Raw genomic sequence first — 54,879 nt, 5'->3', positions numbered from 1 at the left:
TAAACATATTCCTCCTAAGTTCTTCGCATTCACCAAGGAGCTTGAGAAGAATAAATATATTGATGTTCGTCACATTCAATCAAGTAAAAACTCATCAGATCTCTTCACAAAGGCACTTCCTACAACAATATTCAGAAAGCACATATATAATATTGGGATGCGCAATCTACGAAATCTGTGAAGAATTGTTCGTGTCAACATGAGGGAGAGTTTACGTGACTGCACTCTTTTTACCTTACTATGGTTTTTATCCCAATGGGTTTTTCCTAGTAAGGTTTTTAACGAGGCAGTATAAAAACACGTAATGAAGACAATCATTATGATCATCATCACAAGGGGGAGTGTTGAAAATTAATATTTAAATATTGAATATTTGAATATTGAATGTTGAATATTTGAATGTTGAAAATTAGGTAAAATTAGGTGTTGAATATTGAAATTTGTGTGTGATGATGAAGGTAGATGTAATTTATTTTTGGATTATTTGTAAAGATTTTCTATAAATAGATCTCTCATTTGTGAAGAAAATCACAATTGAGTTGAGAGAAAAATATTATAAAGTGTGTAGTGTGATAATTTTGAGAGTTTGAGATTTTTATTTTTTACCGTAAATTTTACTTTTTCACAACAGTTAATTAGTTTTGAATAATAAAATAATTATTCAATTCGATCCTATTTATTGTGCTTTACACCACACATTCAATTGATCAATGGACGTTATAATCCTTAAACAGTAACCTAGCTCTTTAAAATCAACTAATTTTATAACNATATAGGTCCAAATATTAAACAACGTTTTTACATTAGGATGTAAGATTTAATTAATTAGTGAGTGAAAGTTAATTCAGGCACAAAGTAAACTTTTTAAAAAAGTTTATAATTAAATTAGTATTGGAGAAGTCCGGAAGTATTTATAAAATATAGACTATTCAATATTCAAACATAGAAGTGATAACAAAATTTATTTTAAAGCTCAAACCCAACAGTCGACGAACACGTAGTCGCTAACCATATGTGATCACTGGATAATCCATCGATCGAGCTGAACGTAGTAGACTATAGACCATGTCAACTACACTAAGCAAGCTTTGCGTGATAGACTAGCTAAAAAAATTATTGGTATGGAATATATATAACTTGTGACCAACTGGTTACAAGTACACATGCTTCATCAACTTGGACACTTCTCGAGAGGCTGATTATGCATTTTTGACTTAATTTAGTGAAATTAAAATCTAACATTTTATATTATATTTCTAATTTAAGAAACAAACATCTAGAATCAAAGTTCCATTACAAGAAGGCGCAAGAAGATAATTATAAAATGACCTAACTGATATGTAATATGTAAAGTGCAACTTTGCACCTCCTGAAGTGGAAATCATTAAGTTCGGTGATTGTCTGCCTCAATCATCCATATGACCATATCCAAGTTGGTTCTACGTGTGACAATTCATTTGCCATTTAATTAATTATTTTCATTTGCAATTATTTTTTTTTTGACGTGATAATTAATTTATAGTAAAGTTGAACCTTCATACTTTCTAGCACAATGGACATAATGGTGTCTGACTCACACACACACACACACACACACACACACACACACATATATATATAATTAATTAATTTTTGTTGATATTATATAATTCTCTTCGCGTTCGACTCTGTGCGCACATACATACATATATACATATATATATATATATATATACATATATATGTATAATATATATATTTTTTATTGAATGTGGCTTTTGATGAGCAGAAAATTCCGTTCGTATGATAATGTATTGAGAATGTTGATAAGCTGTAAAAAGTGGATACGACGTTGGATGCAATATCTTTGGTGAATTTAGATTAACAACTGGAAAGTTTAAGATTTAAAGGGAGAGATCAGTTTGTTAAATACAAAAGATTAGATTATGGATGGATCTGTATCATGATCTTGTCACACGCATGCACGGCTGTTTTATAATCTCACGACCAAGTAATTAATTTTGTATGAAATCTTGGATGAACAAATTTGATTTTAAATAATAAAAAGACGTTCAAAATGTTCCCCTTCAGCCCCCTAAGAAGAAAAGTTAGTGAAGTTACGTAGAAATCCAGTATAAAAACTTTCTTCGATAAAACAATGCCAATCTGTCATTTTTAAAGCCCAAAAAACCCTAAGGCTATGTTTGGTGTGTAGGATAGGATAATTAATTGGATTGATAACAAAACTCAAGGTAAGGATATATAATATGTAGTGATAAATAATGTTTTGTTTGGTAAGATTTTAATGAGTAGGATAAATTTTACATTTTTTTATTATTGAGACAAAAATACCCTAAATTAATTGATCCAATATTCACCACTTATGTAATATTATTTTTTTCAAATTATGTAATTTATTTTTCATTAAATTCACTTTAAATTATCCGAACTAGCTGTTTCATATATTTATTTCCTAGTTTTTAGCTTATATTTATCGAATTATTATTTTTTAAAATAATAATTAATAAAATTTTAAATACTAATTTAATTACAAATCTTAACTAAATATATTAGTTAAGATTATGTATAACGCATGAACTTATAAAATAAACATATATAAATGAAAAATATTTTATGGTGATTAGCAATCAAGAGAAGACGAAAGGGTAAAATTGGAATTTATGGTATGTTTTAGGATTGAGATTGACAATCCTCTCAAACCAATGGGTTGCCTTATCAATCACATAGGTTTTTTTAATCATGGGCTTCTTGATTAATTGGGCCCATAAAAAATTAGACAAACATGGGACTAAGAATCTATCATTTTCTTATCACCCACACCAAACATAGCCTAAAAGATTAACATAAAAATTCTTATCAAATCGTCCCACATGACAATTTAATGAGACATGTCTCTTATCCGATCCGAATCATTATAAAAATATTATTTTTTTATTATAAAAATATTAATTTTGGCTCGAGCATGGATTAGGGCCGGAGTTTTTATGAGGCCAAGGAGGCCACCGTCTCAGGGGCCGGTCCTAGAGAGAAAGGGCTCAACATATATATTTTGAGTTGGTGGCCTACCGAAATAAAAAAAAAAAAAAAATTAACCCAATATTAAATTCAAAAAGACTAATTTGGATATTTTTTATTTATAATTGATCAAATTCGATTTTTTTTAAAAGTTCGATTTGAACAATATAAACAATATCAAGAGACTTTGGGGTATTTGTTGAATTTGTAGAAATCAAAGAATTAGTCTTTAACTAGCTTGATGAAGTATTATGTAGATCTTCAACAATTTTTGAAGATACTACAATATTTGGTAAAACTAAATTATTTATTTACAAATACTTATATTGCTTATAAGATTTTGTTAACCATTTTAGTAATAGTTGCATAAGCAGAAAGAAGCTTATAGTCGAAGTTAATAAATACTTATGTTCGATCAACAATATCACAAGATAGACTAAATGAAATAGCTATGTTATTGACTGAAAAGGAAATTATCCAATAACTGGATTATACATATTTAATATATATTTTTTCTCTAAAACAGCTAGACGATTATTATTTATGTAATTATTTCAAATATTTATTGACTTGTTTTTATTCAATATATTGTTTATGATGTATTTATGTATTATTATTGTATTTATTATTTTTAACTGAACTTTAGTATTATTTATCGCAATAAGATGATCCATTTTTCAATTTTCGTTTCAGGCTCCATCAAACAAAAGTACGACTCTAGTATGGACCGAGTCGATCTGTCACACGTATATAGATCCATAAGACCGTCTCACATGAGAATTACTCCAAGAGTAATATGTGTTTTTATTATTGTGAAAACACCTCTGATTTTAATTAATTATTAATTATATTTTAACTTAGACCCATTAGAATATTTCAAATTTTTAATTAATAAAATTATTTTTTTTTAACGTTGTTCTTTGATATAATACTTAATAACATCAGTTTTAGTCGTACATTTACATACACTTGAGTTATTTAGCTTAACATATTTAACGAAATGCATGCAATAATCTATATACAATTAAATAAATTCTATTATTTGACATGAAATTTAATATGTACAATATCCATAAATTATTTTGTTTCATGAAATATAATATATAATTGTATTATGTTTAAATCATGATATAAATTATGTGGTGGGCAAAAATTGTGAGGCCTAGCTAAGCCTGTGCAGTATGCCCTATACATGAATCCCAAGCGTATGTCAATGAGAATAGAGGCCATAAAGACACTGGATGGGAGGTTCATAATATGTACTCGCAAATTGTTGGCACGCAATTGCATGCATACAATTAAATTTAAAAATTAAATAAAAAATAAATTTAAATATAAATATTGATTTATATAAATAATTTTTTATGTGAATATTATGAGGTTAAAGTAATTTTAAAGTTAATATTTGAGATTTTATTTTATTGTATTGGATTTCGTTTAATTAAATAATGATATTGTGGGAAAATAGTATTTTAGGAAAAAAAATGATGTGTCAATATGGTGCTCTTGTGTTGGGTGTAATAATTATCCTTTCTGATTAATGCAATCAAAACGTTGTGTTTGAGTTGATGTGCGGTTTAAAATATTTGGATTGCACGGTTACCATCAGTTATAACTTTGGTTAAAGCGGCAAACGCTCGGTCCTACAATTAATATCAGACCCAAGGTCACGGGTTCGATTATCATTGATTACAAGAAGTGTAATTATTGGGAGGAAGATTGTTGGATGTAATAATTATTCCTGACGGGTAGAGCAATCAAAACATTATACTTAAGCTGTTGTGCGGTTTAAAATATTTGGACTGAACTGTTACCACCAACTATAGTTTTTGGTAAAGCGACAAGCGCTCGATCCTACATCTTGCATTATCGTAGGATTGAAAATGAGTTTAAAGGAGATAAAATAAACTCTTTAATATAAACATATATATTTCGCAAACTTAAATAATGTGAGCAACTCAAGTGAATTCAAACTAAGTACATAGAACAACCAACAGATAAGTGCGGAAACAACTCAATATACAAAGTGATACACAAATATAATCAGATCAGGTGGTAAGTAAACGACTGAAGGTATATAGACATGGGAGTTTTTTTTTATGAAAGTTTGAATGCAAAGCTTCTAGGTCTCTCATTCTTCTGTTTTCAAAAAGATTTCACTAGAAGATTTGACTGATACAACTATTTGTCCAAACCTACTTCAGCTCGTTTTACCAACCTATTGAGCTGAAACTCCTAGAAACTATTCAATCAATACAACATATTCAAAAACATTTTGACGGTTACAAAAATACTCACGATATATTCTAGCTTGTGTAAACAAATGATAAGTGATAATAATAGTGTGCACAGATCCTTAAATGATCTGATATAACTTTTTAGCGTGTGTAGATCAGCTTGAAATAAGACTTTAAGCAGATGCTGAGAATTTAGAAATGCTTCAAAATGATTGAGATTCGGAGTAACAGTTGTCTTCAATATTTCTAACGCATTATCCTGTTATAAATGTTGATCCAACGTTTATAAATATAGTCGGTACTCACAATTATACTGGATTCCCGACAATCTTGCAAAGAATTTCACATGCCTTTGTCGTCTTCCCAAACATAATACTGGACTATTTAAATTTTCTTGGACACTAGCTGAATGAGGCGACCAACAGATGCTCCTAGATGATATTGTGAACAGGCCTTTGTTGGCCAGAGCTGGGGCCTTGACAAAGTAACAAAAAAAAAAATTCATGGTCATGGAGAACATTGCCTCCAAAGTAAATGTCAACTGGTCTAAAATTATGTTCAATACCTTCACTGCAATGGTGAAGAAGAAAGCCTAATCTCCAAGGTTTTCCATTCCTCTTTGTCATCTACTGGAACAACTTAAATTCAAGCTGGTGGATGTAAGCACCACAAAGTCAAGTTGATTAATTGGAATACTGTTGAAACATACAACAAGAATAATGCACCAACCGATGAAGAACTTCTAGCTGTTAAAATTGAGAAAGGGGAAAAAACAAGAGAAGAAAAAGAAGAAACAGATAGCCAAGGCCAAGAAAACTGCCCGATAAACCAAAAAGAAGTTGGTTCTCTCATCTGAATCTGAAGATGACAGAGAGAAAATACCTCTCGCTTAGGTTTTCAATGTAAGTAAGAAGGTTACTGAGCCTAAAGAAAAGATTATCAAGCCAAAGGACAAGACTAAAAGCAAAAGATGATGAAAATCAAACTAATCGAGCAAGTGAATTCACCACTTGTACCGGCTCCAATTCCAGCCGTTCTTATCTCCATCATGAAGGGAGTGAAGATAGTAGAACGTGAAGAAAAAAACATCAGTCTGGTCAGCCCTAATTGATCCGAAAGCCAAAGGGAAGGGTATCATTATTGAAGAACCTAAGATTTCGTCTATTCAAGCTGCCATCAATCTCGCTATGGAATAGAGCAAGCTAATCAAATAGCTAAGGAAAAATGGGTGAGTTATATGCCTAGTTCGATTATCATACCATTGTCTATTTTGAAGTCATAAGAAAAGAGAAGAAGGTTAAGGCAGTGTCAGCACTTGAGCAAAAGATGGACTGAGATGGATGTTATCACTGAAGCTCTCCAACATGTAAACTTCATCGATTTGGAACTGAAGTAAAGTGGTTTGAGATACTTGATTCAACCGAAGCAAGAAATCTTCGTCGTTCATGGTCCGATTGCTAAAGAAGATGCAACAGTAATAAGACAACTGGAAATGGACGTCTTGTATTTGTCTGTTATGGTTAAGGTGAAAAGACATGAGTATGAATTCTCTGATGTTGAAGAAAATGAAATTTCTACTATTTTCGACTTGGGAAAAAGTCAGGCTGTTCAGCAGCCCATGTTCAAAGAAATTCAAGTTGAAGCTTCTAGAAAGTAAGTTGATCAAGAAATTGTGATGCTCGATAAACAAACCAACCTCCAGAGCAAAAAGCTAACGATATGGAGATACCCACCAAAAAAAGTGTCAGAGGTAGAGAAACTTTCTCAATTCCTAGCCGCTGGTGATGAATCTGCATCTCAGACTGGTGGTCGGGTGGACTAGTCTGAACCATCAAATCCCAATGGTGCACAAGATCCTTCATCATCTTCGCCAAGACAAAGTCAATCTGAAGATCTTCCAAAGATTCCATTAATCTCCGTGGATGAAGTTAAGTCACTGTCCCAATTTGAGTTCGATCATTCAAAAATAAACCCCTCTTCTCCAATGATTCAGGATCCAACCGCTGGGAAAGAAGGTGTTTATGCTGAAGAAGATCTTAATTTGGAATTTGTGCCAACCACCCCCTACGGTGACAAAATAGTTGAAGATTAGATTGAACCTCCGAAAAATTTGACAGGCAAGGAGATGGTAGTCCACATTGCTTTTAATGCATAAACTGAATAGGTAAAACCAGAACGTGGAATTGGGCAAGAAGTTCCTAAACTGCAGCCAGAACATGTATCCAATCCAACCGTTGATGTTGACATTTAAACTCCGATCGGTGCTGCTCTTGTTCATCAAGCTGGTCTTTCCTCTACTTCTCTATACATTCAATCTGATTATCTCTAGTCAAGACTCATATTTATCATTTTTTTTCCAAGGTGTTCACTCTGTCTCAAACAATCAAGGATATGGACATTCAGAACTATGCTGACATAATCATTTTTAACAGTTTCAAAGCTCAAGTTCTTAACGATGTAAGTACAATGGAGACTCGGCTTTGTATATCTACTTCCGAGCAGTCTACTATCAAAATTCGAGCCGTCCAAATGAATATTGAATTATCAGCTCAAATCACTCAAGTCAAGAACCATATGGAGGTGTGGTTCGATCTCCTCCAGTATACAATTAACGGCTAGTTGCAAGAAATTCTTGAATACGTACAACATGGTGATGCCAAACAAAAAGGTTGAAGAATAGAAAAGATGAACTGAGAGAGCCAGATACGACAAGTCCAAAAGAGAAGAGGAAAAGAGAAGGTTAGATGAAGAAGCTCGAAGGAAAAGAGGAGGTTTAAGGAAGATTCAAGTTTTATAAGATAGGATTTGTTTACTTCAGTAGGTGTATTAGGATTTTTTTGTCTATCTCTGTACAGATGTTATTCGTTCTATTAATTAAGAAATTTTCGCATACTGAGTATTTCTATATCACTTAACCATTTTTATGTAACCTCTGTATAATATTGTAGTTTGGTTTTGTCATCATAAAAAATAGAAAAATTGTTAGAATATTTCTACTATCATAAGTTTTGAAGATTGACAAATAACAACATCAAGCTCTTTCGGGATCCAACTGCTTATTGTTTGTAATTTCAGGTTTTTCAACCGCTAGATCAAGTGACCGCTTAGAGAACTTAAGTTGTAGATCAACTGTTTTATGACTGTATCATGTATAAAATGAAATGCACGAACATAACCGTTAGAGTCCAACCACAGTGCAACGGGTCAGATATGAGAAAATCGAGGAGGATGTATTGAACTCAAGTCGTTTTTGTTAAAACATTATGACACAATGACAGAATGTTTCCCTAAGTGTCCAAAGTCAATCAACTTTTCAGATGTTACAAACTAAATATTGTAAAAACAATTAGTTAAATCCACAATTACAAGCTTACATATTTCAAGTCTACATTCTTTTAAGATTTCTTAGCACACTTAAGCGATCATACTTCAAGCTGCTCACTTAGCACATGTATATCATAATATATTGATCTTCAAGGATCAAAGTCTTTTAGTTGATTCCTTCTTTGAGAAAGAAGGGGTGTCATATGAGTTGTTTTTTTTCAATTTTATCTATTTTCCATTGGAATACTGACATGCATGGTGCCGAGAAATGTTGACATAGCATCATAAAATATTGACGTGACGCTTGATATTGTTGACGTTTTCGATATCACGTCAACACTCCGATTAAAATGACTACAATTGAAAAAAAAACGTGCAAGTTAGCGGAGTAAATCGTGAATTAATCACTTATAACAAGACCAAAAATAAAAAATGTGCAAGTTGTGAGACAAAAAAATGTTGTTCTCCCTTTTGTAATGGATGTTTTTCGACTTTAGGAATCAACCTCCTAATTATGAAAGAAAGACATGGTTAAATTTCCGTACATCTTTCATCTGGTTCAATTCTAACTCGATTATAATCAAAGAAGCACGAAGTTAAATTTGCACACACAAGCATACATTGATAAACACATATACATGGATGAATACAGAAAGATGTACACATACGTATAAACTCGATTTCCATAGTGGGTAAACCATTAATTTAAAAGCTCATAGGCTAATGTCTCAAATCTGACCAAACAAATCAAAGACAAAATCAATACAAATGTTAGGTCTAGTGTGACCATGGGCCAATAATAAGATTGACCGTCCTTATAAAAAACAAACAACATATGATAATACTATAATGTATGTAGCCAATATTCGGCCAACTGGGATCTCTATGTTTTCCAATACTTCATTGATCTCCAGTTTCAGCCGTCCATTTTTTGCTTTGAAACCTCTATATATACCCCTCCAAAGACTTCCACTTATTTTCAACAGCCTTTTATTCCCATAATTATTCAATAAAACCGAACATATACATTTGCTTCTTCTCTTCATCAAATGGCATCATCCTTAGAAATAGTATCGAAGGAGGTTATAGTCAATTCCCATAGCTACTTAGTTAACTGTATATGTCCATTTTCAAATGAGTAGTTTACTTTTTCGCAAAATTGAACAAATATATATAAACACGATTTTTTTTTTAAAATTTTTTTCTCCGATATATAGGTTCATTTGAAGGGGGAAGAAGAAAGGTTTACCGGCGACGGAAGTGTTGATATGCATGGGAAGCCAGCAATAAGAGACAAAAGTGGAAAATGGGTTGCGGGAGTTATAATTCTTTGTAAGTCCTTCATTTACGTGGATATATATATATATATATACCACGATATATATACATGCAATATTGCACACATTTCCAATCTTTTATTTAATTCTGCATATTTTGTAATTTTCTTGTCATAAGTAACTATAAAAGATTTAGCACAAATTAAAATTATCTAGCCATTTAATTTAGGGGAGATTGCCTAGTTCGGCTTTTCCCTCCATCTCTTTTAAGCAAGTTCACCATCTGATATCCTTGCGTGTTTCCACAATTCCATATAATATTAATAAAGAGAGGGGTCGAATTAGTATCCACTTAATCGTCTGTTTTATGCGCCTTTTATAGTGTTAATTATAAATCATAAAACCTTTAAAATCATTCGTACCAAATATTATTATTATTATAATAGAAAAAAAAAGGTTTTGATAAATAGTAATGATTATTGTATTGTGTACATGCAATACCATTAATTCCCATATAATAATTGTGGTGTTTAGTAAAACAGACTTGATCATGACATTTTTTCTGGAGTGTGTCAAACTCTTTAACTCAGATTTCTGTTCTAATACTCTCTACACATTGCTTGGCGATTAAATTAGGTATATGAAGGGTAGGCTTTACTGTCAGTTTCGATTTTAAAAGTTTTCTACAGTAAACAGTACCTTTTGTTTCTTTTTAAATGTATATTTTTCATAATATATATATATATCAGTGCTATTTTAGTATGGAAAATCTCCCAAATTCAATCTTATTTTATGTCGGTTTTGTGATTTTTTCTAATTGAAAACCCATTCATGTGGTACAGTCACACATAGTGGACTCAAAAAAATATATAAGACAACCCCGTTTGACCTCGATCTCTATAAAACATATTCACAAAAACTTTTGTGAGACGGCCATTTTTATGAGACATATCTTCTATTTGATTTACCCATGAAAAATATAAGTATTACTTTTATAGCAAAAACATTATTTTTTATTGTAAATATGAGCAAGGTTGACTCGTGATACCATATCTCAAAAGACCTACTCTTAATATTTTTTTTAGCTTCGCATTTGCAGAGGTTCATGATATGTACACGCATACACATACATGTACATATGTCTATATGTGTGTGTGTATTGATGAGACTCAAACCCTACTCTTTTTAAAAACTTAGATAGATTAGATATGTAAGATTTAAAGGGTTTCTATATAAGATAGCCTTTTTTAGACACGGAATTATGTGGTATTTGTGTGTATATTTCTTAAACATTACGTGTAACTAAAGTTATATTGGATCAAACCAATAAATTAAATTCGATTCCAAGAATTTTCGGTGAACTTAATAATTTTAATAAAAGCATGCATAAGGAAAAGACGATCTCAAATCACTTCTGTTTCATTAATGAAATTTGTTAAAATCCTGGGTTTTATGTATAAAGAAACACTATTTTTTTTCACATTTTGATGTGATGAAGTTAGGTGCTCCGATTCTAAACACCATTCATTAAAATGTCGTATCGTATATTTATGTTAATTAGTTTTAGAAACCTGTTCTTTCTTATTCAAGAAAATCAGTTGTTTGTCAATTTGGTCTTCATCAAAGGTACAATTTAGAGGTACAAATTAAAAATAAGAGCATTAATCATAGGGAAAATTTTATCTGATTATAAGGAAATTTTGGAGTGTTTGGGAATCTAAATTAGTTATCATGCAGTTCTTGTCTGATAAAATAAAATAATTGTGGGGGAAGATTAATATATTGAGATACCAAAATTTGTTCTTATATGTAGAAGTATTTTTCCTAATACATGGTATGGTATAGGATAATATAATTGTTAAATAATGATTATATATTCTTTGTTCTTTATATAATTAAATTACATATTTTATATTAAAGTTCAGAAAAAGATTATTAATCACCTACTATTAATTTTTTTGTGTTTATAAACATAACTACTAATGAAAGATATAAATCAAGGAAATTACCGGCTCGCGAACTTTTGATCGAGCAAGTTAAATATGTTTAAGATGCAATCGTTGTAATAAACCAGAACCAATTTTTTTATATGTTCTAATTACGTTTTTTCTTTAAATTTAAAAGTAATTTTTTTTTTAATTACAGATTCAATCATTTAAGTTTCAGTTCATTGTACTTAAATAGTGATTATCCTTGTTCAACTGTGTGTAGTGAATCAAGGTTTGGCTACTCTTGCATTCTTCGGAGTTGGGGTGAACTTAGTGTTATTCCTCACTAGGGTTTTGCAGCAAGACAATGCCGATGCAGCCAACAGCGTAAGCAAATGGACGGGAACGGTGTATATATTCTCCCTCGTAGGCGCCTTCCTTAGCGACTCTTATTGGGGACGATACAAGACTTGTGCAATTTTTCAGATTATCTTTGTCATCGTAAGTATATTAAACATATTAAGGAATACATTATATAATTTACAAAAATAAAATAAAATTGTTTATAATAAACTTAAATATCTTATATTTGTTATAAATTACGTACACTAAATAAGTTTATAATTAATTAATTGAAAACCAATGAAAGATTTTTTAGATCAAATTCATTTAAAAAAATTATATATTATAGTTTAGTCATGAACACCCTATGTGAAAAGTAAATTTGATTAATTAACATGCGGGAGAGGAAATTATATTTTTATTATAAATAATANTTTTTGCGATTTTGTGTTCCAAAGCTCAAAGTTCTACCAAAATGTTCATGCACTGACATGTTTGTATGGTTTCCAGGGGCTCGTGTTGTTCTCACTATCAACACAAATTTTCTTGCTCAAACCCCATGGCTGTGGAAAAGAGACGAGTCATTGTGGATCTCATTCGAGCTGGGAGATTAGTCTCTTCTATATCTCCATCTACATGGTTGCTCTGGGGAATGGAGGGTACCAACCTAACATCGCCACGTTTGGGGCTGACCAATTCGATGAAGAGCACCCGAAAGAAGGGCACTCGAAAGTCGCCTTTTTCAGCTATTTCTATTTGGCATTGAACATCGGGTCGCTGTTTTCGAATACCATTTTGAGTTTCTTTGAGGATGAAGGGATGTGGGCACTTGGATTATGGGCTTCTACAGCATCCGCTTTCGCAGCTCTTGTACTCTTTGTTGCAGGTACCAGTAGATATCGACATTTTAAGCCGAGTGGCAATCCCCTGTCCCGGTTTTGCCAGGTCTTCGTCGCGGCTACAAAAAAGTTCTCGGTTAGTTTCTCTCCCGGCAAGGATAATCTATGTGAGGACAGCGGTAAAGAGGACTCGAACACAGGTGCTCGGAAAATGCTCCACACTCATGGTTTCAAGTGAGTATATGTATATGCAGATTGATTTTTGAGTACATGTGATTTGAACACCCTACAATGTCTATCCATCTGTATCAAACCTAACACAGACTTCGCTGAATGCATAGGTTTTTGGACCGAGCAGCATATGTAACCTCACGAGATTCGGACCACATGAACGAGAATGCGCGCAACCCTTGGCGCCTATGTCCCATTTCCCAAGTTGAAGAGGTCAAATGCATACTAAGACTGATCCCTATCTGGCTCTGCACCATTATCTACTCGGTCGTCTTCACTCAGATGGCTTCGCTCTTTGTCGAACAAGGCGACGCAATGAACACCGAGATCTCAAACTTCCGAATCCCACCAGCAAGTATGTCCAGCTTCGACATCCTAAGTGTTGCCTTCTTCATATTCCTATACAGAAGAGTAATCGACCCAATCGTATTCAGGATCCGTAAAAAAAGCCTCACCGAGCTTCAGAGGATGGGAATCGGCCTTGTTATAGCGATCCTGGCCATGATCGCTGCTGGCGTTGTCGAGTGCTACAGGCTCAAGTATGCTAGAAAGGATTGTAAACACTGTCAAGGGTCAAGCTCGTTGAGCATCTTTTGGCAGGTCCCTCAGTACGCGCTCATCGGTGCATCTGAGGTGTTCATGTATGTAGGGCAGTTGGAGTTTTTCAACGCGCAGGCGCCAGACGGGCTCAAGAGCTTTGGGAGCGCCTTGTGTATGACCTCCATCTCATTGGGGAACTACGTAAGCAGTTTGCTTGTTTCTATCGTGATCAAGATATCGTCTGAGGATAATATGCCCGGATGGATCCCGGGGAACCTTAACAAGGGTCATCTAGACCGGTTTTACTTCCTTCTAGCCGGGTTGACGGCTATTGATCTGATCATATACATCGTGTGTGCCAAGTGGTACCAGAATATGAAACTTGAAGGCAAGTCCGAAGAAGACGACGAAGCAGACGACTGCGAAGTTTGATGACTCGAAGTACATTTACAGGCTTGAAGGCCGAACATCATATGGAATAAAGATAGATGGTTGACGTCAATTCAATAGATTGCTCTGTTCTGGTACTGTATCAGAGAGAATAGATCAAATTGGATCTTCAGAATTAAATTTAAAAGCATTGGAGGTTTGAGAAATCTATTCAAATCTGAATAGAAGTACCGGATGACATATATATATTTAAGGCTTGGATTTTTTTGTTATCAGAAATGTTAAAAGAATCCACAAAACTATAAAAAGGTTCGTAATAGAGATATTTTGCAGCTTTCGTCCAGAGACTATGCTACACTTAATCCATCCCACAAACTTCATGTATAACAACAGTAAATAATATGGTAATGAATTGCAAAATTATAAACACAAAATCTGATGATACATACATACGTCCAACAAATAAACAATAATAACAACGAAAACAATAAAAATAATGATACACAAAAACAAATCGTAAGACTATGCGTGTATATCCTCTGTCTGTTCGAAGAACAACTAGGACGAATAGAACAGTAACACAAGTGTAGGTATGTTTGGAAGGGATTCCTTAATGAACTGTTGCAGCATGTTTGCCCACCGTAAACCGTTGTAGTATTTCTTGTTTCGCGGGAAACTGCTTGAATATTTTATTCACTACGATTTAGATTTTGAAGCAAAGATTACCATATTAAGTCCTCCATCATTGGTCATTCAAAAGGGGCATATTGGATCCAGGCCCTGTAACAACAACACAAATTTGAAATAAACCAATGGGTTTTCTCAATAGGATTATCGTCGTACTCCAGCAAAATCCAAAGACTAAGAGTAGAAAAAATATCTACCTGTGAGATTTTTGCGTCTCCTCTCTGAATGTTCGGTTACTTTTTCTCTTAATTCGATCAAAACTAGATGAGATAAAAGCAGACCGGAAGCGAAAGCACCAATTATGAGCATCAAGAAAACTGCATCCCATCCGATGGATGAAAGAAATCCGGTCAAAAGAGGGCCTAGAGCAGCACCCAGAGAACCTGTACCATCAATGATAGCCGTAACTGTTGCAAGTGCTCGAGAATTGCCTTTTAAAGAACTATGAGTGCCGAGATCAGCAGAGACTGCGGTTGTGATGAGTGCATACGGCCCGTTCACAAACAGACCAGCTATCATCATGAGCAAAATGTTAACAGTCCTTGATGTGCTACCGTATCTATGGTATAGAAGCATTGCCGGAATCGCAGCATACATGAAGCTGGCAGCTGTGGTAGCTCGAGCTTTTAGCTTATCAGAAATATAACCAGCAAGAACCCCACCAAATATTCCTCCGACATCGAACAGAGTCGAAAGATTTCCAGCCGTCTTCACTGACATATAGTGTCCCTCGATGGCTGTGCAATCAACATGCCAAGAAATCGATTTACACGTTGACAAACAAACAACATGAGAAGTGATAACGAGCTCAGAAGCATTCGCAGATGCATTTCCAAAAAAAAAAAAGAAAATCAAACAGAGTGACGCTTTACTTCGTCAACAATAGTTATTGAATAGAATCCGTTAGGCCATTTTTCGTAACATGACTAAAGCTTATGCTACACAACTAGGCAACTAATGAGTGTTCGTACATCATCCCTTTGGCTTGAATCTTTGAACAATTTATTTCGCGTCCACACGGAATCCTATTTAACAACTAGTCAATCATACAAAAGTGGTTCAATTCTGACATCTCCAATTTTGGTCTTAGAGGATCTTCACTTGTAACTTCGCTGAAAACAGTAGTTAGCAAGACAACATATCCAACTATTTGTCAATTAACTAAAAAAAGATACAAAAAAGTTGTGTTTAGAATGATAGGTGAAAACCAAAACAGATAAAGTTCTATGTTTAGATTGATTTGTAAAGATAGCTTATAGCTCTGGAGAGAGCTTCTCCCTATATATATTGGACGCATATTGATTAAATACGACGGAAACTGCATAGAAATGCAAACATAGATCAAGGGCATAATAAGATACATTCATCAAGTGAAGAGCTTCGAAAATACCAGTCTGGCTAAGGTAGAATGGTAACCAATAAAGAAACGTGTATGCAACCATCTTAGCGAAAAAGAGAGACAGTGCAAATGGAATAACTCCTGGTATTGAACAAGCTTCAAGGAGTCCAACACTTCTTCTATTTCCAGAATTGGCCAGATTTCTGCCATCCACCTCATTGCCCTCAGCACACTTTTCCGATCTCTGAGCTTCTACATCTTCTGGTACCGCTACGAACTCGGAAGATGGACCATTCAGTCTAGGAAACCCAACCTCCTCAGGGTAAGCAGGCAAAAATAAGTATACAATTATCCCACTCGTGAATATAAATGCGCCTGGAAGGATAAAAGACCAACCCCATCCATATTGTAGAACACTGGCAGCAAGTAACGATCCAGCAATATTACCAACCGAAGTATGTGCATTCCAAATACCCATTATAAGTCCTCTCTTCCTTTTTCCAAACCAGTTACCTACAACAGCGACTACGGAAGGCCAACCAGTAGCCTGGAACAACCCCGCGACCATTTGCATCGCCAAATAGAACCAAAACACATGGACATCAAAGAAATAACCCATCCCAAACAACGCCACAAAAGTGCCACTCCCCACCATACCGGTGGTCAAGAATAACCGTAGGTCCAATGTGTCACCTAAATGCCCAGCCACGTACATTCCCACAGAATAACAAGAAAGAAATGCAACATCAATCACTCCCAACTTCCACCTCCCATCCTTTCCGTTGAAAGGAACCCAACCCTCGTTTCTCTTAATCGTATCCCCATCACTCATCACCAACAACTCCTCCTTGACAAATACATTGCCAACCGGCCAAGGTCGAAAGCTGAACGAGTTAGGGTTTGGCTCCGGATCAAGAACACTCTTGACTATGCTACTGGGTTTTCTTGAAGCATGAGAGGAAGCATAAGCTATGAAAGTAACGATCAAAACAACATACCTGTACGTGCTCAGCGTCCAACCACTACCCCTAATGCTCCTAATAAGACAAATCCCCGGTGGGTTTCCTCCCATTTTATCCCCTCAATCGTCAACTACACAAATAAACGCTTCGAATCACCAGCAATTTTCTAGTAAAAATACATTCTTGGGAGAAAAAGAAGAAGCCCATTAAACCAGCTTATATTCAAGGGAAAGCGAAGCGTTACCGTTATGTCGGATTCGATTCGTAACCGAACATAGACGAACCAAAAGCATCCATGAATCTTCTACTGATTATTTATTCTTGGCACGGTTTCAACATTGAGCTTGGGATCCAACATATATGCGTGTTTCATGAGAGAGATGGAGAAATGGAGATAGACATGTGGCAGCACTACAGGGTTGCTGAATTCTGTTGATTTGACATTTACGAGAGAATTACAATTTTCCACACATTAGTATTTGGGGATGGTGACTGCAGCTCACACGTCTCACCATTTATCGGAAGGACGTGTAGCACAGGCATTATAATGATGACGAGAACATCGATAGGTGTCCGGGAATACATTTATTTATATCACACATATACACAATAATTATATAGTTTTTATTTTAAAAATATAAATTATTTGTGAGATTATAGAATTATTTTTTTCAATTGTGGACAGATGGAATATCAAGAACACAAGCAACAATCAAAGAACTTTAAAAGAACAAACTAACAAGACACAAGCTATTCTTGAATACAATCTGAGAAGTCACTCGTTTTTCTCTTCAAGCTCTCTTGAATTCTCACTAATTTGTCTCAGTATCTCATATGTTTTCACTGAACCGATTGACCACTTATTTGAGCACTTCAGACAAAAAAAAAAGGTCTCTTCCTCCCCCTTTCATAGTTGCTGCCGTGGACTGCCATATCTTTCCACTTCCAACAAAAGGGTTTAAGGTCGTCTTCAATCCATTATGTTGACTTTGTATTATACTAGATTCAAGATAGTGTCATTTTTACTTCAAATACAAAATTCATCTTCAACTCTAAACTATAAACTAAAAGAAATATTCTCCATTATTTTCTTCACAACAACTAATTTATTCTAGATTCTATAAAATATTTTTAAACACAATATTTAAAATATCAATATAAAATGTAAAATAATTTATATAATGATATTCATTAGACATATTAATGAATTAAAAAAAATTAATTAAATATATTTTAAGAGTTACTTTATAAATTTTAATTATTTAATCATATTATTTTAAATACTTAAACTAATTACTTAATTGAATGTAATTAATTAAATATTAAAAAAATTATAACCATACATAAAAATAATCTTGTCCTTGGACATAAGGTGTCATCAAGAGGATTGGAAATGGACACGATCAAAATAGTGGCAATCAAAAAGCTCTCATCGCCAAAAACGTCAAGGGAATAAGGAGTTTCTTAAGGCTTGTCGGGTTCTATCGTAGATATATTAAAGATTTTTTTCTAAAATAACTAGACTCTTATGCAATTTGTTAGAAAATGAATCGCATTCATTTTCTATGATGATTGTTTGCACGCATTTAACGAGATCAATGAAGCACTTAACTATGCACCTATCATGATCGTGCCCGACTGGAATGAGTCATTTGAGTTGATGTATGATGCTAGTGATTTTACTGTTGAAGTAATTATAGAAAAAATAAGATAGAAGACGTTTAGAGCAATTTACTATGCAAGTCTCACTATGAATATATCAAATCAGAATTACACCACAATGGAAAAAGGAATGCTTGTAGTGGTGTTTGCGTTTGATAAATTCAGGACATATCTCATTGACACCAAGGTAACTATTTTTACTGACCATGCAAATGTTCATTACCTGTTTGCCAAAAAGGACGCGATGCCACGGTTGATAAGGTGGCTACAATGCTGCAAGAATTTGACTTTGAAGTCAAAGACAAGAAGGATATCAAATATCTGACAGCAGATCATTTATCATGTTTGGTTTTGAAATATAGAATTGAAGGAGGAGCCATCAATGAGACATTTTCAGATGAACAACTTTTTGTGGTAACTTCTAAACTTCCATGTTATACAGATATCGCTAATTATCTTTCTTGTGGTGTAATGCCCCCAGATTTGAATCACCATCAGAAGAAGAAGTTATTTCATGATATAAAATTTTATTTGTGGGATGAGAATTTCGTGTTTAAGAGATTTGCTGATCAAGTGACTAGAAGGTGTGTGGTGGAAGAAGAAGCACAAGCAATCCTCGAACAATGCCACTCTTCACCTTATGGTGGCCATTTTGAGCGTCAAGAATAGCAACAAAGGTATTATAGTCCGTTTTTTATTGGCCTAGTTTAGTTGAGGACAATTATACGTTAGCAAAGTCATGTGATAGATGCCAAAAGGTTGGAAATATTTAAAAGCGTCATGAGTTACCACTGACAAATATTTTGGAGGTTGAGATCTTTGATGTTTGGGGTATTGGTTTTATGTGACCTTTCTCATCTTCTTTTGGTCAATCTTATATTTTACTTGTTGTTGATTATGTTTTGAAATAGTTGAAGCAATTGTCATCAGTACTAATAACGTCCAAGTTGTTGCTAAGTTCATGCAAATGAATATCTTTGCTAGATTTGGGACGTCAAGAGCAATACTAAATGACGAAGTTACGCACTTTTGTAATAATACTTTTAACTCACTTTTGGCTAAGTACAATGCAAAAGATAAGGTGGCACTTGCGTACCATCCACAATCAAATGGAAAAGCTGAGATATCCAATTGAGAGATCAAGCAAATATTGAAGAAGACAATAAAGACAAACCTAAAAGATTGGGCAATCAAGATGGATGATGCGTTATGAGCTTATAGGATGACATTCAAAACACCTATTGAGATGTTTCCCTATAGGTTGGTTTTTGAGAAAACTTGTAACTTACCACTAGAGTTGGAGCAACGAGCTTTTTGTCAAGAAATTAAATTTTGATATTAAGGCTGCTGGTGAACAAATATTGTTACAACTAAGTGAGATAGAAGAGTTTCGTAACAATGCGTACAAAAACGCCAAGATTTATAAAGAGATAACAAAGAAGTGGCATGATAAGCAGATTTTAAGAAGATATTATGAGCTTGAACAACAAGTATTGTTACTTAATTCTTGCCTCATGTTGTTCCACGGTAAGTTGAAATCGAGTTGATCAGGGTCTTTTTTTGTAGAAACGGTACAACCATATGGAGCAATTGAGCTCAAATGCAATGATGGGTGAACGTTCAAATTTAATGGCCAGCGAGTGAAGCAATACTTTGGAAACGAATTGAGGAACACGAACATCGTCCCACTTGCTAAACCGAATTGAGGGGTGAAGAAAAGTTGGGCCGAGAACTATAAAATAAGTACTGTTGTGTGGGAGGCAACCCATTAGTTTTTCTCATTTTTCACGTTTTTAATTCATTTTTACATTTTCAATCCAATTTTGTCTGATCACATGTTTTCGAATCACTCATTCATACTAATCTTGATGTTTGTAGGAGTCAAAATTTAAAAAATTAAAATGAAAATGAAAATAAATTTGTTGAATAAAAAGCTTTGGGCAGAAGGCACTCGCGCCCCTGCGCGATATCAACGCGCAATCATGGTGGTCGGCTCACGGTGGTGTGTAGTGGTAAGATAACCAGGAGCGGATGGCCGAAGGATTGAGTGGAGGAAGTGACCGAATGAATTTTTGGTACACGGAGACGAACAGTAACGGAGGATGTGCGTTGCTCGTAGTGGTGAGCGGTCTGGTGATGGTGGTCAGAAAATCAAGAGCAAATGGTGACGAGATGGTGGTGGTGGTGCGCGCTAGACAGACTTGTCAAATTGCCCGCCCCGCTATCAAAATTGAGCGGGTTGGGTTGATAAATTAGCAGCCCATTTGGAGACGGGCCAAATGGGCTAAATCCATTTGGGTTGCGGGCCAAGACGGGGCGGGCCTAGACGGGGCGGGCTGGCTCGCTAAATTAGGGACCTAGGGTAGGGTAGAAATTAGAATCTGAATCACGTAATTTCTACGCCTCGCTCCATCACCTCTTGCGCTGCTCCAATCTCCATCACTCTCCTGCGGCTCCATCGTTCCATCACTCTCGTCTCTATTATGTAAGCTTCTTCTTTTTTTCGAATCTCTGTTGTTTATTTCTGAATCTCTGTGCTTTTTTTTTTTGAATCTCTGTGACTCTGTGGTTCTCCTTTCTCTGAAGTGTGTGCGTAGTTCTACAGTAGAATCTTCATCGACGTATAGTTTCTCCTTAGTATTCTAATGGGTTCTTGTTCGTTTGCTTCGAATTCCATTACAAATTATGCATTTTTAAAGCCTATGGACATTATGCTTAGCTATGATTATCATCATTCTCAATTTTCTCACTTATTTAAGGCTCCCCATCTTGCATCTTTCTCGAAATTAAAGTCACGTAGCGGCTCCAGCTTTGTGACTATTTCTATCGCCAGAACCAGAAAGATGCCAAGGGAAAGATTTGAAGGTGAAAAATTACTGTTTTTAGTTGGGTTGTGGTCTGTGAAGGGTAACGAAAAAGACCTTCTCTATCAAGTCCAAAACATCTTGATTGTCAATAAATTCTATATAGGTCCAATCAATTTCTTCTCTTCGATAATCCTCCTGCTCCATCTTAAAGACGTGCTGAAAAAAAAAATAAAGAACAAAAGAATAAAATTAAGCAAAGACAAAGCACATAATGACCACATTCACCAAAGAATCATGCATCACCTCATTAAAATGTTGGAGTTTCTCGTTTGCAAAATTAATTGTCCGATTGGTGTTTGGCTATGGACTATTTATATTTTCCTCTTATATCTGAAAATATTTTTTTTTATCTAAAAAGCATGAATGAAGATTGCTTGGAAAATGTTGTGATTGAAATGATTGAAGTTACTAATATTTTTCACTATTGTATTTGTAGATTATGGATTCTACCATTAACCAAAGTATTAACATAGATGAATATGAGGAAATTGGAAACAACAAGCATGGTCAGGAGGAAGCTACACCAAAAAAGCCTAAAGAATATTCTGATGTCTGGAATTATTTTACGAAAAAAGAGATTGGCCAAGATGGTATACAAAGAGCCGAATGTAAGGCATACAAGAAAGAGTATAAATGTGGGGGAAAACAATACGGGACTTCTACATTAAGGCGTCATCTTCAAAGTTGCAAAATGGTAAAATTTCATGATGTTGGACAATGATTATTGATCATAATGGGAACATGAGGTCAAAAAAAATAGATCAAAAAATTTCACGTGAGTTATTAGCTGCTGCTGTTATTAAGCATGATTTGCCATTTTATTTTATCGAATATGATGGTATTAGAGCTTGGGTTAAATATATAAATCCTGATGTGCTTTGTATTTCTAGAAATAATCTTGTTTCCGACATTTCAAGAATCTACATGAGAGAGAAAGAGAAACTTAGGCAAACTTTGGCCAACATAAAAAATAGAATTTGTTTAACTTCAGATGTATGGACTGCATGCACTAGTGAGGGATACATTTGCTTGAGTGCCCACTTTGTTGATGATGATTGGAAATTGAATAGTAAAATACTTAGCTTTGCTCATATGCCTCCTCCACACTCAGGAGTCGAATTGGCACCAAAATTGTTTGGATTTTTGAAAGAATGGCGGATTGAGAAAAAAGTTTTCTCTTTGACATTGGATAAAGCATCAAGTAATGATAATATGCAAGGCATTTTGAAAGAACGACTCTCGTTGCATGATAGCTTGTTGTGTGATGGTGAATTTTTTCATGTTCGTTGTTCTGCTCATACATTGAATCTCATTGTCCAAGAAGGTCTCAAATTAGCTAGTGTAGCTTTGAATAAAATTAGAGAATCTGTCAAGTATGTGAAAGGCTCAGAGGGTAGAATGAGAAAATTTGAAGAATGTGTGAGAGCAGTTGGTAACATTGACAGTGGTATTGGCTTGAGATTGGATGTGCCTACTCGTTGTAATTCAACATATTTGATGTTGGATAGTGCCATCAAAGATAAAAAGGCATTTTCTTCTCTTCAATTGAATGATAATAATTATAAATATTGTCCTTCAATTGAAGAGTGGAAAAGAGGAGAAAAAATATGTGAATTTCTTGAGCCATTTTATGATACTACTAATTTGATCTCGGGTTCTTCTTATCCTACATCGAATTTGTACTTCATGCAAGTTTGGAAGATTGAGGTTTTGTTAAATGAGAACTTGTCAAATGAAGATTCGGTGGTAAGTGATATGTGTAAAATGATGAAAGAGGAGTTTGATAAGTATTGGAATCAATATAGCGTGTTGCTTGCATTTGGGGCTATTCTTGATCCACGAATAAAGCTTTCTATGTTAGAGTTTTTTTATTCGAAGCTTGATGATGATCCTATCAAATGCCAAGAGAAGATGTTGATTGTAAAGACAAAGTTGTATAAGCTTTTTGAGCAATATTCTAACACCAATCAGACAAATTCTTCACAACCAAGATCATCTTCTCTTACAATTTCACATACTCAAAGTGGAGGAGAAATTAAAAATAAAGGCAAAAGAATCTATGATGTAAGTATTAAAATGATTTATTTCTTTTCTGTTTCTTGTATTCACTCTTTGGTTTGTTTTTATATATATTGTTTTACCATAAGTTTATTGATGTAGGAAATCATGGCATATGAGAGTCAAACCATTAGAAGTGCAGGAAAATCTGAATTAGATCTTTATTTGGAGGAGCCAAAGCTTGAATTTGTATATTATCAAAATTTAGATGTTTTGGAGCATTGGAAGAATCATAAGCATCGATACCCTTCACTCTCATTGATGGCATGCGATATTTTGTCTATCCACATAACTACGGTTGCATCAGAGTCAACTTTTTCCATTGGTGCTCACGTGCTCACCAAGTACAGAAGTCGCATCCTTCCTGAAAAAGTGCAAGCTCTTATTTGCACGCGTAACTAGTTGCGTGGTTATGTTTATGGTAATTTCACTATTATATATATATATATATATATATATAACTTTTCTTAATTGATATATTGGCTTACTTCGTGCCTTTTAGATGCAGACGATGATGAATGTGCAAATTTCAAAACAACTACATCCCAAGAAGGATCCAATGTTGAAATTTTTGATGAAGAAACAGTGGAGGGAGCTATTGTAGAGGATGAAGATTGAATGGAGTTTAATGCAAGGTGAAGATGCTGGGTCTCTGGAGGCTGCTGGGTGAGCTCTTGAGTCGTGTCCTTTTATCTTTCAGTTATTTTCTTTTCCTGCAAATGTGCGTTACTGAAGTTCTTTATGAAAATTATGTATTTTATGATCAGTAACATGACTGGAATTGTATTGATTGTTCATAAATTTGCTTTGGTCTTTCGAACCATGTGCATCAGTTACTGATATGAACTCTGTTTGACACAGTTTTGCGATGAGGTGACCTTGTGAAAACGAGTTGATTATTTTGATTGAAAGATAACAAGTGTTGAAAGTTAAAGGAGAAGTTAAAGATGGTGGGTTAATGAAGTATGTTGTCTTAGTAGATCCAAATGGACATTCGTTGGACAGATTCCCTTGTAATATTAGATGATATTTGGTTTAATTGTGGTTCAATGTTTAATGTAATTCAACTTGGTTCTGAATGGATTGTTTATCTTTGGTCACGAAGAAAAGGATTTGTAATTTTTTGTTAGAAAATCAGAACAAAACAAAATATAAATTTGTATATAAATCAGGAGTTTGGAAACTAATGATTTGAAGCTGATAGAATCATAGTTTTTAAAACTTTACGAGGTGCTGGCAGGCTCAAGGCGCTGCGAGGATCAGTCCCTTGCGACTAAGATCAAGCAAAGGCTCAATCCTTGTACAGCACGCGTCTTGGCTGTGAAGCATATTTTGACGAAGTATATTTTTCTTGTATGTTTATTATAATAATGTTTAACATTTTTTTCTTAAAAAAAAGCGGGTCGGCTCGCGTAACCTGCGGCCCAAGGTGGGTTGGGCTGGGTTGGTCATTTAGAGGCCCACCAAAATGGCGGGCTAGCCCGCCCCGCCTAATGGCAGGTTACGACGTGTAGCGGGCTGGCCCGTCCCGCCAGCCCGTTTTGACAAGTCTAGCGCTAGTGGTGGCAGCAAGATGTGAGAATTCTTGAGGTAGGATTAGGATTCTAAGTTGAAAGCTGGATTTATGATTTTAAGGTGTCGCGCGTGGGTGCACATCAAAATTGTGCATCCATGCGATTTTGACATGCACCCGTGCACGACAGCTTATTGTGCATTTACCAACAACTTTACAGGCTTTGTTATCATCTAAAAGAAACTTGCCCCATCCAGTGATTGATAGGTTACAAATTGGTCCTTACGAGAACATATGTGATATGAGCATCCTAAATCAAAGATTCACTCATCGCATGAGTCATGTTTAGAAACTGTAAGAACATTTGCATTGTCATTTACTACTGCAGCATTTCCAGAATCATAAGTTTTTCCTTTCCAATGCCTTTGCATTCTGGACAATCCCTTCTAAGATATCATTCTTTGTTACATTTGTAGTACTTGAATGTTTTAGGTCTGAATTTAGATTTAAACTTAGGTTTGCTCCTTCCATGATCTTGATTTATTGTTTCCATTCTCCCTTTTGCAGAAAAAATTTCTGTCGACCCATCATTTTATTTTCCCATATTTTTTTCTCCAACGCCTTTAAATTTAAAACAGCTTTAATCTCTTCCATAGTAATATTTTCACGTTCGTTTATCATAGTATCAATGAAGTTTTCATAGGAGTTCGGCAAGGAGCATATCAAATAATGGCTTGCTCCGTTAAATTTTTCCACCTCGCACTTTGTACTTGTCATAGTTCCACCAACACCTTAGACAAGTTCAAGACCAACTCTTCTTTGGGCAATATTGTCGAAAATATCTTTTTTGATGTGGAATATTAGTCAGAGCTACAACCACAGAGAATACTTTTAAATTCGAGAGAAAATTACATTCAAAAGCTCTTATAACAGTTTATTGAACTTGGTGTGATGCATCTTGTAGAAAATTATATATGCAAGCAAATAATGAAGAAAATGAGACAAAAGAAATTTACATGGTTCGGCAATTTGTCTATGTCTATTGGAAAGAGAGCAATATTCTTTATGCTATGGAGAAAATATTACAAGAAACTCTTCACTATTTTCCTATCTCAATTCTATACAAAAAAACTCTCAATTTCTCTCAAGAAGTTCTCTCAATTGTTTCTTATGTTTTTCACTTTGGGATGCTTTTCAAGACGGTGGATGAAGCCTATTTATAGACAATTTTGGGGTAAAACATATATATGATTCAAAATCTTCCACATCTTTTAACTAACAAGCACCATATTTATTTTGTCAACCATCATATTATTAAGTTTTCCCAACCATCGATCAATATATTAATATATGTCAATTAGTCAACATAAAGATAACAAAATACACACCCACTTGACATTTATATGGTAATGTTGATACGATGTTGACGTATGAAGTATCACATTAGCGCTATCGATAAAAAATATTAGAATTATTAAAAATTAAAAGGCATAATATTAAAATTTAAAAGACCAATATTACGATTTTAGTGTAGCAACATTTACCATTGAGTTATACCAAATATCTTAAATCAAAGCTCATGAATGAGCCACGTGTGAATCAATTAAATTTTTTATTAATCTTTCAAATTATTCCGATAATCACACTTTAATTTATCATTTATAACTGTAGAGTAGAATTATTTTACGATTAACTACGATTTATGAGCTTAAGAATACGACTTATTCTCATATTATTTATTAATTTCTGTTAATAAAGTCCACATAGTACACATACAACATGACAAATACGAGAAAGCTAAGGGTGTTGGTTTTGATGAGACTTTAGATGTTCAATGTCTAACAGATGTTCAATGTCATGTTAGCCTAACGACTCAAGTCTCCTCAAAATTAGAAAAATCTTGAGTTCAAAACCTAAATTCCTCTCCAATGTCAAAAAATTGATGAAACTTTAGATTTGTGTGGAGTCGTGGATTATAAAATACAATCATTTGAGCTCCAAAATATAGGAGAGGTGGGTACCCAATCCTATACCTAATATATATATAATCTACCAATGATACTCATCAATTGAATATATAATTTTGATATGCTTCATCGTATCCAATAAGTGAACACAAAGATGTGTTGATGGACAACATAAATATATATTCACATGTATATATATATATATATGTGGTGTGTCTGTNTTTTTTTTTTTTTTTTTGTGTGTACTTAATTTTTTATCATTACAACTTTCCCATCACACAAACAAAAACACCTGTCCATTTATTGCAAAGATGGATAATAATTATCCAATCATAAAAGTTATTTTAATATATCTCTCTTCTGTCCTGGCCCCTCCATACGCTAATTAAAAAGCTAAAAATAGCAGAAAAGAAATTGCATTCCACTCGGCAATTTTTGAGGAGGGCGTAATTCATTTTCCGCCACCCAAAATTGATTTATTTATTTATTTATGTTCCATGCATTATATTCTACTTGATCCTTATTTCTCGTCTTCTTTGATCATTAGCTCTTACGTACAGGCTCTCTTTGTTTTCTTTATTTTTTTTTTATTCCATCTGATCTTTGTTTGAATCACTCACGCTTCATTTTGTTATTCTGCTACGATGACTGTTGCCAAGCAATTGGTCTCTGTGCAACCGGAGGATCTCAGATTTCAATGTACTGTTTGTTCTCCTTCTTCGATAATTTTTTAAAAATTACTATTATTCTTATTTTTTTTTATGGAATTATTATTATTATTATAAGGAAAGTTGTTGTTATTATGGATTATATTATTAAGTTAACTAATTCCACTAAAAAGTCTGGAGCATGAGGGACTATTATTTTTTATTCATGCTAGCTAATTAAGGATCCCAGGCATTGTGTTTCTACATGTATGTTGCATGAGAATCAGGGCATGAACTATGTCGAGCTAGCTAGTTTCATGATCCATTCGGTTCGAGTTTGATTGTTATGGTGTTAGATTTATTACACGATTCTTCGAAAATTCTTGAACTGTCTTGTGATCTTTTTGTTATTATCATCATTTTATAGATTTAGACAGATACATGTGAGTTGATTAGAGCAATTTTCGTTATCGGTTTTGTTTGATTCATTTTTTAAAAAAATAAAAATTCTTTTTATCAGTTGAATTGGAGCAACAAAGTTATTGTGATCTTAAAGTTACAAACAACACAGAGCACCATGTTGCATTCAAGGTAATATTATGATTGAAATTTTGTACCATATCTCAAATTTCCGTATGTAAAGTTTACTTTATCCTAAACCCATAATATTTATTTATATATTGGTTCAGGTGAAAACAACCTCTCCAAAGAAATATTACGTGAGACCAAACACAGGTGTAATTCATCCATGGGATTCTTGTGTCATAAGAGGTGATTCTTATTACTTTTTACACTTAATTAGCGATTAATTTATGATAAAATTTGTAAAAGATTTCAAGTTTGTGTATTAGATTTTTTGTAGCGTTGCGTCGATTATATGTACTTTTTCCCCAAAGCAAAGAAGAATACGAAATAATTGCTTAGGAGAGAGCCATCATGTATTATAAGAGACAAATACGAAAATTCTATTTGCTAGCAATTTTGATGATAATCAAAATTAATACATTAATTAATGACAACATGAATTTAAAATTTGTGGCATAAAAATAGTTTCAAAGCTATGTGATTATTGTTATTTGTATATGTAAATATCATGTAATGTTGATGTATTGTATTGTTCAGTTACTCTTCAAGCTCAGAAGGAGTATCCTCCAGAAATGCAATGCAAAGATAAATTTCTCCTACAAAGCACTGTCCTGCCTCCAAATACAGAAGTGGATGATCTTCCACCAGATACTGTAAGTACTTAATTCCAGATTCCTACACCAAAGGAACTGATCATTATGCTCGAATGAAAATATAAAATTAATTGTTGAGATTTAATAATTGTCTCTGCTATGAGATTGATCGAAACGTGGTGTTTGAGCTGCTACACATCAGTTTAAAATATTAGAGTTCACTGTAAACATCAACTATAGATATTGGCAGTATTTTTTTTCCTAGCTATTAATTTGTCTCGCTCGACTGAAGTTGTTCGTCTCGTCTCGTCCCGTCCATGCATGTGTGGGTAAATGAGCTAGTTTTTCTAATGGGAATTTTGAATGCAACAGTTCAACAAAGAGGGTGCAAAAACATTAGAGGAATGCAAGCTTAGAGTTGTGTACATGCCTCCTCACATGGCTTCTGAGAAATTAGATGATGGAATTAAAGAAACGTTCAGTTCCAATCCAGTAAGTTCAAATATAAGTATTTATCTTCTTCTGCTTTTTTCCTTTGTACCACATTTAAGATAGATAGTTGATGATTACATATTTATTTTCATACAGGATCGTAATATTTATCACAATTCCCAAGTAGAACTTACTTTTTGATAGGTCCAATGTTACGTAGATTAATTTGTGAGTGATCGTGCATGGTCTACGTGCAGGATCAGGTCTTACAACGGCTTCAGGATGAGAGGGATAAAGCTGTTAGGCAAACTCAACTGCTCCAACAAGACCTGGTTTGTACTGTACTCCTATGTTTCTTGCACTTGTAATTGACTTGTCATTGGATTAAAAAGAAAATTTTAGTGCATATATATATTCGAATACCTTATACGTTTATTTTCTTCTCGGGATTTAAAGGAGAAACCCCACTTTCGTTTCAAGAACAGATAATTTTAGGGGGAAGTTTTTTACAAGACCTTATTGTGTGTGTGTGTGTGTTTTTTTTTTTTTTTTTTTTAAATAATGAGGAGAAATCTATTTTTTTTTAAAAAAAATAAAACACAAAGTGATCATAATTTCTTCTTAAAAATTCGCTTCATCTTCTCACCTTGCAGGAAATTCTTAAGACACAAAGAAATCGGAGAAGTGATGGAGGGTTTTCTGTCAAATTTTCGCTGCTTGTGGGACTCATAGGAATCACAGCAGGATTCCTTTTAAAATTATTGCTGTCCACGGATTAAAGCAAAATCACACCTTAATTATTCTGGATTATGTGGTTTATAGTCACCCTGTGAAAAAAGATCCATGGGTCTGGTTTATTTTTCGGTCCTCTTCTGTATAAATTAATTTTTTCGTGAGCATAATCATTCACATATACTTTTCATATTAGCAAATTATGTACCCAGTTTTTCCAAAATGTGATAAACCACATATAATGAACATGATTCTCACCTGGACGATCTCAGAAGCATATTAGCCTTCAGCAAATTCTGCACCCAATATTTTTTTTCAAGAATTAATTGCAACAAGTATGAGTGAAGTTATCAAAACAAATTATTGATGAACTTACCAGGCTCGTATTTACATAAAGTCTGACTTTCAAAAATAAATTTCATGAAAATTTGTTAATATACGTGCCATTAACATGATACAGGTGGCAATACTGTACATGCTAGATCTATACAATGTCGCAGTAACACCCTTCGGTTAAAACTTAAAAGTATAGAAGTATACGCATGAATCAGTGACGGGAAAATAAATTATTCTTTTTATGAAGCATTAAACCAAAAACAAGGAATCTAGAACGAAACAGAATCTCACATTTGAAAAGATTATAAATAATAAAATAAAGAAAAAAAAATCAACTTTTATTGCGGAGGAAGTGGAGAAATCGCTGAAAGGCCAACTAAACAGTTAATTGTAAATATTGGAAATACAGAGCTGATACAAGGAATGAACAGATTTGGAATAACAATTTCTAGATTAATAAAACAGAATATGGTCAGTAGATTTACAACAAAAACTTCACAAAAATGTTTCATGTGCCTGACATTGTTGTTAGATGAGAACTGAGAGTTAGGCCTTGTCTACGCAGCCTATGCTTTCTAACAGCCTCATGGCACGGCGCGAAAAACTCGTGCTTGATCGCTTCCTCTGCACTGATCCTCAACCGAGGATTAACTGTTAAACATTTATCCACCAAATCTAAAAGCGATTTGGGTATTTTTTCGAGGAATTGTGGTCTGCGTGTATTTTGTACACACCAATCTTGAAGCTTTACGGGCGACAGATATTTTATGTCATGTAAATCCTGTTTTCAGCAAGGCAGTCTCAGAGGACAAGGGAGATACAAAAAAGAAAGAACAGTAATTAGGGACGATACCGTAGAGAATGATGACTCCTGATTGTGTAGCTTGGCTACTTCCCAGAGAGCTTCACTGCCCCTTAATTGTGCTATCTCTTTTATATTCCTGTCCATCAGTAAGCACAGTACACCGAAAAGCATGAAAATCTATGTTCAAGTGTAGGGGAACAAAACGAGTTGAATTGAAACCATTTTAAATATGTTTTCATACACAAGATAAAGCTTGAGTTCTATTGTGCCCACTCAAGTTTGACTTCGAGCACAAAGAATGAATTTCAAGTTCGAAGAAACAACTGTTTTGAGCCTCAGTTTGGCTTGAGTTATAGCTCTGGTTTGAGTTGAATACATTACGTTTGAGCTTGACTTTGAACATTATCAAGCAAAAACGTGAGATATGGTTCGAGTTTAAATTAAAAGCATGATACAATATTCTAAATATATTAAAGTTCACAGTGCCTGCAAGTTACGTAACAAAATAATTGAAACTCGAAACTAAATGAATATATTCTTGAATATATTAAAATTAGATTCAAACTTGAAATTTTTAAATTTGAATCAGATTTTGTTCAAACCAATTCGAAAAGATTCGCAAGCCTATGTTGTTTACACCACTATTCGAGGTTTTTAACTGCTCTTACTGGTCAGGGTCACCAACGAAAGGTGCTCGTCCAATCATCAGGTAGAGTAAGGTTACTCCAGCAGACCAAATATCTACTTTAGGACCTTGATGCAGAGATCTAAGCAGCACCTGCACAATGCACCTCTTCAATAAACAAATGGTATTGTCATGGTTTGTTTTTTTCTGACTGAATATTGTTCTTACAATTACTGGTACTAATTTATTAACCCTTTCTAAAGTCAAGACGTGGATACCTTTATAGCATTTGATTGCTGGTTTGAAAAGGAAAAAACAAAATCACTCTGTTGATGTTCAGTGAACACTAATAATGCCCAAGTTTATGCCACCAAATATTCTATCATTTTTGTCTGAAATAGAAAAGAAAGCGATTGTCACATACAAGTAAATCCCAGAAACCATAATTTTCTTCATTCCCCAGATCAGTTTTGAAATTACGACACAACTTCCTGACTAGATAAAGCAGGTTTTACAACCTTTGCAACCTATTCTTATGATATTATTGATCTTTCTCAGTTTTATGTTTTCTAATGTGGGGTTGAGATGAACCCAACATTTTGTATATCAAACAAAAGTGAAGGTGTAAGAATTTGACCTCTAGGAAGTTACAAGGCTATGTAACCAAAATGTAAGTCATAGAAAGACAGCATAAAAGGTTTTTTAATTTAGTTATTGGGCTGGTGACCCAAACTTATCAACTAACAATCAGAGTTTTTATCGGTTACATGAATATTTAAGCCTTGTTGATCAAATGCCAGTAAAAAGGCGCAGGCTTCTTACCTCTGGAGCTCGAAAACCTTTAGTTCCCACGCATGGACCTTCTCGTTTGTGCTTTCTCTCACCTACAGACAATACAACATAGAAACATAAGATCCATCACCACAAGCCACTTGCCCAACTCACGAGGGTTCAAACAAAAATTAATAAAAGAACTGTGCAAAAAACCTTTATTTTTCAGTAATCCAGCTCCACCAATCACCATTTCAGAGGCATGCAGAGGCATTGGAGTCGGATAAAAGAATCTGCTATCTAAATTTGTTGGAGCAGCAGCAACTCTTTTGCGCTTAGATGTGGGAGCGGGAGCATTTACTGATTCATTATTTCCACCCTGCAAGGCTTCGTGCACAAGATTTATCAACTCTTTCCTACCTTGGTTTGGAATGGGTTCTCTCAACCTTTCTGCTGATTGGGTTTTTGTGCTCGTCGGATCCTTTGCGGAGGTAATCCCAGAGCCATCTGCACCCTGGCTTTTGATGTTTTTCCTACCGCAAGTGTCTGTGAGAACTTTTGCTTGGCCAATATTCTTTTTCAGATTGATGGGTGGTAGCATTGGCTTAATGCCTTTTCCTGCATTCTGGTTGATGGCTTCAGGAAATTTGTTGGGGAAATTCCTATTTTTTGCGGGTAGGGACTTTGTTTGGGAAAAAGAAATATGATCAATCTTTACACCATGCCCCACCTTTGAATTAGCTGCGAAAATGTCAAAATATTTTGAGAACACTTTCAATTTATCAAATACTACGTAAAATTGCTCTTGGAGCAAACCTTAAAATACTGGACCATTATGAGTGCTATAAAGATTTAAGTCAACAATTGTAGAAGTTCATTTTGGGTTATTTGGGTATAAGATATCCGTCTTTGAAATACAAAATAAAGATGTACGGCAAGATAATGTGAGTCCATAGCATAGAACAAGTACTAACCAGCGAACCCATATTTCTTGTGCAAATCCTGATAGGAATGAGGATCAAGAACGAATATAGACTATCAGATGATGTGCATCAAATACAAAAGGAAGCTTCACACAGTGGAAAGGTTAAAAGTAGTGCAACTCACAAGTTAGCTTCACTTACCAAGGCAAGATTGAAATCAATAAGGTAACCTTTATTGACCTTGCGGGAGAAAAGAAAGTTTCCAGGTTTAACATCTCGGTGAACAATGCCCTAAAAGCGTGAGAAAAATTTCAGAACTCGTTCTTGGAAGAGAGTTTTGTAGCATAATTTATGGATCCAGTCAGACATTCTTACTTGAACATGTAAACCAGCCAGGGCTCTGAACATGCAATAACCGTACCATTGCAGCTGAAAGACATCTATTTCTTTCTTCAACAGCTGCGGATAGAATAAAGAAACGGGAAGCGAGGTTGATGAAGAAAATACACAAGTAAGAAAATGAATGAAATGATGATAACCTCAGGTCTGTCATGCTCAACATGCTCCAACACAAGGCAATCTGAATTCCCATTCTTCAATGAACATTCATATTTTATCACAAAGTTTTTTCCCCTATTATTAAGCAAAACAAAAAAAAATCGAACATCAAACCTTGTTTTCAAAAAAGCTCCATATGAATTGGTGCAACGAGAAACATATGATGTCTTTTACAGGTGTTCTTACCCTAATCTCTCCAGCATTTTTAACTCGTTGTACACATGATTTCTGTTAGCATTAACATGAGGACCTGCAAAAAAGTAAATTAAGACACTTGAAGGGTATCATCTTTGTTTTATTATCTACATTGATATGTTTAACTTCAGAAATATAAAGCATTTAAAAGAACTCGGTAGAGCAAGACAATTTTTGTGATTTAACAAATGTGTAGTACAAATATGATGCAGATGTCAGCACTATAACCATAGGGCAATATCTTCAGTAGAAAATTGATAAGAAAAAGCTCGTTTCCAGCACATAGTTTACAGATTCTAATGGACTACCAACAATGCATTCTAGCCTCTACTAGTGTAACCTCCAATCGAGGATGTCATTCAGCTAATTTCGCGCTTGTTAATTAACATACTACCAGTGAAGAACTCATGCAAAAACAGTATTACTGAGTGATATTCAAAAAGCCGTCAATAGTTTCAAGTCTCAACAAAAATTTCAGTAGGCAGAGCATGGCACAGTGCACCACTTTTACCGGTTTGGTGAGACTAATAGTTTGGGGTCTTCACAAGAATAAAATCTTGAATGATCTCCAATACAATGTTTCCACTTCCTTAACTAGGACTCATACAAGAAATTAGGTTCATTATCGTGCATGCTAGCATTGTTACTAATAATTAAGCTTTTTATGGAAATGGAGAGGAAAATACGACAAGAACAAACTGTAATTACAACTATTAACAGTGCTAGTGTCCCACATTTGATGGCAAAAGCAACCCCATCAGATTTTCTTATTCCCTTGTAAACTGTGCCATAACCTCCTGCATAATGACATCAACATAAAGGTAAACCATTGAATAAATAAATTCCGGAGAAATATGTGAATCTTTAATAGTTAAAGGTGCAACACCTGACCCCTCTTCTTCTTTTATAATAAAGGATTTGAATTTGGGAAATGGTTTGTTCTCAGTGCCATTCTGCAGAATAAATATGTATCATTTTAAGCTATACTGGTTCGACAAATGTTTATGGATATATGTACAGTAGAAACCTGAGGTGCCAGCTTACTGATGGAGTTGAAAGACCTTCCCCTGTTCTCTGTGACTGTTTCAATTCTCAAATTAATATTCATGTTTTGGTCAACGGTGCTTTTCATTTTTTTCTTGGCTGGGATTGGCTTCTTCTCGGTTTTCATGTTCTGTGGCTCTGTATGATGATCAATGTGCTTGCGATTCTCCATTGTCTGGCTGGTAGTTTTTTCTCTAGAACTTGTTTCGTTCTTTTTCTCAGATTTCAGCATGTCTTCCTCACACTTCAGAGCTACTGTACTTGATTTGTCCAGAAGAAGTGCCACGTAATTGATTTCTGCCACATTTTTGCATCCAGGTTCATATTTATGGAGTTGCAGGATTTCGTTATGGACTCTGCATCTACCAGAATCTATTAATAATAGTTCCTTCCCTTTCTCATTGAAACCTGTGGAAGCACAAGCTTCAACAACAGCCTCTCTTTTTGCTCGTGAATCTGTCATCTGCTGAGCTACTTCCGACTGAGATGAAGAACAAACATAGGAACTACAAAGAGAATTTACGGAATCAATTTTACAAAGTTGGCTCACATTTGGAATGCCCAAAATTCGTTGTGTATGTGAGAACCTTGGAGGAGTCATGGATTTCATTATCTGTTCTATCACTGAGTGTTTGAGTGGAAGTGGGATTCTACCACAAAACTCATAGTCAGGATGTGTGAATCCAAAACCATTCCAGTTGAAAAAATTATCACCCATGCCCTTATTTCCATGTCCATTATTTTCAGTTTCATGTCCTAGTTGTCCGGAAATGGAATTTGACACGGGTGTTGTGGGTATAATTTTTGTATGTTCCTGGCACTCCAATGTAAAGATTGACGAGATATTGGACCGTCTCATTGTGTTTCTGGTCAATTCTCCATTAAGTAAATACTCCTGAAGCATTGAGCAGTTAAAGGTGATTGAAAAGTCAGTACGAAGCTTATGCTAACGAGTAGAGTAATATATATGAGAATAATTATTAAATATCCCACGAAATTGACAAAATACTATATCAGGAAACCAGAGAAAGAGACACATAGTCAAATAAGTTCAGATTTCCTTTTGTTATGAAACATATTGCTGATGCCTTGAAGCTTCGATGATCGTTTTTATCATGGATCTTTATATTATATAAGAATCCATATTGACCACTAAGGCTGTAAATTAATCATTAATGGATATGCCAAGAGAACTCACACAATCAGTTGGATAATAAAAAATATAAGAGTAGCTGATGGAATAGAAGGGTAATTCTTGTATTTACTGCAAGTTTGCGTCATGGAAAATGTATTAGCGAGTTAAACATATTCATTGTGTTGGAAATGAATTAGTAAGGATTGATGTTATTATATTGGTTTTTTTAAATTTATTGGAATTTTTTTAACACAAATTTTGCATAAAGACGTAGCCATCAAGATTTATTTATCCCTTTACCTAATGACAACACAAATTGCTCCAACATGGCTCATCTTGATCAACGAACGATAGATAAACAAAAAAATAAAATGGGAGGCACTGAAATTACTTGAGTATGAACATTCTGAAAACTGCCGGGCATCACATACTCACTTCGATCTGAATCCGCCTCCTCTGCAGGAAATTTAAAAAGTTCAAAGCCAAAGAACGAGTGAGATTAAAAGCATTCATAAAAATAATTTTACCGCTAAAATCCTTGAATATTCTCCTTTTCATCACTGAGAAACTCTCAACCTCCGGTCTCATTCTCTTCCTTTTCCTACAATAAGTCTCCACTAATTCATTTGAACCAACTACTTTCAGCGACTGGGGGATGAACTCGGGTGAATCCAGACATACAGAAATCATATCTGAATTAGTAAAAAACTGAGTGATAGCAACGAATCCAGCTTTAGAAAATGTCACGAGTCGTTCAGCAGTTAAACGAAGAGGAGAATTAGGAATCGAGCAGAGAAACTGTATGTAATGATGTGTAACATGAAGGAACAAGCATTTGGAAGCCAGTTCTTCCAGCCGCACTGGGCGGCGACAGCCGAGCACAAGTCCGAATACAAGCCACGCGGCGGTGGTGTGGGTTGTGGCGGGGAGTTGAGTGGTGCTGAATCGTACAGAATTCGGCGGAACGGTCTCCATGATGATCGGCAAGCATTCGACAAAAATACGCAAACGAAAACATTCACAGACGTCGATTCTAGGGTTCTTGTCCGAAGAGAGAGGGCGGGAAAATGAAACTATCGGGAATGAAATTTGGCACGCGCTGTTTTCCCGCCAATATCCAAAAGATATTTATTTAGTAAAAACAAAATTATGGAACAGAATAATCTAGTTTGGTTTACGTTATGCATTTTTTTTAATTGATTTTTACCTTCAATTTTGACAAAGTCTTCTCTGGGCTCATGATTTTCATATAGCATTGGAGACTTCTTAAGAATCACATATCATTTCCATATTCATTCATTTCCTGTTTCTTCACTATGTTCAATACAAACAAACACTGGCTCATCATCGACAATGGCACTTCGTGCAAAAATAAGTTTGGTCTCGTCGATGGGTCTCTTCCAATTCCAAAAGAAAAAGATGGTATTTCCAACCGAGTGCGATGTAATGGTTTGGTTAGAGTTGGATTCATAACTCTGTTTCGCGTGAGATCCATCCAAGTATTTTATATGCTGAACATATTTGGACGGATCTAAAGGATCTTTTTTCTCAATCAAATGCTCCTTCAAAATCTGATCTCAAACAAGAAGATATATATGTTTACTATATTTCACACAACTCACATCTTTGTGAGACGAACTTGGTTTCATTATTTTTATTACTTCATGCATATGTGGTAATGCTATAAGTATTATTGATCAATAAGATCAAGATCAAGATCATGCCATGGAGTTTCAATGGATCCATGATTTTTTTCGTCTGTTCGTAATCAAATTCTCTTGATGGAGCCATTTCCTTCAATTCAGCGTATCTATAATTTGGTATGTCAAGAATAAAAACAAGAAGAGATTAATATTTGATCTACTCCTATTATTGATTCAGCCGCGCTTCATGCGTATAAGCCAATGTCTCGCTCTTCAGCAGATTGCCAACACATTTTCTGTGAGCATTGCAACAAGGATGGTCATACTCTTGCTACTTGTTATCAGACTCATGGTTTTCTTGATAAGCAAGTGAAGAAATCAGAGCCAACTTCCGCCATTGCAATCAAACATGTAAAGAAAACAAAGCCACCTTCCACTGCTTTTGCAGTCATTTAAGATCTGAACCATACAATAAACTTATTGCACTCCATGCCAAAGAAGAATCTGGTGAATCCTCGGTCTATTTGTTAGGTACAATTCTCACTTGTTTACCTTACCTTATTGTTGGATTATTGATCTGGTGCTTCTGATCATAAAATGTATATCTCTTTCTTTTTTCTTCTTCATTAAGATAAATAAAAATGTAACGGTTTAATCACCAGGCACAATTAATTGTTCATCATCACTTACTCTCAGAATGTTTTCCACATTTCATCATTTAAATTCAATTTTTTTATCCATTTCACTGTTAACAAAGTCAACTAATTGTGATTCAATTTCTCATCTTCTGATGTATATTTTAGGACCGAGCAATGAAGAATAAGATTGGTCAGGATAGTGCTCGAAATGGTCTTCTTTATTTACATGCATATTTAGTTTTTAATCATGTTTTTTCTTTCAAGCACTGTAATAAATTTGACATATGAAATTCTGGTCTATGTAGCCATCTAGGTCTCATTTTAATTTCATTGTAAATAATTCTACAAATATATTGCAATTAAAGAATTTAAATGTGACGTTTTCTCACATACTAAACAATCACTTCTTTTTTTCTCGTAGTACATCTTGTTCTTCTCATTGATTTGAATTTATTCATGTTGACATTTGGGTTTCTTTTCTCTATACTTTATAAAAATAGATTTAATATTTTTCTAACTATCATTGATGATTATTCAAATGCACTCAAATTTATTTATTAAAACATAAATTTAAAACGTTCGACATGTTAATTTTTTTTTTTTACTGATATATGTTATTAATCCAAAACGAAAATCTATCACATCAATTCTTGCAATTGGGGAATCTTCCTTCCTCAACTTCAAACCATTAGTTCAGATAATGGTTTTGAATTTCTTTCTAAACAAATGTAAACTTGGTTTCATGACAATGGAATTATTCATCAATGTCTTATTAAAAAACTTCCAACTCTGATCCTTCAATATAAGCCACCTTATCAAGTTTTACTTGGAACTGTTTCGTCATGTTCATCTCTTCATGTCTTTTGGTGTTTATGTTTTGCTAAAAATATGAATATTCGACACAAATTTGATGAGAACATCTTTATCGGTTATCCATATGGTCAAATTAGGTATCACATATATGATTTCAAAACTCTCAAATATATTTTTCGCGATTTAATATTCCATTAATCATTTTTTCATCCATCATAAAAATTCAATTACAATTTCCCCGATTGATGATGATGGGACTTCTAATTATAATATACAGTCAATTAATTACCTTACTGATATTTCTTCTAGTGCTTCAATCCCTCATAATATAGTTGATTACTCCGATGATTTTTCAATGCATATTCCCACATCTTATCATCTTGATAGCTCATCCAATTATCCTTCAAAGGCTCTTACTCCTATCATTAATAATAATATTTAGCGAATCTGACATCCGCCCTCTCATCTCAAATATTATATTTGTTTACATTTCCCTCTCAATTGATTTCCAGCTAATTTTTCTTTGTCTCATATGAATCATTATCATCTTTCATTTCTAAATCATATCATTGAAAATCAAGAACCAAAATTTTATTTTCAAGCCATGAAATATGTCGAATGGTGTGACGTAATGGCAAAGAAATTCAAGCTCTTGAATCAAATAATACTTAGTCTTTATGTTCACTTCCAAAAGATAAATCACCCAGCGGTTGTAAATGGGTTTACGGTATTTAATGTCGGGCGAACGGTTCTGTCAAAAGATATAAAGCTCATTTAGTTGTCAAAGGTTATAATCAAGTAAAAGGTATCGATTACCATGATATTTTCGCACATGTGGCCGAACTAGTAATTGTTCGTCTTTTTCTTTCCACGTTGTCATAAAAAATTGGTCTTTACACCAACTTGATGTCAATAATACATTTATTCAAGGTGATATAAATGAAGAGGTATCTATGAAACTTCCTCCCGGATTCTCTCATAAGGGCGAGATTAGTCTGTGCGAACTAAACAAATCCATCTATGGTCTGAAATAGACTTCGCGTCAATGGTTTTCTAAATTTTCAAGAACACTTATTAATCGAGGTTTCATCTATCTATTTCATATTGTAGCTTTTTTTACCTATATATGTTATCAGACCTTTATTTTTATTCTCCTTTATGTAGATGATATTATTATAAATGGAAATAATGATGATGTCATTTTTTATATTAAACAATTTCTTGTTCGATTTTTTTTCACAAAGGACCTTGGTAGTCTTAAATATTTTTTAGGTATTGAAGTATCTCTTTCTAAACAAGGATTTTTCTATGTCAAAATAATCTTGATATCTTATATGATTCAGGTATGACCGGATCTCTTCCATCTGATTTTCCTATGGAACAACATCTTTGTTTGCGACAAAACGATTGCACTCTTCTTCCCAATCTAGCAATTTATCATCGACTCACGTGATGCCTTTTATACCTCACTGTAACATGTTCCAATATTCAATATGTTGTAATTACGCTTATTCAATTCATGCAATGCCTTTATTATAGTCATCTCGATGAAAACCAGGTTCTTTGTTATCTTAAAGTAATTGTTGGTAAAGTTTTGTTTGTTACTACATCTAATACTTTAGTCAGATATGTTGATTTTGATTGGGTTAGTTGTCCACCTACTCATCGTTCCACCACTATTTCTTTCACCATTTTAAGTCTAGTCCTTTTTATTGGAAAACCAAGAAACAACCAACAATTTCTCGTTCTTCTGCAGAACCAGAGTATCGTTCTCTAGCTGCACTCACTTCTGAGTTGCAATGGTTAAGATGTCTTCTTTCAGATATTGGTTTCAATCATCCACAACCAATTCCAGTTCATTGTGATAGCCAAGTTGCTAACCCCCTCTTTCACAAACGCACCAAAAGTATTGAGATTGATTTCCATTTTGTGAGAGAAAAAAGTCGAGCTGGTCTAATTGCTCCTGCATATCTACATTCTAGATATCAATTCGCGGACCTTTTTACCTAGTCACTTGGAGGTTATATGAATCACAATTATTTCACAAGTTGGGTTTTCATGACATTTACTCCCAACTCCTACTTGAGGAGGGTATTGGACGATATCTAGTATGATTATATTTGTTGTTTGTCGTTATTTCATATTTGAAATTCAGTTTCTATCTTATTAACTAGATTAGATTTCTTTGTTTTATCAAATTATTTGTTCTTATTTTATGTGTTCTTTGATTTTTGTAATTTACCTATACATTTTATTTTGTAATTTACAAATAAATTGTATGACACATGATGAAATGAAGCATATTCTTTGGACTAATCATTTTACAAAGATGTCAAAAAATGCATCCAAGATCGCATCACACATGAATCGATTTTTTCAAGTATCCATACATCATAACCTACACAAAATGTAAGGCTAAATTTCATATTCCCTCCACAGTTTGAAAGCAATTCAAGTATGGAGAAGCACGTGTAAGTTTTCCCAAGACTATCCACCCCATTTGTTGATTTATGTAGGTCAATGTTGCATATGTATGTTGGTAATCTTCTGTCCAATTATTGGTTTACATCAAAGAAGATTAAGATATTAGGGGAATTTTTGAACTTAGAGGTGCTGCATGTTGTAGAAATTTGTATAAACGAGTAAGTAATATAAAATAAGTCAAAAGAATTTACGTGATTCGATAATTTTTCTAAGTCCATGAGAAAAAGAGCATCAAGAATTTTATTATAGATAAACTTTGTACATTTACAAGGTCACTCCTCACTCAGTTATCCTCACAAATTCACTCAAAAGAAAACATTAAATTGTACATGCAAGAAACTACTCAATTGTTTCTTGCTTTTGGGATGCGTTTGAAAGCATTGGAATGAGCCTATTTATAGGCCAATTGAGATGCAAGTCATGGTTGGAAATATTCTACGTAATATGCTTCTTCTCTTCATTTGGTTTAATCCATTCAGAAAACTCCACATCATTAACCTAATAACAATTATGGAATTTATTGTTATATGCCAATTATCAACAAATCTCCACTTTGGATTAAATCACTAATATTCATTGTCTTTTGCACTGCTCTCTTTCATGTTTCTCATCTTCTGCATACTTCAATCAAGTCCAAGAAATGCTTGAACTTGGACTTGATGGTTGTAAGTGCTCAATAATCATCTATGTTAAATTATCTGTTGTAGATATTTTCACCATTGTGATTGTTCCTTGAGAAACCAAATCCTTAATGAAGTGCATTCTGGTATCATATGTTATGTCATTTCGTGACAAATAGAATTTTTCGTCAATTGTCTTACACTTAGACTATCACAGTAGACTATTGTCTTAACTAGTGGTATGCAAAGCTATCCTACTAGTCCTTGAAGCCAAATAACCTCTTTCACATCTTCAATTGCCTCAATGTACTTCGGTTCAATGGTTTACAAAACAAAAATTGTCTACAAGGTCGCTTTTCAACTGATAGTGCATCCACATAGAGTGAACACATACTCAGCTAACGATATTATTCTATCAAGATCTCCAAAAAATCTTAATCGACTGCAAATCCAACTAATGCGTCCATTATTATTCCTAGAATTTCCATAAGTCAATCCAAAATCAACAGTTCCTTTCAAGTAACACATAATCCATTTGAATGTCTGCCAATGTACTTTTCTATGATTCTGCATTTGCTTGCTTACAACACTGACAACTTGAAAAATATCTGACCTAGTGCATACCATGACATACATAAGACTCCCAACTACATTGCATAAGGGGCACGCGACATTTTCTCCTTTTATTCCTTGGTACTAAGTGACAATACTACTTAGAGTTTAAAATGATATGTTAATGAAGTTGCCGCAGTCTTTGTATCGCGCATGACAAAATGCTCAATTATCCTTTCAATGTACTAATTTTGTGAAAGAAACAATGTGCTTACTTTTCTATCTCGGAAGATCTAGCGATTTTCCTCGGAATGCCTACATTAAACAATTCTAGCATGAAATAATAAACTTAATTAAATGAAATATGAGTCTTAATCATAAAGTGTAGAAACATAAAACCAACACAATACATGGTCACATTCTCCTTAGCTACACCCACAGTAAAAACCTGAATAAGTAATACAACCATATCGAAAGTGTCTAGAAACCCAAATAAACAACGACAACAAACCTTGGAATAACTCTCTTGAAGGCACCGATCTCTACTGACTCCCACCGGCTCCTCCTGGCCTATCTAACCCGAGACTTGCCCTATGAAATATGGAGTCCATGATGAAAACAAGGACGTGAATGAAAAATTTCTCAATACGTAATGTATGATTGTACAAACCTATATCTGTATGCATGAATCATGACTGGTGATCGGAAATCAAACTGGAAACTAATGTTCCAACGAAAAGGAGCCGAGAGTATGTAGCCCCGTCACAAATCATACCTATGGGTGACTCTCATACCTCAAACAGATGTGAACCTACAATGTAATGAGTCACCATAGCATTCTGTCCTATTAGATCTTATGCCAAATAGTCTCCGATCATCCACAAAAGATGACTAAGTGATACTACTAAACTGGTTATCTCAAGGATAACATGCTCAACATGATACGGAAATACCACATAATATCATGACATAAACATGCATCATAATCATATTACTAGTAAAATTTAACACATAACCATGCATATTCAGCACGCTATCTCAGTGAGTACATATGTACCTCTACATTGTAATGGGATAACTAGGTGGCTACTCGCTCCAAGCTTAGATATTAACCAATAACCACTATTACTCCCCAATCATGCTTTATAACTAACTATTATCCCCCAATCATAAATAAGGTCCTCGGATCATACATTCGTTCGTCGTCAGCCTATTGGGGTCGATAGCCTCATAGCTCAAACATCGAGTCATCGCTTACTCCGCGACCTTTATGCAACTAGTATGAACTCCAAGAATTAGCTGGAAAAGTCTAGAATGCACTAATATTTGAGATTAAAACTTGTAAAAAGTGTATAAATTCTAAATCCAGAGTGCCTTATTTATAGGCATAGTTCAAACGTTCTGAACTCAGGTTTGGAAGCTCCGAACTCGCCATGCAGTGACGAGTCGCCATTGTCTTGTCACCTCATTGAACGCGTAACTTTGAAAGATCTGATCCTGGGTTCTGGATTCAAAATTTGTTATGAACCTCTCATTTTGGTCCTCAGATTGCTCTTGGATAAAGGCGAAAACTTGTCCCTAGACTCGAGCTCTGTTGAGATCCTCCTCGCTGTGAACCTTGGGTCCTATACTGGACAGATGCCTCAGAATATCTACCTGTGTCAGTCCCTGAGCCCTCTCCATTATGGTCTCCTCGACATTCTTTTTTCATATGACCCATGCCATCACAAGTGAAAAAAGGTCAAGAATCTTTACTACATGGATAAGATGGATGGTTCTTACCGCAACGCTCAAACTGAAACTTCTTCCGACCAAAGCAATGGAGACTAGAAGAACCTGAAAAAGATGAAGAAGAATCAGATTTCTTAAAATACTGACGTTGGGGTCCCAAAGAACTAGGCACTTTGTTTTCTCTCCAAGTCTTGCTCCAAGAAATGATGATCTCCACCTGTCGGCAACGGTTAACCAAGCCTTCACAGGATGTCAGATTATCATTTATAGTCACACGGTCATAGATGTCCTGGTTCAATTCATTCAGGACCATGGAGTACTTCGCCTCATAATTCTCGATGACACGGGATGCAAAAGATAAAAAGTAGATGAAGTGCCTCTGATACTCATCGATCGTCGAGTAAACCTAGTGTAGAGTCAAGAGCTCCATCACTTTTTCCTTTTGGAGATCTAGTGGAAACTGATGTGTCAGAAACGCCTGACGGAAATGCTCCCATTGGAAGTGCCTGTGCTGCTGGTTCAATGTAGATGATGTGGCCTTCCACCACTTCCTGGCTTTCCTTTAGGTCATGAAATCGGCCATCTACATATTTTTCTTGTCACCATACTTGAAGGCGTGGTAACAGTGCTCCATCCAATCTAGCCATACCTCAGCCACATCAGCAGTTTCCTCGCTAGTAAGAGGTGGTGGTCCAAATTTAATGAATTACATCATTAACATCATCCTGATGGCACCTTTCCCTATGTTCACTATGGCGATGCTCTCGATGGTGCTCCTCATGGCTGTCATGAATGGACTCATCTTAATGCGGCTTCCATGGCTATTGTCCTCTCCACGGTTTCCTTTTCCTAACATCTGAAAGGAAAACCAAGGCAAACTAAATTCCAAAAGCAGATTATCTATGTCTCAAAAATCTTTCCATGCTCCGACAACACCTAAATGTAGCGCTCTTGCCCGGAATAGGTTGTTCTACATGAGACATATACCATGGAATAGGTTGTCCAAGATGAAAGCAAGAAAGTGAGCGACAAATCATCATAATGTATGAGTATACAAACCTATATGTGCATGAATGAATCATGATTGTTGATCAAGGATCAAATTCGAAAATAATGATCAATCAAAAAGGTGCCAAGAGTATGTAGCCTCATCGTGGATCTTACCTCTGGGTAACTTATACCTCAAACAGATGTAGACCTGCAATGTTCTGGGTCATCATAGCATTATGTCCGGTCGGATCTTTTGTCAACTAGCGTACGATCATCCAAAAATGAGGATTGAGCGACCTTACTAAATTGGTTATCTCAAGGATAACAGGCTCAATATGATATGAAAATGACGCGTAATATCATGACATAAAAACATGCATCATAATCATATGAAAAGTAACTGCTATTACTCTTCAATCATGCTTTATAACTAACTTATTGGAACTTGTCATTTTGAGTTACTAATGATTTACCTTAAGTGTGCAGAAGCTAGGATCAGTTCATCTGACTAGTTCGGAGCGTCAGTTAAGAATCTTTTAGTTGTAGATAAAGACAAACTCATTAAGTAGGTTCCAGCTATACACAAAGGTACAAAGTAATAGTCCAGTCAAATGACAATAATGGACGTTGCATCAGAGCATTAAAGACAAACGTTTCAGAAGAGCAGTCTGAGAAAGTCGAGACATAAAGTCCAAGAAACGAATTCAAGATGCAACGGATACAATAATTGAGTCTCACTATACGATCAGTTTCCCGTCTATATATAAAGAGAAGATCAGTGGAGACGATAAAATATACAGAACCAGAGAGAGTGAGAAAAACAAAGAAATGGCACGCTTAATGCTTATCAGCTTTGAAGAAGCAATCAGCCCAGATTTGAGGGAACACTTCAACGTCTTATCAGCTTAGTTTAGAAGTTCACTCCCTCAGTGTGTGAGAACACTTTTGTTCAGTACTCACACACGAGCACACACCACCACCCAAAATATAGTCTTGCACAAATACGTTAAACTTGTGTATGTAGTCTTTCTCACATAGACGTTAAAGAAGTGTTGGCTGGAAGGTGATGTCTTCAGTCTAGACTAGGAGTTCAGTTAGGCAGTGTGTAAGTCCTAAGCTGAGTGGGTTTGTACAAGTAGTTGTATAAATCAAAGTCTTCTAGTGGATCCTACCTGAGGTGGTAGAAGGGATGACGTATGAGCAGTTGAAGTCTCCGAACATCCATAAACATATCTTGTGTATTTAACTGATTAACTGATGTTTTCAAACTGACTTGATCAGTTAGAACATCCGTCAGTTCAGTTCTTACCATAACTGAACTGATATATGCGACAACTGATCCCCTGCTTTTCAGTTATTCAGCTTACATAAGTTAAAATGTTTTCTAATATAACAGTCTTCTTCACGAAGGATTACTTCAAGTTTCTTCCTCTTGGTTTTAAACCAAACTCGATTTAATTTATCGGTGTTAACATTCTTAGAACACGAGTTATTGCAGCTCATTGGAGAATATTGTGTTTGAAATGCCTTCAAAGGCACCAGCACACGATCCTTCATAACTAATATCCCCCAATCATAACAAAGGACACCGCAGATCATATCTTCGTCCGTCATCAGCCCGTTGGGGTCGATAGCCTCGTAGCTCAAACCTCGAGTCACTATTTATTCCTTGAACTCTGAGCAACATGTTCAAAGTCCAAGAACATATGGAAAATCCTATAATACACTAAGATTCGAGAGATAAACTTGTAAAAAGTGTACAAATTTTTAATCTTGAGTGCCTTATTTGTATAGGTGGAATTATTACATTCCGAACTCGGGTTCGGAAGCTCTGAACTCTCCATGTATTGATGTGTCGCCGTCGTATTGACACCTCATCCAACACATGAATTCGGAAGGTTCGATCCTGGGTTTGGAAGGTCCGAACTCTTACGTGTCAATGCTTATTTGACACGATACTTCAGAAGCTCTGATCACTGATTGGAAGGTCCGAACTCCCTTCAGAAGTTCCGATCAAGTTCTGAGGTTTCGAACTGCCTTCCGGTGTTTCCAAACTAGCTACTAAATAAACACCTTGATTTGCTTAAGTAATGACACTTAATCTTGATTGATCATACTATATTGAAAACTGGGTTTGGGTCATTACAGTAGATCTCCGTTCCCAAAATTTTCTTCGAAGCTCACATATCATTCATCTCAAATTTTGTACTTAACACTGTCTTTAGCTTTTCAATTTATGATATATTTTTGCAAGAAATCAACATACAATAATAGATAATGAATACTACATCCTTGAGTTTCTTCATATACACACAACTATCATACTCATCCCTAGAGTAATTATTTGCATGCATGAAAGCATCAGACCATTTGTGATGTTGTCTGGGATTGTTCCAAACCATACAAATATTTTTTGAACAGGAAAACATGGTTTTCTCTTCCCGAAACCTCAATCTCTCTGGTTGTTTCATGTAGATTTGTTCTTCAAATTAACCATGAAATTTTTTTTAACATCTTGTTGTTCATGTTCCAAGTCAAAACGAGCAACAGTAGCAAGAAGTGCATGAATTTGAGCTATGTTCTACCACCGGAGAAAATATGTCATGCCTAGCTACTAGGTTAGTATACATCGACGTTGTTCAACAATTACACAATCGCAAAAAAACAAATATCGTAGTGCAGTATAAATGAAAACAATATATTTCATAAATACCATAAATAATATTGTCTTTACAACTTAAATCTCCAAAATAATAGCAAATGAAAACAAATATGATGGCGAAATCGTTTTACAATCAAATAACGAATTACAATGACAGTTCTTTGATAAACAGATATTTATCATCATCCCCAAAAGTATTCTTGCTCCTTGTCTTCAACTTGTTCCTCATCCTTTTATGGGAGTGAATGTAAGAGATGAGTATTTTGTGAAATACTCAATTAGTGGAGGTTGTTCGAGACATATGGAAAATATATATATATAATTTCGAAAATCATAACATATCATCTCATAACTTGGATCGTAAATCATATTTACACTTCATAATCTCTCGACATGCTACATAATTCATCGTAAACACTAAAATTCATCTAATTTCCACGATTTATTGATATCAGTCCCTAATTTTTAATCCTCTAAGAGGGCAAGACCATAAAAACGGTTATAATCTCACCGTAAAATGGACATAAACTTATCGTATTGGAATTTCCGCCCATATCCAGTTTAATCCCAACGGTGCTCAAAACAAATGGTACTTTCAACACAACACGAAACAAATAACTCATGCTCGAACAAAATTTTCGGAAATTGGAACAATTTATATACAAATTATTTTAAAATATAAGCCCACGTACCTTAGTCTTGAATCAAAACGTTAATGAAATCTTGGTTAGCTTGAAACTATTTCTTGATTTCTTGATACAGTTTCCCATTTCCTGAATACACGTATTGAACTCTTGTTGGAGCAGGTCACCAAATTTTTTTCAATATGGTAGTCGCCGAACCATGTTTAAGCCATAGTTAACATTTTTTGACCATATTTTTGGGCCTCTTGTAACTCTTCTTTACAGTCTTTAAGTTGTTTCTCCGCAAATATCCAATCGAAGGAGAGTTGTTTTACATCATCTTGAAGTCGGTCCATAACTCCTTTTGAATTGTTCTTGTCACAAAGTAATTTAGTGAAATCCATCATGTGTGTCGCGATCTCGAGCTTGAGGTCTTTCATGGCCTTAGATTGGTTTGGCATTCTCCGCTTGAACTTTGGCGGTGCTTGTAATGGATGACTTCTTATGACAGGACTTGGACGAAAATCAGTTGCTGGAAGCCTTGAATATGGCAACCTCTATGCTCGATTTTTTTTGTATGTGGTGAAGGAGATTTTCGAATTGCAAGTGATGAGGGTTCTCAAATTTACAAGAGATGAATGAAGCTTTGAGCTACTTATATAGCAAAGATGATTAACCATACAAAGTAAATATATACCTAAATAAAACAAAAGAAATTTTCAAACTTGGAAGGAGAAATAAAAAATCAACAAATTGAAGAAGACTCTCGAATTTGTAGGTGGTAGAGGGTGCGAATTTTCATGGGTGGAAGATGAATTCAAACAACATATATGTAGCAAGGAGATTGAATCCATAAAAAGTAATATATATCTAGCAATATAAGGTATTGTGCTAGATCATAATTGAGAATAATACCGATTACTCTCTCAAGTTTTAAGGTGGTTTTCAAATTTGACACCCAAATAGAGTGAACAAATAATGTCTTTTAATTAGCCAAGATTATTGCCAAAAATAGAGGTAGGTTTAAAATTTTTGAAATTCAAAAAACTGTGTCAATATTTTAAACAAGATTCTCGTGTTAAAAATTTCTTTCAGAAATTGACACCCAAGTTTCAGTGTTTTGGTCTTCTCAAAAATTGATAATGAAAGATATTAAACTATTGTAAAATAACCAATTTTAAGATTAATTAAAATTATTTCCAAGAATCCTCGAAATTTCCAACTATGATACATCTTGTCCCACATGGTAAAAATTAAAGATTAAAAATGAGTTTATAATGGGTTACAATGGACTTCTATAACAATTTAGGTTAATCATTTTCGTAAAGCGAGTACGAATACGACGTAGTTGCTACATGACGGTATACACCTCTTGAACTTGTAGAAGCCACCTCTAGATTCTCGACGCTGGTGGATCGAGAGATCAGGCCGCGACAAGGACGTCGCGTTCTGAATGAGGGGTGATTGTGATACCTCTTGTCCCATATGGTAAAAATTAAAGATTTAAAATGAGTTTATAATGGGCTACAATGGACTTCTATAGCAACTTGTGTTAATCATTTTAGTAAAGGGATGATGAATACAAAGTAGTTGCTATAGAGGCTCATTGTGCAGTCACGCAGGCGCATGTCAGGGCTCGAGGTGCGACACCAACAATTTTCAAAAATAGAAATTTTTGAAATTTTTATATATATTGAAAGAAAAAGTTGAGGGGGTTCCAGAACAGCTGACGAAACTAAATTACGAGGTTCCTATGAAAGTTGTGAGTTATACGAAACTTTTCTAAAATAGTAAAACACAATTTCGGAGATCTAAACGAATGAATTTGGCCAAAATAAGGCTTGCATCATCGTGATGAGAACTTCTCCATGAGTACTACTTGTTGGATCGTTTTGGAGGGGAATGCATCGAGCCTTTTCCCAACTATGTGAAAACGTCCCAAATTTTTTGGGTAGATCCCAACCGAATAGTGAACATGACAGCTCTGATATCACTTAAATGTCACGTCCCGTGACCAGGGTTAGTCGACATCGGTGTTGTTCAATAATCTCAAAACAACAAGTCTCATAGTACAGTATAAATAAAAACCAATCTATTTCATAAATACCATAAATAATATTGTCTTTACAACTTAAATCTACGAAATAATAGCGAATAAAAACAAATATAAGAGTGAGCGTTCTACATCGTAAATCAAATAACGAGTTACAATGGCATGTCTTGGACAAACAGGGATTTATCATCATCCCCAAAAGTACTATTACTTCTCTTCTTCAACTTGTTCATCATCCTTATATGGGGTGAATGTAAGGGGTGAGTATTTTGGTGGGGATCGTTTGAGACATATAAAAAATATATATATAGTTTCGAAAATCGTAACATATCATCTCATAACTTGAATGGTAAAGCACATTTACACTTCATAATCACGTCATACATAATTCATCATAAAACTAAAATTCATATATTTTCATGGTTCATTGATATCGGTCCCTAATTTTTAATCTTCTAAGGGGGCAATGTCATAAAAACAGTTATAATCTCACCGTATAAGGACCTTAAACTTATCATATAGGAATTTCTAATTATATCCAGTTCAGTTCTAATAGTACTCAAAACATAGATTACTTTCAACATAACATGAAACAGATTACTCACGCTCAAACGAAACTGTCAAAAACTGAAATAATTTATATACAAATTATTTAAAAACATAAGCCCACTTTCATTAGTCTTGAATCATAACTTTCATGTACTCTTGCTTGGATTGAAATTAGTTCTTGATTTCTTGACAACTATTGGACAGAACTTAGCCTTGCAAAATCTTTGAAAATTTGACAGAACTTTGGAAATTAATTCTCGAAAACATAGAGTGAATTTAGGTGTGATTTTTGAATGGAATAAGTGTGATATTTATAGGTGGTGATGTGCAAATCTTACTATAATTCGATTGATATCCTTCCATAATTTTGATGAGATTTCTTCCATAAGCATTGGCATAAAAAACATTGAAAACTTGGTGCTCAAGTATGTATCTTTTTCGAAAATAAGAGGGCTTGATTGACAAGTTCGGTTAAAGCTTGTTTGGAATTTAACTTTTCGATCCTTATTTGATTATTGCTTGGATAAAAATTCCGGTGCTTACAAAATATTTCATCACAATAAGTCACTTCTCTATGTGTTAAACCTTTTTCCACAAATCTCACTTTGAACCTTGCATCTTTTACACTATGAATTTCTTCCTTCCTTTTAAAACTCCATTTAATTCCCACAATTCTTTGATTTATTGGTCTTACAACAACTCCCATGTATAATTATTATGGAGTGATTCAATCTTCTTACTCATTGTCTTAATCCTTTCAGCAGATTCCTTGGTAATAATTTCCTTTTGATATGTTTGTGGTTCATCGCGGGTAATGCATTCAGAAACATTTAGTGCATATGAGCTTAGATCAGCATAACAATTGTATCTTTGAGGAGCTTTCACATTTTGTCTAATTTAACTGTCTCTAGCTAACTGATAATCTTTTGGTTAATATTAATCAAATTCCTCAATTCGAGATTCTTAAACATTTTCATCTTGATCTTTTGAGGTTTTTGTTATAGATTCCACCTCAAGCTCCACATTCTTTGAGATATCGGTATTTTCTTTCTCATATGCCGACTCCTTTGGTACTTGAGCATTTCAGCTTCAAAAATCACAAATTTACTAACGATGCATTTTCTTGTATCCAGGTTCTCAACTTTTACCATTTCACACATTCAGGAATCCAATAAAAATACATTTCTTTGCCCTTAGTTCAAGCTTGTCTTCATTTACATGAGCTTAAATAGGACAACCAAATATATTTAGATTATCATACTAGGCAGGAGAATATAATCACATATCCTCATGAGTCTTCAAAGTTATTGCTAAATATGCACATCTGTTCACTAGGTAGTGAGCTCTGTTGAGAGCTTTAGCCCAGAACTCCTTTGGTAAAGTAACATTAGAGAACATACATATTGTTATTTCTATCATAATTATGTTCATCCTTTCTACAAGATCATATTGTTCGGGAGTGCGCCCCACAATACAATGTATCACAATACCTTGATCCTTGAAGAAATTATCAATTTTTCCTCCACAAAATAACAAACAATTATCAGTTCTCAGACACTTAATTTTCTTTCAAGTCTGATTCTCAATTAGTCTTTTCCATTGCTTGAATTTTATAAAGACTTAATCTTTATGATTCAGGATGTATATCCAAACCTTCCTTGGCTAGTCATCAATGAAAGTTAACGTGTATCTACCACCGCAAAGAGAAGGAACTTGAGAAGGATATCATATATTAGAGTGGATGTAATCTAATGTGTCATTCATTCGATGTACTACTATGTTAAACTTCACTTGACAATGTTTTTCCAAAATTTACAGTGTTAACAGGAGTCTAATTTTTCGGTCTTCTAGCAACAAAGAAGTCCTTGATTTCTCAGTTTTGCCACATCCTTTTCATTGATATTCCCATTTAACATATGCCATAATTGGTCGTCAAAATCAATCATTGATGAAACAACAAAAAATCCATAACAGTGTTCCTCAAGTTTATAGAATTAACTTTCTTACCTTTCCTAACAATTACGACACCTCTTGAAACATTTATGAATTCACCTTCTCCTTTGAAATTATACCTGTTATGGTCAATCATACCCAACAAAATCACATTCTTCTTCAATTCTGGAACATATATGATATCTATCAATGATTTTACGATTACATCAAACATTTGATCTTTATTTTGCCTTTACCCACAATTTTACAGGCTTTGTTGTCACCTAAAAGGACATTGGCCTCATCAAAAGATTGATAGGTTGCAAACATAAGAACTTCTACATTTTCATTTGCTACTGATGCATTTCCATAGTCAAAAGTCATCTCCTTTCCAGTATCTTTATGCTATGGACAATCCCTTCTAAGATGTCATTTTTGTCACATTTGTAGCTCTGGAATTTTTTAGGTCTGAATTTAGATTTAGACCTTGTTCCTTCCATGATCTAAGATGTCATTTTTTGTCCCACGCTTTGTACATTTTTCAAAAGCCCACTAATGGGTCCTTGAGAAATGTTGGTCTATGTGGAGAAGACATCACATCAAGGTGGAGTGATAACTCAAAGATATTTGGGAAAAAATCATTAATTAATACATTTGTCCTCAACATTATTTATGATCTGTAGATTTAGTTGACATTCAATGAAAATCACCATACATGAAAATTAATTATGAAAATGGTATATGCTTCATATTTTGGAAAAAAGTAGTGATGGTGAATATATAAAAATTACAATGTGAAAACGGGCTATTTTTTTTAAATGCATTACATTATAAAAGAGGATAAATAANCGGTGCTCACATAGATGTGCACGGTAGGTGTGCAGCATATCAAAACGATGAGGTGTCACTCACCCATTGGACGTGATGAAATATAGAAAAATTGTGCATCCAAAGGGTGAGTGACACCTCATCGGTGCTCACATAGGTGTGCACGGTAGGTGTGCAGCATATCAAAACTCATCAAAACTAT

General features: G+C 34.5%; 4 protein-coding genes across 7 annotated transcripts; 2 read left to right on the top strand and 2 right to left on the bottom strand.

Annotated features, from left to right (window-relative positions):
• The first annotated feature begins 9,526 nt into the window (after positions 1-9,526).
• On the top strand, positions 9,527-14,460 carry LOC140982853 (protein NRT1/ PTR FAMILY 7.3-like). The gene is made up of 5 exons (XM_073449616.1): positions 9,527-9,658; positions 9,794-9,908; positions 12,065-12,282; positions 12,634-13,196; positions 13,304-14,460. Exons 1-5 carry the CDS (start codon positions 9,626-9,628, stop codon positions 14,163-14,165), a joined length of 1,791 nt encoding a protein of 596 aa, XP_073305717.1. The 5' UTR covers positions 9,527-9,625; the 3' UTR covers positions 14,166-14,460.
• Positions 14,461-14,799: 339 nt separating this feature from the next.
• LOC140982854 (putative glycerol-3-phosphate transporter 4) lies at positions 14,800-17,641 on the bottom strand. Its single transcript, XM_073449617.1, has 4 exons — positions 17,356-17,641; positions 16,201-17,241; positions 15,008-15,547; positions 14,800-14,903 (listed from the first exon to the last, which is right to left on the bottom strand). The coding sequence occupies exons 2-4, from the start codon at positions 17,219-17,221 to the stop codon at positions 14,866-14,868; spliced, it is 1,599 nt and encodes a 532-aa protein (XP_073305718.1). The 5' UTR covers positions 17,222-17,241; positions 17,356-17,641; the 3' UTR covers positions 14,800-14,865.
• Positions 17,642-27,615: 9,974 nt separating this feature from the next.
• Positions 27,616-30,433, top strand: LOC140983554 (vesicle-associated protein 2-1-like). Its single transcript, XM_073450646.1, has 7 exons — positions 27,616-27,877; positions 28,346-28,416; positions 28,515-28,596; positions 28,948-29,063; positions 29,376-29,495; positions 29,693-29,767; positions 30,089-30,433. The coding sequence occupies exons 1-7, from the start codon at positions 27,823-27,825 to the stop codon at positions 30,212-30,214; spliced, it is 645 nt and encodes a 214-aa protein (XP_073306747.1). The 5' UTR covers positions 27,616-27,822; the 3' UTR covers positions 30,215-30,433.
• A 340-nt stretch (positions 30,434-30,773) lies between these two features.
• LOC140983324 (uncharacterized) lies at positions 30,774-37,670 on the bottom strand. Of its 4 annotated transcripts, none has more exons than XM_073450321.1 (16): positions 37,087-37,670; positions 36,951-37,015; positions 35,408-36,319; positions 35,267-35,333; positions 35,115-35,177; positions 34,372-34,435; positions 34,167-34,260; positions 34,003-34,086; positions 33,829-33,918; positions 33,679-33,706; positions 33,261-33,445; positions 32,921-33,185; positions 32,756-32,817; positions 31,977-32,086; positions 31,357-31,444; positions 30,774-31,284 (listed from the first exon to the last, which is right to left on the bottom strand). In XM_073450321.1, exons 1-16 carry the CDS (start codon positions 37,532-37,534, stop codon positions 31,012-31,014), a joined length of 2,898 nt encoding a protein of 965 aa, XP_073306422.1. In that variant the 5' UTR covers positions 37,535-37,670; the 3' UTR covers positions 30,774-31,011. The 4 variants fall into 4 exon arrangements, 3 of the variants coding, with proteins under 3 accessions (XP_073306422.1, XP_073306423.1, XP_073306421.1); XM_073450322.1 differs by having other exon boundaries at positions 30,775-31,284; positions 32,921-33,445; positions 35,408-35,930; positions 36,012-36,319; XM_073450320.1 differs by having other exon boundaries at positions 30,777-31,284; positions 32,921-33,445.
• Positions 37,671-54,879: the final 17,209 nt, after the last annotated feature.

Source organism: Primulina huaijiensis, chromosome 8 (genome assembly GCF_012295235.1).
Source record: "Primulina huaijiensis isolate GDHJ02 chromosome 8, ASM1229523v2, whole genome shotgun sequence".
NCBI classification, from domain to species: Eukaryota; Viridiplantae; Streptophyta; class Magnoliopsida; order Lamiales; family Gesneriaceae; genus Primulina; species Primulina huaijiensis.
This window is presented reverse-complemented; position numbering and strand designations above follow the sequence as displayed.

Coding starts and splice junctions, on each gene's coding strand:
- LOC140982853 (XM_073449616.1), top strand. CDS start 9,626: ATGGCATCATCCTTAGAAATAGTATCGAAGGAG. Junction 9,909..12,064: donor TGCGGGAGTTATAATTCTTT/GTAAGTCCTTCA, acceptor AACTGTGTGTAG/TGAATCAAGGTTTGGCTACT. Junction 13,197..13,303: donor CTCCACACTCATGGTTTCAA/GTGAGTATATGT, acceptor CTGAATGCATAG/GTTTTTGGACCGAGCAGCAT.
- LOC140982854 (XM_073449617.1), bottom strand. CDS start 17,221: ATGGGAGGAAACCCACCGGGGATTTGTCTTATTAGGAGCATTAGGGGT. Junction 15,548..16,200: donor ATTCTACCTTAGCCAGACTG/GTATTTTCGAAG, acceptor TTGATTGCACAG/CCATCGAGGGACACTATATG. Junction 14,904..15,007: donor GAGACGCAAAAATCTCACAG/GTAGATATTTTT, acceptor TTGTTGTTACAG/GGCCTGGATCCAATATGCCC.
- LOC140983554 (XM_073450646.1), top strand. CDS start 27,823: ATGACTGTTGCCAAGCAATTGGTCTCTGTGCAACCGGAGGATCTCAGA. Junction 27,878..28,345: donor GGAGGATCTCAGATTTCAAT/GTACTGTTTGTT, acceptor TCTTTTTATCAG/TTGAATTGGAGCAACAAAGT. Junction 29,064..29,375: donor ATGATCTTCCACCAGATACT/GTAAGTACTTAA, acceptor TGAATGCAACAG/TTCAACAAAGAGGGTGCAAA.
- LOC140983324 (XM_073450320.1), bottom strand. CDS start 37,534: ATGGAGACCGTTCCGCCGAATTCTGTACGATTCAGCACCACTCAACTC. Junction 34,261..34,371: donor AAAATGCTGGAGAGATTAGG/GTAAGAACACCT, acceptor GCTTAATAATAG/GGGAAAAAACTTTGTGATAA. Junction 33,707..33,828: donor TTGATTTCAATCTTGCCTTG/GTAAGTGAAGCT, acceptor CATTCCTATCAG/GATTTGCACAAGAAATATGG.